General features: G+C 43.7%; 5 protein-coding genes across 5 annotated transcripts; 3 read left to right on the top strand and 2 right to left on the bottom strand.

Annotated features, from left to right (window-relative positions):
• Positions 1–14,735: 14,735 nt before the first annotated feature.
• On the top strand, positions 14,736–24,116 carry cbx4 (chromobox homolog 4 (Pc class homolog, Drosophila)). Its single transcript, XM_046304619.1, has 5 exons — positions 14,736–15,110; positions 15,210–15,253; positions 16,016–16,081; positions 18,755–18,821; positions 20,358–24,116. The coding sequence occupies exons 1-5, from the start codon at positions 15,042–15,044 to the stop codon at positions 21,786–21,788; spliced, it is 1,677 nt and encodes a 558-aa protein (XP_046160575.1). The 5' UTR covers positions 14,736–15,041; the 3' UTR covers positions 21,789–24,116.
• A 7,468-nt stretch (positions 24,117–31,584) lies between these two features.
• cbx8a (chromobox homolog 8a (Pc class homolog, Drosophila)) lies at positions 31,585–34,255 on the top strand. The gene is made up of 5 exons (XM_046304620.1): positions 31,585–31,795; positions 31,933–31,976; positions 32,354–32,419; positions 32,579–32,645; positions 33,195–34,255. The coding sequence occupies exons 1-5, from the start codon at positions 31,727–31,729 to the stop codon at positions 34,068–34,070; spliced, it is 1,122 nt and encodes a 373-aa protein (XP_046160576.1). The 5' UTR covers positions 31,585–31,726; the 3' UTR covers positions 34,071–34,255.
• A 2,763-nt stretch (positions 34,256–37,018) lies between these two features.
• On the top strand, positions 37,019–49,230 carry LOC123999154 (meteorin-like protein). Its single transcript, XM_046304621.1, has 4 exons — positions 37,019–38,853; positions 39,180–39,583; positions 42,256–42,315; positions 48,568–49,230. The coding sequence occupies exons 1-4, from the start codon at positions 38,762–38,764 to the stop codon at positions 48,903–48,905; spliced, it is 894 nt and encodes a 297-aa protein (XP_046160577.1). The 5' UTR covers positions 37,019–38,761; the 3' UTR covers positions 48,906–49,230.
• A 7,836-nt stretch (positions 49,231–57,066) lies between these two features.
• On the bottom strand, positions 57,067–60,713 carry LOC124000713 (aquaporin-8-like). The gene is made up of 5 exons (XM_046307285.1): positions 60,303–60,713; positions 59,431–59,557; positions 58,928–59,142; positions 57,579–57,713; positions 57,067–57,275 (listed from the first exon to the last, which is right to left on the bottom strand). The coding sequence occupies exons 1-5, from the start codon at positions 60,560–60,562 to the stop codon at positions 57,233–57,235; spliced, it is 780 nt and encodes a 259-aa protein (XP_046163241.1). The 5' UTR covers positions 60,563–60,713; the 3' UTR covers positions 57,067–57,232.
• Positions 60,714–60,879: 166 nt separating this feature from the next.
• Positions 60,880–70,251, bottom strand: LOC124000714 (aquaporin-8-like). Its single transcript, XM_046307286.1, has 5 exons — positions 69,932–70,251; positions 69,263–69,389; positions 65,235–65,449; positions 63,651–63,785; positions 60,880–62,952 (listed from the first exon to the last, which is right to left on the bottom strand). The coding sequence occupies exons 1-5, from the start codon at positions 70,222–70,224 to the stop codon at positions 62,910–62,912; spliced, it is 813 nt and encodes a 270-aa protein (XP_046163242.1). The 5' UTR covers positions 70,225–70,251; the 3' UTR covers positions 60,880–62,909.
• Between the last annotated feature and the right edge of the window lie 430 nt (positions 70,252–70,681).

Raw genomic sequence — 70,681 nt, 5'->3', positions numbered from 1 at the left:
ATAAGACCTCTCCACATGTTAAATGATAAGACCTCTCCACATGTTAAATCATAAGACCTCTCCACATGTTAAATGATAAGACCTCTCCACATGTTAAATGATAAGACCTCTCCACATGTTAAATGATAATACGTCTTTACTTTCAGAATTCCTCGTCCTTCTGAGATTCCGTTGCTCTGCTATATGTCTGAAATCTAAAGACTTCCTAATATGGATGCTCTACTGTTATCTGGTTTCTTCCTTATAAGGTTGATTTGTAATTCTGGAGACTCAGACTCAGACCCCAAACACACACTAGGGAGTGTTTAATTACGAACTCATTCTGCATGTGTCCATCCATAATTCAATATCTCCAATAAAGTAAACTGTGATGAAATCCATAATGCCAATGTGACCTCACTCTGAGACAAGGTCATCTCTATGTAGCTCAACAATACCTTTAGAACCCTGTTACTTTTTACCGCCTGCTATTTACATTCCAATGACATAGTAATATAGGTACTTACTTAATAATGACCTAATCATTTCTCTGTTGTTAGGAGCACAAAAAAAGAAAACATTTCTACCAGACAGTTACCCTTAGTTTAGTTCTGTTTGGTAAGTACCAATATTGCTTGTTATTCTTCTCAGTGCAACCTGGTAAATACCTACTGAAAGAGGTAAGTATATTTTAAAAATATTTTTCATTCATTTTTAATGATGTGATTTCTGAGTGCCTCATGCAGTGGCTATGAAGTACCGTATTGAGGGACTAAAGCTGTTTATGTTCATCTTCAAACGCTTATCGTTGCCCTGGAATTCCCTGTATGTTCTGTATGTTCCTAAAAGCAGTCTTCTGTGAAGTAGCTAGCGCTTTAGTGTCAAAGAGGGAGTAAGCGTACAGTAGAGAAGGGAGGGGCTGTTACGCAGCCGTCAGGTTTTCTACTGTCAACTTCTGTCTCTCAGGTTACCCAGGCTGTAAACAGTAGAGGCGTGTGTATGTGGTGCTAAATGCCCCATCTCTACTCAAACATGCCATCCCTATGTCTGCCTCTCAATCTGCTGTAAACAGCAAGAGCTGACCATACAAGGCAAATATGCCTATGTGCTTTTAGGAACACACTGTGTGTGTGTGTGTGTGTGTGTGTGTGTGTGTGTGTGTGTGTGTGTGTGTGTGTGTGTGTGTGTGTGTGTGTGTGTGTGTGTGTGTGTGTGTGTGTGTGTGTGTGTGTGTGTGTGTGTGTGTGTGTGTGTGTGTGTGTGTGTGAGAGAGAGAGAGAGTAGCAGACTGTCAGGCAAGATTGGGGAGGGGAGGATGTGAGTGTTAGATTAACATCATACCTCCCACCCCCAACCTCTCTCACCCATCAAACTGACAAAGACCACAAATACACACAGAGGACAAGGAGAAGAAACACAGTGTCAAGTGTATGTGTGTGTGTGTGTGTGTGTGTGTGTGTGTGTGTGTGTGTGTGTGTGTGTGTGTGTGTGTGTGTGTGTGTGTGTGTGTGTGTGTGTGTGTGTGTGTGTGTGTGTGTGTGCGTGCGTGCGTGCGTGCGTGCGTGCGCGTGCGTGCGTGCCATAGGCTTCAATCCAAAATCTGCCCATGCATGAGTACAGCAACAGCGAACATTGCAGTGTGTGTGAGTGTGTGTGTTTGCAAAGGTGTGAGGCACATCCTGTGGCTTGTGGCCTTGAAGGCAAGCAAAGGGCTGTGCCTTCTCACTTTCACACTTCGACTGATCATGAGAAAGGTGTCCGCACGAGAGAGAAGAGACATAAACAGCAGAACAACATCACTATGTGTAACCTTTTCATGCACCGTTCAACTCAACGTTTCTTTTCTAACGTTTCCAATAGCTTTGTCATGATCCTAGAGGAGTACCATTTCCTCCTCTCTCTAGCTGACCATTTGTATTCAAATCACATTAGAGACAATCCCATTGAATCCCATTGAAAAGGCATCAGATAGGTTTTCTCCTCTGGCCCTTTAAAGAGATGACAATAAGAACATATTGGATTGATATCGACCATTCTACCAATTGAGGTGCTCAAAGAGCTTTACACAGTAAGGGAGGAACTCACCTCATCCACCACCAATGTGTGGCACCCACCTGGGTGATGCAGGCAACCATTTTTTTGTGCCAGAACGCTCACCACACATCAGCTAGCATAGAATGAGCTCCGGGAACCAGAGGGCCTGGCCTAGGGAGCTACCCAGGAGAGAGCTCTCCAATGTAGGCAAAGGGGAGACAATGAGAGGTATTGTCTGACTGGCTGGGAGTGTATGTGGGCAAGAATGGAGAGATATGCAGGAACAATGGCACTGTTGCTGCTATCTGCATCATGCAGTGCCTTCAGAAAGTATTTATACCCCCCGACTTATTCCACTTGTATTGTGTTACAGCCTGAATTCAAAATGGATTATAAATATAGTTTTTTCTCTCACCCACTCCATAGTTACATAGTGAAAACTTATTTTTATAAACGTTTGCAAATATTTACATAAGTATTCACACCCCTGAGTCAATACATGTTAGAATCACATTTGGCAGCAAATATGAAGAGTGGTGAAAATATGAAGAGTGGTGAAAATATGAAGAGTGGTGAAAATATGAAGAGTGGTGAAAATATGAAGAGTGGTGAAAATATGAAGAGTGGTGAAAATATGAAGAGTGGTGAAAATATGAAGAGTGGTGAAAATATGAAGAGTGGTGAAAATATGAAGAGTGGTGAAAATATGAAGAGTGGTGAAAATATGAAGAGTGGTGAAAATATGAAGAGTGGTGAAAATATGAAGAGTGGTGAAAATATGAAGAGTGGTGAAAATATGAAGAGTGGTGAAAATATGAAGAGTGGTGAAAATATGAAGAGTGGTGAAAATATGAAGAGTGGTGAAAATATGAAGAGTGGTGTTCAGTGATGTATTGTGTTGGATTTGCCACAAACAACACTTTTTATTTAGGACAAATAGTTCATTTCTTTACCACATTTTTTTGCAGTTTTACTTTAGTGCCCTGTTGCAAAGAGGATGCATGTTTTAGAAATGTTTTATTGTGTACAGGCTTCCTTCTTTTCACTCTGTCATTTAGGTTAGTATTGTCATTTAGGTTAATATAATAATATATGCCATTTAGCAGACGCTTTTATCCAAAGCGACTTACAGTCATGTGTGCATACATTCTACGTATGGGTGGTCCCGGGAATTGAACCCACTACCCTGGCGTTACAAGCGCCATGCTCTACCAACTGAGCTACAGAATGATAGTATTGTGGAGTTACTACAATGTTATTAATCCATCCTCAGTTTTCTCTTATCACAACCATTAAACTCTGTAACTATTTTAAAGTACCATTATGGTGAAATCCCTGAAAGGTTTCCTTCCTCTCCGGCAACTGAGTTAGGAAGGATGCCTGTATCTGTATTGTTAGATAAGGGCTTGTAAAGTAAGCATTTCACTGTAAGGTCTACACCTGTTGTATTTGGTGCATGTGACAAATACAATTGGATTTGATCTCTCTAGTGACTGGGTGTATTGAAGTGTAATTAATAACTTCACCATGTTCAAATGGATATTCAACGTCTGCTTTTTTTTTCACCTTACAGATAATTGTATCTGTGGGGTACACAGATGAGGGAGTCAATCAAAAATCATGTTAAACACTATTATTGCACACAGAATCCATGCAACTTGTAATGTAACTTGTTAAGCATTTTTACTTATGAACATATTTAGGATTCCCATAACAAAGGGCTTGAATACTTATTTAAAAACATAATTCAACTTTTACATTATGGGGCATTGTGTGTAGGCCAGTGACACAAAATATCAATGTAATCTATTTCAAATTCAGGCTGTAACACAACATCATGTGTAAAAAGTCAAGAGGTTTGAATAATATTTCTAAAGGCGCTGTACCTGAATCATCTAGTAATCTTCCATCCACACCCTCCACCTCCCTAGCCTGGTCTCAGATCTGTTTGTGCTGTGTAGCCAACTCCTATGGTTGTTGGCATTACACTTAGCAAAGGAGTAAACAAGAAAGCACAAACAGATGTGGAACCAAGCTACCACAGAGTGAGAGAAGAACATGAAAATGTGACACAGGCTATCAGCTGTGGTGGTAGAAATAATTAAACAGGATTTAGTGTGATTCCTTGACCCCTACACAAAGCAAAGGTGATGTCAGTATGAGTGTGGTGACTGAATGGCTGGTGACTCATGCAAGGGTGTGTTGCTGCTGGTTGTTGTGTTAACGATAGGAAGAGAGAGGAGACTGAGATCATGGAAAGGCTTCTTGAGAGGATCCATCCATCTCACCTTCTATGTCATCAAGCATGAGTTCATGACCACAGTGGTGGGTTTTCTTTCTCTCTTTTTCTCTTCTCCTCTTATCTCTTCTCTCTTCTCTCTTCTCTTATCCTATTCTCCTCTTCTCTCTTCTCCTCTTCTCTCTTCTCTTCTCCTCTTCTCTCCTCTTCTCCTCTTCTCTCTTCTCTTCTCCTCTTCTCTTTTCTATTCTACCTCTTCTCTCCTCTCCTCTTCTCCTCTTCTCTTCTCCTCTTCTCCTCTTCTCTCTTCTCTCTTCTCTTCTCTTCTCTTCTCTCCTCTCCTCTCCTCTCCTCTCCTCTCCTCTTCTCCTCTTCTCTCTTCTCTTCTCCTCTTCTCTTTTCTTCTCCTCTTGTCTCTAGTCTCCTCTTCTCTCTTCTCTTCTCCTCTTCTCTTTTCTTCTCCTCTTGTCTCTCCTCTCCTCTTCTCAGTTTTCATGTTTTCATCTCTGCCCGTACTATTCTGTTTCCCAGAATTAGTTACTGTTCTGTTCCTCTCCCATATTTCAGTGCTGTCGGAAAATGCAGATAAATTCGTAAGTCATGGTAACAACCTGTCCCTCCTCCCTTCCCTTCCCTGGGCCCGTGGAAATATCCCTTTTGGAACATGATGTCAGACGACTGCAAGCTGACAGGATTCTCACACACACGCAGGCTTATGGGTACACATGCGGACGCATGCTCATACACACACACTCGCAAACATACACACTTACACGTTCCCAATCCAAACAAAACAGGAATCGCACACACTTAAAGTTCACTCTGTTCTGGATAGAATGTATCTGCTTTGTACAGCATTTCTCTCTACAACATTCTGTATGTTCTGGCCAATAATAACCTCTAATACCACCAAATATTTATTTGTACTTTTTACCCCTTTTTCGCTCCAATTTTGTGGTATCCAATTGGTAGTTACAGTCTTGTCCCATCGCTACAACTCCCGTACGTACTCAGGAGAGGTGAATGTCGAGAGCCATGCGTACTCTGAAACACGACCCCACCAAGCCACACTGCTTGTTGACACATTGCTCGCTTAACCCAAAAGCCAGCTGCACCAATGTGTCGGAGGAAACACCGTACAGCTGGCGACCGAAGTCAGCGTGCATGCGCCCGGCCCGCCACAAGGAGTAACTAGAGCACGACGGGACAAGGACATCCCGGCTGGCCAAACCCTCCCCTAACCCGGACAACGCTGGGCCAATTGTGCGCCGCCTCATGGCACCACTTCATGGGTCCCCCGGTCTCGTCCGGCTGCGACAGAGCCTGGGATCGAACCCGGATGCAGTGCCTTAGACTGCTGCGCCACTCAGGAGGCCCCAACCAACCATACTTACAGTGATAGGACGTTGGTGCTCAGTAAAAGTATAAGAAAAAGAAAAACATAAACCAGCCCATTAGATTAAAAACAGCAGTTTAAATATATATTTATTCATATTGTTTCTGTGTTTCCACTTCAATTCCGTCTCCCATCTTTTATCCAGCTAGGCTATTGATTTACCATTAAGTTGAATGGGGGAGAAAATCCATACCGCTCCCTTTAAATAACCATCACACAGACATGAGACATATAGTATGTCATATAGAAACAATATTGGAGACCTTGGGCGAGTCCCAAATTACACCATATTCCCTATATAGTGCACTACATTTGACCAGGGCCCTGGTCCAAAATAGTGCACTATAAAGGGAATAGGGTGCCATTTGGGGTGCTGCCCATTTGAGAGGCTTGAAATAACCAATGCAATCCTCCTATCCTGGTAAATACCCTCTCTCCTGCTCTCAAATATATTTCTAATGAAAACACCCATAGCATCGTTATCAATTAAACACTTTGCTGAATAAGACCTTTTACAGCTTAAAATGTATCAGCTTTTCATTGCTTACTGTGTAGTGCTTTCCTATATTTGTGTAGTGGAGGCTGGTGAGGGGAGGATGGCTCATAATAATGGCTGGAATGGAGTCAATAGAATGGTAACCACCACATGGAAACCAGGTGTTTGATGTGTTTGATACCATTCCATTGACTCCATTCCAGCCATTATTATGAGCCTTCCTCCCCTCACCAGCCTCCATTGTATCTGTGGTATGTTGTCTCTTTGTCTTGGGAAGCACATTATGAAGCAGGGTCTCTATTGTTGGTAAGCTGGTATATGGATGCCACTGGGAGGGTCTGCTTGGTGAAAGAGGGGACAGATTGACTGAGAGTTACACTTCACTGTGGGACATGACAGTGATTTCTTTCTCTTTTTTCAATGCTTGTTACAAGGTATGTCAGGCGGATGAGTGGTTGAGACACACACATACACACGCATGCATGTGTACACATAGGCACGAAAGCATGCACACACACACACATACACATACAAGTGCACACCAACATACACAAACACAGAGAGAAAGAGAGAGATATGAGAGAGAGAGAGAGAGAGAGAGAGAGAGAGAGAGAGAGAGAGAGAGAGAGAGAGAGAGAGAGAGAGAGAGAGAGAGAGAGAGAGAGAGAGAGAGAGAGAGAGAGAGAGAGAGAGAGAGAGAGAGAGAGAGAGAGAGAGAGAGAGAGAGAGAGAGAGAGAGAGAGAGAGAGAGAGAGAGAGAGAGAGAGAGAGAGAGAGAGAGAGAGAGAGAGGAATGCCGTAGGACATCAGCCTCAGGTGTAGGTAAACATGAAAGTGGGAAGTACAGTTGTGTATTGTGTTATTTGTGTGTGTGTGTGTGTGTGTGTGTGTGTGTGTGTGTGTGTGTGTGTGTGTGTGTGTGTGTGTGTGTGTGTGTGTGTGTGTGTGTGTGTGTGTGTGTGTGTGTGTGTGTGTGTGTGTGTGTGTGTGACTGCGTGCGTGTGTGTGTGTGTGTGTGTGTGTTTGTGACTGCGTGTGCGTGTGTGCGTGTGCGTGCGTGCGTGCGTGCGTGCTGCGTGGATATTTACAGTATACATACTGTATGTTTATGATTTTTGACACACGAGTCCCTCAAAGAAAGAAAAAGAGAGAAAATACTGAGAGAGGGAGAGAGAGGGAAAAAGAGAGAAAACAAATCCATTCATCCATGCCTTTGTTTCTTATGTGCCAATCCCAAAACGCAGTGGACTGCAAATGTCTAAGTGATTGAAACAAAACGTCAGTCCTCCTACCCCAGCCCTACTGTCTCTATAGATTTAATACAAATCTCTAATCCACATTGTGCTCTTTGCCCAAATAAGAAAGCCAGTCTTATCTCTGGACCATTCTTCTGAACTCCTCTTTGCTTTCCCAGAAGCCAATCAAAATCAAGTCTGAAATAAAAAAAAGAATCAGCATGGCAGGAGCCAGAGTGACTGAATTTCCATATAGATAGACCGGCACATTAAACTGTCTGTCTGCCTCCTCTCTTCTCCCCTCCACCCTTCCTCTTATTAGACCTGCTCTTTCCATCTACATCATGGACTTCTAACATCCAGCCGCTCTCGCTGTCCATTCTATCTGACCAGACAGTTGATTGGTTTTGATCTATAGAGTAAACCAGGTTGTGATATATACCTGCTGGTTTGTTGTGTTGACTTGGAGACGCGGTGTGGGCTGCGCTTGACATTGCTATTGTTGTATGTTAGAGGTCTCTTAGAATATGAGAGACAGAGAGAGAGAGAGAGAGCTTCTCGTCACAGTCTTTCCAGGCTATTGTAAATTAAAATGCAATTAAAACAAGCAAATAAGCCGTCCCAAGAGACGGAAGGGGAAGACAACAAGGATTATAAGCACTCAGCCAAAGACGACGGCCTGGCTATGCCACTCATCATTAACATAACAGGAGCCAGGAAGAGGAAGTGAATCTGAAGAAAGAGCTCCGGTTATGGGATGTCAGCCTGAGACACTAATGAATGGACCCACTCCACGTTCCAAGAACAAAGAGACAGTGGGCTGTAGTTCATAAAGATGAAACCACATCTTAACGGTCAAACATGGAAACAGACATTGTCTCACAGCTGTGGTAAGAAACTGTGTTTGCTACATAGGTATAATTGAGGGCAGTAGTCTGTATCTATTCCTTCCGTATTTGTGTGTTATGCCTGCCCTGTAGAATCCAAAGACTGTACATAGACTGCATCCCAGGCCAGCATAGCACCGTGGCTCGATACACTATTGACAGGTCTGCTGTAGCGGATTCCACCACACACACCCTGCTAGATCTCCCATCCCCAGGGAGCATGGTGCTCTCTATCAGCCCCCCTCCCCGCTCCCCTCACTCCCATCCACACACCCTGCTAGATCTCCCATCCCCAGGGAGCATGGTGCTCTCTATCAGCCCCCCTCCCCGCTCCCCCTCACTCCCATCCACACACCCTGCTAGATCTCCCATCCCCAGGGAGCATGGTGCTCTCTATCAGCCCCCCTCCCCGCTCCCCTCACTCCCATCCACACACCCTGCTAGATCTCCCATCCCCAGGGAGCATGGTGCTCTCTATCAGCCCCCCCCCTCCCCCCCTCCCATCCCCTCATCTCCCATCCACACACCCTGCTCCCCCTAGATCTCCCATCCCCAGGGAGCATGGTGCTCTCTATCAGCCCCCCTCCCCGCTCCCCCTCACTCCCATCCACACACCCTGCTAGATCTCCCATCCCCAGGGAGCATGGTGCTCTCTATCAGCCCCCCTCCCTGCTCCCCTCACTCCCACCCACACACCCCTTGCTCAGGCTCCTGGGTATGGGAGTAGAGGGGGTCACAGGAGGGGTGGTTAGGGGGGGTGACTGAGCAAGCCCCACACGACGACAGGCAGGAAGGGAGGAAAGTGAGGCAGCCCACCCTCACAGAGAGCTCCTCTCCATGGACCAGCCTCACACGACAACAATGGGACTGACAAAGACACTGGAGGAGGAATTTCCACTTCCCTCCCACATTAATACACTCAGCCCATACAGCCTGATGCAGAGGCTGTAGGCTGCATTAAAGGTCGAATGGAGCCATTTTTATCACAATATCAAATCATTTCTGGGTAATAATTAAGTTCCTTCCCGTGATTGTTTTCGATTAAAATGGTCAAAAAGAAAGAAAAATAGCTTCTTAACAAAGAGCAATTTCTCAAGCAAGAATTTGGCTTGGACTACCCGGGAGTGGTCTAGGTGGGGAGGGGGAAACTGAAAATGAACTGTTATTGGGAGAGAAGTTTGGAACTCTCTTTCTCTATTTGTCTATTAATAATTTACCGGCATCATGTGTAACTCCATCCCACCAAAACAAGCAGAAATTTCAGGTGGTCTTTTCAAACAGCTCTTACACTAGAAGGGCATTGTCATCATTTTCACATTTTCACAGTATCATTCCAACCTCATAGTGTGGAAATATATACAAAACTCAGGAAATCACGTTTTTGACTACACTGGGCCTTTAAAATCTGCAGCGTGCCAAGATTAATTGGATACTAATGGCTTTCATTTGTTACCATTATCATAATTGAACATGTGTCAGAAAAAGACCAAGATGAAGGGAGATAGCTGCATTAAAACCTCAATGCTAGGAGTCTGGATTTAAAATGACCAGCTGTATTGTCACATCATTTTCAATGAATTCATATGTTTACTTGGCATATTGTACCATGACAGAATTGATCTAAATGAATGCAGTGATTACAATGCATTGATTATGCTTTTTTTCCAAGCGTGCAACAAAATCACTTCCTTCCCCATAATAGAGTTGCTAATTCGACAAGGCTTGGAATAAGCCAAACCGCATTGTCGAAAATCCAAGTGTTTCAAGGTTGCCAGATATACAGTGTACAGATTGAAGAATCTCAAACTGCATTCTCATGGAGGGAAAACGTCCCCTCCTAATTCTGTGCGTCTCCCCCTCTCCCTGCCACATCAGCCTGTTTGATAGGGGGGGCTTAATGACCGCCCACTGAGCGTTGTGAGAATGGCTGTAGGGCCCTCTTAACATTTTTGTAATACCCCCCAACCCCTTCTACCCCTCTACCCCTCCACTCTGTCCCCTCATCCAATCCTCTTTTCTTCCATCTTTCTGTGAGAGATGAATCAGATGCTTGGCTGAGCAATGCAGGCATCTGTTGTGGTCCTGCTGCTGTTACTGCTGCTGGTGCTGCTGCCTCTCTCTCTCTCATATCTCTCTTTTTCTCTCCTCTTTCCCTCCTCCCATCCCTCCCTTTCTAATCCTCTTCTCCTTCTCTTTTTGACATTTCCTCTCCCTCTCTTTGCCCTCTTCACTCTCTCCTCTTTCTCTTGTATTCTCTCCCTCTTCTGCCCCACTTTGCCCTGCCACCCAGATCTCTCCATTTCACCAGTTGGCACAGTCTGGGCACTACAAGTGCCAAGCCCTCTCTAAGCAGACACCATTTTGTGGGTTGGATGATTATACAGGCAGGCTGTGAGAGAGAGACTGTGAGCGGAGAGAGAGAGAGACTGAGAGAGAGCGGAGAGAGAGAGAGAGAGAGAGAGAGAGAGAGAGAGAGAGAGAGAGAGAGAGAGAGAGAGAGAGAGAGAGAGAGAGAGAGAGAGAGAGAGAGAGAGAGAGAGAGAGAGAGAGAGAGAGAGAGAGAGAGGCTCTGGGATGAGTCTGTGAAAAGGTCATAGTCTGGGATCTCACCCAGCATCACTCTCCTCACCGCCTCATGACTCCCCACGGTGAGGGGAGCAGAGATCACGGTTTAGCCTGACCCTGGGCCCTGCTGAACACACACAGATATACACACACGCACACAGGCACACACACAGGCACACACATACACAAAACATGCACACACCTCTTTCTCAATCTCTTTTACTCTCTCACTTCCTGGAGATCTGCAGACCTCTCTTGCCATATGAGGTATAGTGAAGATCTACACACAGCGCGCAAATGTACACAAGTAATAACGAAATACAACATATGAGACTACAGCATTTGTGTATTCTATAAAGTATGTTCCTGCCCAAAGGCTTAGCCCAGTCTGATAAACAGTGGTAAACCATCAGTTATTTCATGTATTAAATGGCACAGTGCTTCCACCATCCATTCTATGATAAATGAGCTACCCATGTGATGACGGAACAGAACGCTTCTACATTCTAACCCAGGCCCATGTATGTACATGCATATCTAACATTCGTTTGCTGTAACACCGTCATGGACATTCCAACAGGAGTTGCAATCCACCGCATTTTGACCTTCATATCTGATAGCTTAACAGTAGCAGAAATGTTTTACATTTTTAGAACATGTGCCATGCCATTTCTCATTTGAAAACATTTATTCTGTCTTTTTGGCTCGGCTGTCGTGTCAATTTTACAGTCGCTTTACACTACAAAAACGATGTATTTTGTTTCCCAGACATGAGAAGTTAGTGTAAATAATATAACTTAGTAATTGTGGGTAAACATCGTCCACGGTTCATACAAGATGGTATACTTTATCCGGTCACAAATAGACACAACTTATATAGACTTCGACTATAAACGTATGTCATGGAGAAACGTTGAGATACACTGCGAGCAGCATTGCTACATTGTGCCTACCGTTTTACGCATAGGCCTATTCCCGCTTTATAAAGTGCAATTATCTGTTAATAAACTTCAATCAATTCAAGTAATTTTTATGTTCAATTGCTGCTTTCATAACTATATAATTATTTGACAATGTTTGGATTCAATACGGCTAAATTAATGCTCTCTATAAAATAAACAATGTGCTGCTATAGAAACACTGTCGGAATGGAGGAGCTACTCTCTTCAATACACATCCAACAATATGAATTAGAAACGGTTGTATTTAAGCATCCTAATCCTTTATTAGTCGGAATGAACAATCGAAGTTGATTGCCTTTACCTAAAACTATTGGCACAGCTATTGACTAGAGATGCATCAGAGTCTGGAGTCAAACCAGTGAGTTTTTGCACCTGTGTGTTCAGAGGCGGATATAATGATCATAAGAGACGAGAACAACATTGGCTATAGGCCAACACGGCGGGGAAACGTATCATGTAATCAAGGTGTGAGACCATGTATTAAAAGAGTCTACTTGCAAATGTGCAACCACACCCAAATGATGACCAGTTCTCGCAGGGTTGGCAGGTTGGTTTATTTAGTCTACAGCTGAATTCTCACAGCCTACAGTAGTTTGTGAGTCTGGAATAGGGTTTATTAAATGGGGCGATATTTGTTTTACTTGAAAACTAAATGCTGAAACAAAAACTACAACATAAAACCATATCACGTAGTTCAAACAGACAAATACCTTCTGACACAACAATGTGTTATGTGCAATGCGTTTCTAAGCCTACTTTAGTAGAGGCTCGTTCGTCTCTGTTCAGTGGTGATTATACAAGGTTAGTATGTAGACATGTATGTGGTTGTGCTGAGTTGGATGTTTGTATCGACGTGAGAGACAACATAAAAATGCACTTGCGACATTCCATCAAACTCTTATCAGGAAAAAGTCGGCAGCAGAATGACAGAATGGCTGCGTCAGGAGCAGCCAATGAACAATGAATGATCCCTTCAATGTGTCATAATATCATCCCTACTAATATCACTTCATGGAAGGGGACTGAATGCATGTAGCCTACTACTATATACAATTTAACAGCCATTGAAAATAACACCTCTAAATTATAGATATCGTCTTCACTCCACGGCTTCATGTTGCCTCCAGCCATGCATTTCGTTTCTAAAACGCTTAACTAATAAGACAGGAAATTCACAAACGATAGAAAAACGTGAGCGCTACCTATGACATTTAATTACGGGCTGTATTGGCTCTACAGTCCCAGTTAAATTGTATTTCGCTCCGAATGCTGTTGCTAAGGGAGCAGGGCGTATTCGCTCTCTGACCGCAGTTGAAGGGCAAATGAAAACCGTGAATATGATCCAAATCCGTCGTTTTCACGAGCGCTTTTACGGCAGGCGGGATCAGGACGTCGCCCAGTATGTATTTCGAGTGTGAAACATGGCTTTTAATTATTACACGGTGTGATATTACACTCGTTTCTATCCATTACCTTATAAGGAAGGGCAGCGCTGTATCGTGCCTGGTTGCAATAGGCTGGCGGTTGCCGCTCTATGCAAGATCGTGCATTAACCCTTTTGGTGCTGAATTATAGTTGAGAGGGAAACGCTTTATGTATCAGCTAGAATACTTGGCATTTTGGTGTTGACTTTTCGACTTACCCCTTGTCTAATAGTTTCGAGGTAGACCTGATCAAAATGTGTCACCATTGCGGCATATACACCAAATGCGCAATGGTGTTATCGGTCGTCTAATCAATCATTAATTTCCTACAAAGAGTAGCTTAAATATTAATGGCACAACTATTAAATGAAGTAGTACCCGACACAGCAGGGTAGCATATGAAGTTGCTTTACTATAGCTCGTATCTTTCTGCACATGCATTTTAATAGCCTATTGAAATATTATTGAGTTATATTTTAGAGAGCACATTTAGCCATATATGGATAATATAAAGTTACACAAAATATCGATTACAGCAGTCGTCTGATGTCTATCAATGTTCAAATGGCATTTGTGAACGACAGGAGCATACGAAAGTGGTTTCGGTGTAGAGTAGCCTAGTGCATGACCTAGATATTTGGTAACCTCATAACCGATAGGCTCTCCACATTTTACAATAATTCAAGCAGGCTACTGCATTGAGTATGATCATGAAAGTCAAAAGGTAAAGTCAATAGGCAGCTTATGGTCGTCGTTGAAGAACATGACGCATAGCCTACCTACTGGGGTCGCATTAAACCAATGCCCACTGAATGCCCCTCTTCATTGAATTGTGCCCATTTCTTTAGGAAACCTTCAAATATGACACAATTTCCCTTTGAATAATGTAAAGTTATTATTAACATGTTCAGCATCCACAACAACACGTTTATATTAATCTGAAGGTTGACACGTGATGTCCCACTGACCAATTTCGGCTCTTCGGCTTCATTATGAAAACTCTTTCATGACGTATTTTGATTAGCAATTCTTGAAACCATTGCATAATGTATGTATTACATTTACAGACACGATCATCGTATCGACAGGCTCTTATGTGCCTAACATTCGGAGAAGACTTTGCACCTGCGCCTTATATTATATTATGTTCAATTCCATTCTATTCCCAGAAAGTTGATGATACAAATAGCCAAGTATCATTTTTGGGGAAAATAGACTATAAAGCATCAATAGCATGTTGTTATACACCTCTGAAAAGTCCTAAACATAAAATACAAACTACATTTTTGTATTTTATTTTTCTAAATGGCATTGGACGATTCCAATTCAACATACATATTGTGCAGATCGAATGAACCTGGTATAGGATACATATTTAGTCAACAAAGGTATGGTTTGCTCGTGGATGTAATTGATACAGTAATGGATTATCATTTCCATAGCTGCCTGTCTCTTGCAGCCCAACTCTGCTCCACACACACGGAGCGGGTACAAACCTCTGCCTTTCACCTCCCCCTCTTCGCTCTGACGTCATGTGCCTGGCTATTGCATGAAGTGTTCTTGCAGCCCCACTAGTGTGGACTGTGGATATCTTTCTGCTTACTGCCTTCGAGCCAGGACCCAGCGAGAGTGTGTGTGTGTGTGTGAGAGAGAGGGGGCAAGAGAGCGACAGAGAGAGCGAGAAGGAGCGAGAGAGAGGAGTGGTGGAGGGATTACAGTTTGGTTTCTTAGAACTGGAAAATTACCAAAGGAGAGAACGCACCGAGTGAACGAAGGCATCAACGTATTTCAACGTTCGTTCGCTTCAAACGGATTCAAGCCAGAATGGAGCTACCTGCCGCGGGAGAGCACGTCTTTGCGGTGGAGGGTATCGAAAAGAAGCGCATTCGGAAGGTAAAACTTATCTCCAATGCACATTTCAATATCGTTGAGCTCAATTAGAATGTTATCGGTTTTCTCACCAAATCTCTCTCTTTCTCCCTTCTCCTACAGGGCAAAATAGAATACCTGGTAAAGTGGAGAGGGTGGTCTCCCAAGTAAGTGTGAAACATTGTATTGCTCATATGATTTGAAATGCTCGGACACACGATAGTACCCATATGTGGATTTTGCAGACAGCAACCGATTTTGTTTTTCAACAACAACAAAAAATCATCGCTCGAAAGGCAGCTACGGGGACGCGCGCGCGAGCTAAATAGAGATAGAGGGGAGCGAGAAAGCCAGCGAGAAAGAGAGGGAGAGCGATACGGATGCCTTCACTAATTTATGCGAGGGAAGGGGGTAGGCACAGCCATGTAATCCCGTTTTAATTATTTCTGCACTGCCAGCGAATTTACGAGACAGTGGTGTTAAAATGGCCGACTGTAACTCGGTGCACAGTGCAAAGAGTATTGGTTTTATACCGTTCGCGTTTGGATAGAGCAGGGACCCTACCCTGTCTTTTGAATTGTGTACTGCTCTCTCTCTCGCGCAGCCTACTTGAGACATACCCAGGGTTATTTGCTATGGCAGGCATGATCCGCATTGGTTTTGGAATTGGCTTTCCTTGCCAGACATAGTGAATCATCCAAGAGATGAACCCATTAGTAGGCTATAACACATTTTTGGAACATGTTGGTGTATAGGCTACTTTACGCATGAAGACTATTGTAACGACGTTGTGGGCTAGAGTCAAGGACAGTATGTAATTCATAACCTATAATATATTGAGACAACCTTAGCCTCTATATTGTAAAAGGGAATAGTCTATGTTGTTTTTCTCAACATGAATGACATATTGTTTTCTGTTCTTTCTACAGATACAACACATGGGAACCCGAGGAAAACATCCTTGACCCGCGCCTTCTCGTGGCGTTCCAAAACAGGTGAGAGACCTTGGATATGGCCTAGCAGCCTCGAGTTGAGTCATGACCTTATATGGTCACGAGAGGAGGGGGGCGGTGGGTAGCAGCGCATGTTATTCATACACCACACCGCCTCCCATGGGGGATGTGTTTGAATGTTGGGAGAACTCCAAAGACACGTTTATGGATTGATTAGATATGCGCACGTGTGCATAGTTTTAGGATTAAATTCTGCATTTTAATAGCCTAGACTATTCCATGGGTTGTTGTCAAGGTCTGGGTCTCAATGAGTCCATGCTCCACGGCATGGCAGTTAATGTAGGCTCGCTCGTCCTATACAAATAACTGCTACAAAATAAAATAAACTTGAGAAAAATAAATGGAGGAAGATGTTGTAATTAGACATTCGGTGTGAGGTTGTCCATCAATAAACTGTGTAAATATATATATGAAGTCAATATCCTTCATTAGCAATCTTCCTATTGGCCTAATTTACCCTTTTACGGCCCTATTGTGTAGCCTATTACAATCGAAGACTTGGGCTGCTGTCAAAAGTGAGCAAGTTTTGGAGGAAATAACGGCGCTGGGATGCTATTGTGAATGAACAACGAATTTGCGCATATAGGCCTAATACTATTTTGATAGCCTGGTCCCTGTGAGTCAATTCATGAATATGTCATTGTGAAAGTCCTTATAATGACAAAACCACTCTTGTGTAGTCCGAAACATGGGCGGATTTCAACAATTAGCTTTAAGACTCAGGCGACGAATGATTAGGCCTATCGTTTGGCTACATTCAAACGCAATGGGATATTTTAAACCACATTTTATTTAATAACTATTGATCGGAATACTCTTTGTATTAGCTAAAACCTTTGGAGTATCTATGAGAGTAGATTATAAGCAAGGCTGCATAAAAGTATCATGTCTGTGCGAAAGCCAATAGGGCTTAAACAATTTTGCGCCGCAAATTCACAAATAGCCTACATCACATGCAATGTCATGCATACACGATTGCGTTGATGACCACATATCTCGCAATCATTTCACTCCAACAACGTATCACAACAGCATTGCGTGGTGCAGGCGGCTGGTCTCTCTCTCACCCACGGGATAACCTAGGCTACCCGCCCCAAAGGCCACCACCACCACTCCGTGCTTCACGTCGGTGTGGGGACAGGGAGATGCATAGAAGGCTGAAATCCTAAAGTACGGGGGATGGGTATCACATTTATGGAAACCGTAATTGACATCCACTGCTCTCCGGCATTTCCAGTTAGCGACCTCATATTCTCCAGTCCCCCGGCGGCCTTGTCTGTGTCGGCTGGACGGTCGGTCTCAGAGCGCTGCCTCTGCGCTGTGTGGGGAGGGAAGGAGCAGGCCTGTGTGTTCGGCTCGCTCTGCTCTGGTCCCGGGGGGATGGGGGAGGGGAATCGACATGGGAGGTTGTAATTGCCAAATCTTCTATAAAGGGAGGTTGCCCCGCTGGACGTCTCCGGTGTAAAATCACACCACCTTATTGCTTTATGATGCCGAAAGTTCACAGGGACTGGCCGTGTCATCACGGGTTTGCTCAGTGTTTTGCTTAAACATTCATACCGTAGCATAGAATACATACTACATTAATGCTGTGTGTTAGCCACATTCGCTAATGCACAGCGGTGCGGGTGCTTCGAGTCCAGCTGCCATTGGGCTAGTGGGTCATATTTACGAGAATGTTATGACTTAAGGCCTCAACCAGGGAGCAATTATTTCATATGGACATGACTGTGCATATGATCACAACAGAATAATAACGTCCAGCACAGCTCTCTCTCTTCTTTTTGTGGGAAGAGTTTTGTAAACCCAAACAAATATAATGTTATTCTTGGTAGGCTATAGTTCTCTGGAATCTAGTTATAAATTCATTTATTCAGTGAGTGCAATTTACTCGGGAATACAACCCAATATATTCAAATGTGCATAGTTAATAATAGACCATTGTGTTCACCTAATCCTTATGCAGGGTAGATACTGTTGTGCTGCAGTTATTTCATTTTCAGTAAACCTTACTTCAACCTTGTATTTATTCAATTTCATACACACCTTGTCACCTAATCTTTATGCAGTGTAGATGCCGTTGTGCTGCAGTTATTTCATTTTCAGTAAACCTTACTTCAACCTTGTATTTATTCAATTTCATACACACCATGTGACCCTAATTAGGATTTGACTGTGACAGAAGCATAGGGAGGTGTAAGGACTGGCTGTGGGAGAGGATGTGGAAGAGAGGGGGAGATTCTCCCCCTGCTGTAGAACTAATTGAATTCCTTCATTATAATGAGAATATGGAATGATGGGCATATTACTATGGAGAGAGTTATGCAAATACAGACAGACCAGAATGCTTTGCAGCATGTCACACACGGGTCTTCATTAGCCTTCAAAATCAGAATTCCACTTTTGACCTTGAAGAGATTATTTAACAAATAAATTGGTCGAGAGATGCTACGAAATTATTAATAAGACCAATAGAGGGATATATTTGCGAACTTAGTTTTGTTTGTGCACATCTGTAAATATGTACTGTTCATTAATATGTTGTAAAGCTACCAGTATGTCAATACATCAACCATCTTTTGATGACACAAGATGATGTTTCCTGCCAACCTCCACCCTCATGTTAAATATATGTTTTTTCATCATCTTTTACAGAGAGAGACAGGAACAGTTGATGGGATATCGTAAACGTGGACCAAAACCAAAACATCTCTTAGTCCAGGTAACGATCATCATCCCTGCCTTATTGTCCATATTGTTGTTATGTTTAATAGTTCCATTTGTTTAAAAATAACAGGATTTTCAGTCAGCCATTCTGTTGCCATGCCACTGAACAGCAGAGAGAGAGAGAGAGAGAGAGAGAGAGAGAGAGAGAGAGAGAGAGAGAGAGAGAGAGAGAGAGAGAGAGAGAGAGAGAGAGAGAGAGAGAGAGAGAGAGAGAGAGAGAGAGAGAGAGAGAGAGAGAGAGAGAGAGAGAGAGAGAGAGAGAGAGAGAGAGAGAGAGAGAGAGAGAGAGAGAGAGGTATGGGGCCCTCCAGCTGGTCTGACCTACACACTCATCATGAAACCCAGTTTGTTGCCTCAGGCTCTGGAAGTATTGCTTGAGCGCATTCATTTTATTTTATGCTAATAGCCACATGTGCAAATGGCTGTTTCCCTTTTAAGATTTTACAAGTGTTATTTTCTCCTCCCCAAATGAATAACCATGTTGCCTATGGGAAATTTGGTATGCCATTCCATTTTCACACGAGCAATTTGTTAGCTCTAAAATGTGCCTTTTCTAGAATTATTCAAAGCAGAAGTGAAAGAATAACAGAACATATGTCACAGTTCCCTGAGGTTGATTATTTTGTAAGAACACACTTGGAGCCAGATTTAATTACAAACGGCTAGTGATTTAGTGCCACTACGAGTAGTCAAGCCCTGAAAAACCCACTTCATTTGAAAAACAACAAAATGGCAGCCCTGCCACTTAGTTTGCTACAAAGCTGACGGATAAGGCTGGAGAAATGTAACCACTCTCAAGTTCATAGATATGGATGCAAGGATAGACAATCCTCAAAAATGTCTCTACAAAGTGGGCCTTTAAGAGACACCACATTGCTACAACCACACGTGGTTTAACATCAAGGATCAAGCGTGACATGTCTAGTGGCACTTCAGTGACCCTGAGGTCACAGACTAGCGTCTTCCTCCCCTTTCTGAAATAGCATTCTCATGGCCTGGGGGGTGGGTCATGCATGGGAAGTGGAGAGGGAAAGGGGGGGAGGGATCTGAGAAGATGGAGGAAGGAATCCCAGGAGGAGAACACTGACTGGATGCTCTCCTCACACAAAGTTATAGATCGGTTGTCTGTGTCTTTTATGCCAGGTTAGCCAAGAACTAGAATGTAATGTTCCGATAACATCTGAATCCCAATGTACAAATGTAGCCATTAGCCAAGGCCTGTGTGTTGCATTTAGGCTTACAGTATGTGGATAATTTATGCAATGATATTGTATTCTTGTGCTCCGACAATGTCTTGAATTACCCTTGAGGGGATTTATAATGTCCTTTTGAATTGGATTGGATTGCTGGCTACGGCTAAAGACTAGTTATGAGAAGCAACATAGCATAAATGTAGACTTAGGATAGATTTCTGTTGGTTATCTTTTGCCTCTTCTATCTCCCTCATCAGTTAAACCCGAACAATAAAAGATGAAAGGAGTGCCTTCATTTTTCAGAATAATAACATTCCATTGTCTTCCGACTTTTTCAGCTTCCCTCGTTTGCACGGAGATCCAGCATCCCTGCTGGATTTGAGGAGACGTCTCCGGAGGCCGAGAACCACCTCAGGACAGACCCGATCCAGATGCACCGCTCCCAGCCCCAACAGTACCAGCTGAACAGCAAGAAGCACCACCAGTACCAGCCCAGCAAACAGGAAGTCTCAGCGGACCAGCTAGGCAACGGGAAGAAGAAGTTATTCTATCAGCTCAACAGCAAGAAACACCACCACTACCAGCCTGACCCTAATATGTACAACACCCAGTCCACCAGGCCAAAAGACATGGTCAAAAATCAGGAACCCAGTCCGCCCACCAATCCCAACCCTGGGTGGAACCTGCCACCGGCACTGCAGCAGAAATGGGTTCGCGACAAAAACACGGGCTGCCTGAGCAAAGTCAAAGACGTGACGGTGGTGGAGATGAAGAAAGCAGCAGGGCGTGTCAACGAGGCTGAGAGCGAATGCGCCTTGAAGCCCAGCCCAAAGGAGGCAGCGCTTCCCAGTGCTGTCAGCAGCAAGATGAAGATCATCAAGAACAAGAACAAGAATGGACGCATTGTCATCGTCATGAGCAAGTACATGGACGGCAACAAGGCTGGGGCGGCCAAGGGTAAACACTCTTCAGACTTGACTGGAGAAGAGAAACCTCAACACGCTGAGCAGTCAGACATGTCCAAGGTACAGGGAACCACCAATGTCCCTAAAGAGATCTGTAATGCCAGTTCCACGCCGGCCGCTGAGCATCCCAAGAAACACTCTCCAGAAGACGGACATTTCTCCAAACCATCGCCCAGCACGGCTGAGGAATACAACACAGAGGTTGCGAGGGGCCAGGCGGACTTACCGGATGATCACCCCCTACAGCTAACCACCAACCCAACCCCTTCCCCCTGGGCGATGGATACTAGCCTCCCCACCCCTAGCCCTATGGACCAGATCCGGACACTCCCCACCACAAATAACGACCGCAAACGCAAGCTCTCCCACCCCGAGGAGGACAGGGGCGCGTGTAAAACGTTTCTGAGCTCCAGGAGCATCAGTGTCCCCAGTGCTGTGCCCACTCCGCCCCAGGACAAACCCATGGACCTCCACCTCATTGTCCCCCGCCGGAGCAGCAGTAGCGGGTATGGGTATGAGATTACGGACACCAGCACCAGTCAGGAAGAACCTATGGATCTTAGCTGTTCTAGAACCAGAAAGCGACCTGAACCTGAGCCAGTGCCAGTGCCAGAGCCAGAACCGGAGCATAAGGATACAACTGCAGTGGCACAGGAGTCAGAGACAACGACAACAACAACAACAACAGAGGAGGCTAAAGGAGAGTCTGTCTTAATGTTCTCTCCTTTTATGGGCAACATTGTCATCACTGACATCACCACGAACTGTCTCACGGTCACTTTTAAGGAATACGTTTCTGTTTAACAGTCCCTGGACCAATCGAAACAGAGGACTACTGATTTGACGGCCTTATCAATATGTGTATATGTAAAAAGAAACGTGAAGATTTGTACATATGGAGATTTATAATTTATAATTCAAAATCAATACATTTCTTACGATGTTTTATACTTCAACTCTTCGGTAATGTGGTTGCCAAGAAAGTGCCCTCGTGGATTTCAGTGACTGCATTCAGGTGGATGTTAATTACTAGTGAAATGTCCATTATGAAATATCAAGTCATATAGAATAGCTTTTGCTGTTGTGGCTTGATGGTATATACCAAACATATACAATCTTAGAAGAAAGGGTTTGAAAAGTTTTTTTTTGTCTGTCCCCATATGAGAACCCTTTCTGGTTCCAAGTAGAACCCTTTTGTGTTCCTTGTAGAACCCTCTGTGGAAAGGGTTCTGCATCGAACCCAAAAGGGTTCTACCTGGAACCAAAAGGGTTCTACCTCGAAAAGAGTCCTACAAAGGGTTCTCCTATGTAGACAGCCGAATGACCCTTTTAGGTTCTAGATAGCACCTTTTTTTCCTAAGAGTTTAGCCTGAGATGTAAGCCGTTTTATACATACAGTATGTTCTACTTAATAATGGCGGTTATTTTGGTCCATAAGTAGATGATGTTGAGTAACTATGGTGATCAAAGATCCGTTTAAAAGCACTTCATTGCATTCACCTATGTGTGTATATTCATTTGTACTATGTACTGTATATGTATTCTCCATCTGATTTATACCTATTTCCATTGCTTTACAATCCCCTCCAGCCAGGTGTGCTCAGTCTGAGGCTACTGTGTCATATTTCACGTTGGTGACTTTTGTTATTGTTTGTGAGTGCAGGAGAAATGAATGGAAGAAGAAATGCAAATATGAATGTTGGGTGTGCCGGGCACCCACAGCAACATCATACAGACCCAGTTTCACCGAGGGGTGTACTCTGACATGAGATTGAAGCGAACTTCCGACAAATCCTCCAATGCTCTCGTTTGAAAACTAGAGTTACACACATATATGTCAACTAACTGAACACCGGTTTCAGCAAACCCTGTCAATCTTAGCCATGAGCTGCTACATTGCATGTTTTCCTTTTGAGGAAACAAAGTGTATAATATAACTTGCACTATTGAATTGCACGGTGGCGGGAAGGCAAACCATTTAAGAAATTAGCTCTCAGAGGTGAGTAATGATGACCAGAGTTTTCATTTATCAACTGAGTCATTTTTCCTATAAGATAAATTCTGATTAATTGACTTGTGACCCTAATTAGGTTGATGCATTGCATTGGTGAAGACCCCACAGATGGTCTACTAAGCCCATACAGCAGGTCTATGTAGGACTATTTGTGGCAGGTCTATGCAGAACTATTTGTGTCAGGTCTATGTAGGACTATTTTTGCATTTAAGTTGACCTTATGACAGGGTGACATTTTTCTCCAGAGGAGGCTGGTAGGAAAGGCTTATCGTAATGGCTGGAGTGGAATAAATGGATTGGAGTCAAACATATCAAACATATGGAAATCACATGTTTGACTCCGTTCCATGAATTCCATCCCATCCATTATAATGACTGTCCTCCTATAGCTCCTCCCACCAGCCTCCTCTGCATTTCACACATACAGTAGGGGCATTCATCTTAACTTGCGATTGATGCTTGCTTTACAAAGGCCTGATAGATTGACATGTATAACTTCTTTGTCTTTAGCTTATCGAAGCTACCTGGGTTACAAGTCATAGATGTGTATTTTCAGTGTTTCCTAACACCCATCTCTGTGCAAAATATAAAAGCTAATTGTGAGTCGCTTATGTTTAGAGGCTGATATTTTGATCCAATGAGCACAAGCTCTTTTGATATTGCTGCTAAAGTGTATGTTAGAGTTGTTTCTTCTGTCGTTGAAACCTTGTTGGATGTAACCTACATTACAGTCTAAATTGCCTTCGATGCACACTGAATGCAAAGCAAGAAAGAAAATGACAGATTATGGATTTACATATGATTGTTATGATGATAATGATTAAATAGATATGATTTATTATCATTATTATTTTGCTGTCCAAAACTAAGCTCACTTAGATGCCCTCTGCATTAGAGGTGGAACATCTTATACCTGTCTGTACAACATTTAGCACAACTCTGTCACTTTTTGAATCCTTTTGGTTACCATTGATTTGTTGGAGCCAGGTTACATTTCCCTGCACTTGTTGGTTCAAAGGCAAAATAACTGTTTTAAGGTGTGTTCCGATGGGGAGGGGCTGGAATTAGTACTGTTGGCACAGCTATGGTATGTTTTACAATAAAGCAAGAGAACGGAACTTTTTCTGACATTGTCTGACTTTGGCCTGCTATGGGGACATGCTGTGCATGACAATCAGTTCTTAAGGCAAATGAATTGAAGTATTATTTCAGTCAGTATGGGAAAAAAATATTTTATTTTTAGACTGGCACATTGTAACAGGCATTATAATTGCCTTCAACTACCCCCCAAAATATTACATATATATATTTTTTAAATAATGATTCACCTTATTCTACTTATATGCCATGTGATGTTCTTTATTTGGACACTAAAGTTCATATTTAGGCCTTGGCTACCGACCACGTTTTTTGTTTTCAACTTGACAAAAATGGCTAACTTTCCTTTAAAAAACATTAATGTTGGTAATAATGTGACCTCTGAATGGAACCACATATGAAGTTGCATAAGCACATATACAATCCAGAACAAAGGGCCTTCTGTCTTAAATAACTGTTAAATAACTGTCAAATAACTACTGGGCACTTGTGTTATTACTACTTTACTGATGGCTTATTTTTCTGTTGGAGCGAGACAGCTTGACCCTTGGCAGGAATGTAATCAGAACTACCACATAGAGGGGGGGGGTCTTATGCAATATCACATTGTGATTGATACCTCTTATATCACAATGTGAAAGGCTTTGTAGAATGGGAAGGAAGACCTCTATTAGACTTTCACTTCTATCAACCAAGTCTCACGTCTTTTACATGAACTTTGAATAAGATACACAGCTGCACATGTGGAGGCTGTTTGATGTAGGCTACAACTGACCTATTCTCACACTCACTCCATTTTTGTAAGAACACAACTGAGGCTTTTACAAACTCACGTGCCGTTTCAGCAATGTGTCTTGGTCTGACTACATACAAGATTTGTCCTTCAGGTAAGTTCTGTCATGGGGTGGTAGGCCTCGTCTTCGGTTGTTCTTTTCCCTACACGCATAACCTTGGCCTATCCAGTAGGTTCGTCTAATGCATGCAGTCGATCTATTCATAATTCGGCCTATATAATGGCCGTGAGATGCGTCAGGTTGCCTTGTCTTTTGGTGGGAGACGTGCTGTGAGAGTTATACATTTGTCAACTGTATCTAGGGTTTCCATAATGACCATTTGAGATGTTTGCTTAACTCTATTTAGATGTGCATGGTAGCCTACAGTAACTCCCAAAGCCCAATTGATTGACAACCCAAATTATGGATTCGAATGCAGTTGCAAAAAAGCGCACATACCTGGAATTTTGGCTCACAATGTGTCAATGTATTGCTTCCTGGAACTTGCGAGTTTACAGGCGGGCACGCATCTCAATGATTCGGGCCCAGACAGGTTTACAGGCGGGCGCGCATCTCAATGATTCGGGCCCAGACAGGTTTACAGGCGGGCGCGCTTCTCAATGATTCGGGCCCAGACAGGTTTACAGGTGGGCGCGCTTCTCAATGATTCGGGCCCAGACAGGTTTACAGGCGGGCGCGCTTCTCAATGATTCGGGCCCAGACAGGTTTACAGGCGGGCGCGCTTCTCAATGATTCGGGCCCAGACCAGTCAAGTGTAACAAGGAAAGTAGAACTATCTATATAGGGAGGGAGTATGCATATACATAAACGTTACATGAACATCAGAACATGTTGAATGGCTTGTTTAGACTTCATCATATGGGCCATGACCTTGTCTATCGACCTAATCTAAAGCCAGTGTAACCATTACATTGTGAAAGACCTTGGACTGGACTGGAAAACATGCCGAGGTCTTTCATTGGGAGTTACTTATCAAATAATGTTTTTCGGCACTGGGAGTGTGCCATTCAATTTTGGAACAGATAGATATGTCAAGATTGATGGGCCAATTTAACACATTTTGAGTAAAGTTTTAATCGGCTGGTAGCCTAGCGGTTAAGAGTGTTGGGCCAGTAATTGAAAGGTTTTTGGTTCTAATCCTAGAGCCAACTGGGTGAAAAAATCTGTCGATGTGCCCTTGAGCAAGGCAGTAAATGTTGCTCCTCTATTAAATATAAATTGGCGATGCCGCACATGGGGAGTGTCCGGTGATGTTCTTATTTGAAAGCATTTTTCGGGAAATAGCTGGTTCTATTAATCTTAAAAGCAGGGACAAATAAAATAATATCAGCAATTCTCTTTTGGAATGCGTTCGCTTCTAAATTGAATTCCCTTTATTTGATCCATGCACAAAAGTCAAATTACACAATCAACTTTTTTGTAGCTTATCAAATGTTGTTTGATATTTTTGCAGATAGCTCTCATACACAAAACCAAGCGGAGGTTTTCACAAGTCTCGCACATTTCTAGAAGCACAGCGCGGTACCTCTGAATTGCTCTCTGGGCTATATCATGTCAATAAATGTTGAAATTATCCATAGAATGGAAACCCGTTTCGCCATAGATTTGAGTCTGATCAGGTAGACTATATCGGTGTCATATATAGGTTCACTGACATCCCTTTGCATTTGTTGCAAGTTTGAAATCTCACTTTGGGCTTAATCACGTTGGGCTTAATCACGTTGGGCTTAATCACGTTGGGCTTAATCACAACTTTAAGTTTCAAGTTTGCACTGTCCATGTTCATGGCCACATATTTTAGACATTTTATTTTGTAGGTTAAAGTGTATAACTGTATTATAATCCTGTTAATATATAGCCTATATAATTTTACAATCGTCAATGGTTCTTAATCGGATATCAATAGGCTAAGAGCAATAGAGAATGGGTCTATTTGACCTAGAATGGCGGTTCTTTGTTTGGTGAACCATATAGAAAAGTTTCAATTAATTGGTTTGCGTGATTTCATCATGCATTTCAGGAATGAGGACTTTATCGATGTGTGAATGAAGGTGAATGAAGGCTACATTTCGTTTGTTGAGGCATCTACTTTCCAACTGTCCCCCAAGTAGCCTATGTGTTTGTTTTCCGTTTTCAGCGTTAAATGTTTAGATGTTTACAGCTGAAGTAACTTAACAAATGTTTATCATTAAACAATTCGGCACATAGCCAGCTTGTATCAGTCTCCATTTGATTTGCTCTGGAATCCGTTGTAGACGCAAGGGTTAGAGGATAGCCATATTGCATCTACGTTAATAAGTCTTCATTTTTTATGATAATATCTTGGCCCTATAGTCAAAGGTTCCATTATTCATACACAGCGTGTGTGACTTGCTTAAAATGAGACAGCCATTTTCTCTCGTCTATACCCGCTTCAAGCAGCGGATCGAATGTTCGCAGGGGCTTTGCGGTGTATGAAATGGTCGCTCGGCATAACGCACTGAGAGTTGGAGTTGTAGCCTAATAAACTACAGATTTGAGTTGTGCAATGGGCGTTCCATGTCAGTTTCAATACATAATCACTTTCTGAATTTGCTTACTGACCGAAGAAGCACGCCATTTTAGTGTATTACACAGTGTAACATAGGCAAATGCCACGTTGACGTAGGCACATTTCGAGAAATTGTATTTGATCTTAACGAAAGACAGAATCACTAGTAAGGGGAACGTACGACCTTAGTTTTGGACATATGCACTTGGATAGTAAACAACAGAAATGCTTCATCGAAATTCATCAACAAGTCTATTTTCAATCAAGGTGTTAGGTGTGGATAGCAAATTGCCAAAGGTGCACAAAATACATATCGGAAAATAGGTTTAAATATATCTGGAGTTGGGACATACTCTTGTAAAAATTGGCCCATAAATTGTTCTTCTGCTGTCTAAAGGATAACCTAATGTAGTTCCAGGCAGAACACTTTTTGGTTCCAGGTAGACCCCGTTCACCCAACAAATGAACCCTCAATGAATACTTTAAGAACCCCTTTGGTGAAAATGTTCTGTAACTTAAAGGGGTTCTATATTTGGGAGAGCCGAATATCCCTTTATGATTCAAGGTAGCCCATTTTTGCCCCATACACACAGTAATATAAGGCGAGGCCACTTGGCGGTCAATTTGAAGAATATATAATTAGGCTACAAGACGGGCCATTGAACTGGAACAAGAAAACACGCACAGGACTATCTTTACAAGTGAAGGACATTAAAGAAATTGCCAACCTCAAGATCACATAAGAGATCGCATGACTCTGAGATGACTTAGCTTTCTGTAGTCAAACAGAAACCTCGTTGTACACGTTGGAGCATATAAATAGAACAAGTGCGATGTTTCACATTCCCCCTTTATCACCACACCACAACCTTCCAGTGCAGCCAGCCATTGCTGTATCATCTTACATTTACAGACGTAGCCTACTGCAAGGCGTATTTGCTATGAAGCCTAGGGCAAACAACAACTAATAACACCAATCAATTCGAATGACTGTTTTGTGTATTTGTTATGAGATGTTTTAAACACTTCTGATGGGGGCCAGTAGCATACGTCTATATGCCAGTCTAATTATAAAGGATTCACAAATAAGTCAATTAAATGTCATTTGTGAAGATTACATTTATTTTGTGTTAAATCGTGACCAAACACTAATATAATCCGCCAAGATTTATTTGCAGCATCGAGAGAGAGAGAGAGAGAGAGAGAGAGAGAGAGAGAGAGAGAGAGAGAGAGAGAGAGAGAGAAAGGCACAGTAAATTCAGTTTGCTTCGAGGCTGTGGTTCTTCTTCTCGAGCTGAAAACATACATGTATTTTATGTGTGTCTGTGGTTTTCCTCTTACTCAGGCTACGCGTTTTGCACAACAGATAATGTCCTCCATGAAAGTAGGACAGCGATCAGCACTTGCGAGTAGTGAGCTGAGTAACCGCGGTTGCCCAGAAACGAGCGAGCCAATAATATTTTACCAACTCGCACTGTGTATCCATGTATGGCTGTCGCCATTGCTGCACTGCAGTAAAGCTGAGACCAATCACCGAGACCACAAAATATGGAGTCCTGCAGTTAGGTGTTACCTAGGCTTAACGCGTTCCCTTCATAAAATGTAGTCGTTTTAATACCCACATTGCGCTGAAATGTCGGTATCATGGTTTGAGCGTATCAAAATGGTGTTGGCATATGATTTCCAATGCATCCCATGCATCTTTTGTCCGCTGTCCTTTGTCTCCTCGTCCGTAATAAGGCTACAGTGGCCATATCTACGTGTTATGTTGAACATGTGTTGTTGGGTAACAGTGTAGGGCGAAATAATCTGGCATCTGAAGGTCAAATACGGAACAAATCCGATGTACATTCTGCTCTCCCCTTCGCATAGGCTCTAGAGCCATTCCACCAAACGAACGAACGTTTTCTTTCCAAACCCGAAGCATATTGTCGGTTTGATGAACCACTAAGGCGTTATAAACACTATATTATCACACATTGTGCACACTAGCCATGCTTTGTATGCTATTCAGTAATAGACTGTAATTGTGTAACAGCAGGCTTTCCCTGTTTCTTTTGATATTGTGGAAACGCCTGAGTAATTTAGTCATATATCAAATCACATTGTTGACAGAAACGCTCCATAATTTCGTTATCATACAAAGTTGTAAAATAGCTATAATGTAATGTTTATTAGTATGATATGTAAGTCTCTCTCGCGTTCTCTCTCTCCTTCTCTCTCTCTCTCTCTCTCTCTCTCTCTCTCTCTCTCTCTCTCTCTCTCTCTCTCTCTCTCTCTCTCCCTCTCTCTCTATCTATCTAAATCAAATTCATACATATCTCGTTGTCTCATTATATTTTCACAACTCGTATGATTCCTTTTGGTAACTATGCCCCTTTTCTATAGATTAGTATCTTACTTGTACAACGTAGTTGTGTACAAAAAAATGCAGGCTACAGTTGATTACTTGATTTTTCCCAATTTCCTTTTCTGAAAAAGTTTAACCTTTGATTTGGACTTGTATAACACTGTACTCTAATGACTTAGGCCTACTCTTAAATACATTCAGAAGATAACAAACATGGGTTTTCGCAGTTTGATCTTTATGTTATTCATAGCTCTGCCTTCAGTACCCTTTATTTTTCACTAAAGAACGGTTGTAGTTTGCATGGATCAAGGGACAGAACTCAAGGGGTTTATATTTTTATTAATTTGTTTAATAAGTTACCTAACGAGGACTGAACGCCACATTTTTTTCAAAACTATAGGTTTCAAATACTATAGGTTTCAAATACTATAGGTTTTAAATACTATAGGTTTCAAATACTATAGGTTTCAAATACTATAGGTTTCAAATACTATAGGTTTCAAATGAATGTATGTTTCTGTAGGATCTGTTTCAGATCTCAGAGTTATCTCTTTATTATAGGAGGCGTAAATCAGATTATTCTGTGTTCATGTATAAAAATTCCGTATAAAAACAAAATCGTTATGAAAAACACAAAGCCTAAAAACTTTCGTAAGTAAGCCTAATTATAAAGAAATGTATAAGTTCATGAGGCAATTAAAGCAACCATAGCGTCTTGATAATAATAATAATAATAAACAACAACATTCGTTATAGTAAATACAAAAACTGGTATACATTTTTAACAAACCAACATAATTTATTTGAAGTAATTTGGTTATTTAGCAATGTATTAATATTGTTATGATTATTATTAGTAAGTATACACATCATTATTGTTATTACCTTGTGCTAGATTATGTTATATGTCATTATCATGTTATTCTTTTTTCCAGAGACCTGTTTATTCGTGTTATGGCTATGTTATCATATGTTCACATTTCTATGGCTAAGTTGTGTTTGAAATATTTGATCGTTTTCAGTTGTGTTTACCTATTCATCTTCAGACAGTAAAACTTCAAATTCAACTCTTCTTAATTGGACTTTTAATTGTTTTCATAAATTCATAAATCTTCAACCGAATTAGTTTTTTTTAAACTATCGGAAGACCAGAGAGACCAGAGATTCAGCACCCCACAATAAAGTAAATTACCTATGAAAAACAAACAATATCTTCATGAAAATGATATACTTGAAAGGTCCATTTTAATTGACCTTTGTAGAGTTTAGCCTCACGTAGTTGGACATTAATGAACAATAGCGCAAGATTATAAAATAACATACATTCCCATCTCCAGGCTACACATAGCTATCCTATGCATTTGTATTTAGGTTGGTGCATGGGATTCCTGGCAACTAGCTTATCAGTTAGATTCGGTGGAAATACAATCGAGCCTCAAGGTCATGTTCATATTGATTCTCACTTTGATATTTTCATATCAAATAAATTAATGCTCTTTTTTATATTTCTAAATGCCGATGACTGGCTATTTAAAGATCTGTTCAAGGAAATAGTCACAATGCAAGGTAAGAGGTTGGGTAGACTATACAATGAATTTAAATTAACAAATTATTTTCAAATGGATAATACTTTGGTGTGCCATAGTCAGACGGTTATTTATTCGCTTATGCCAAAGACATTCCTGCGCACAAACCAGACAACCACCAAATCAGCGTCATTTCCTTAGACTCAATAGGAATTAACTCCTCCCCTTCACCTAGCAACCCAGAGCACGTAGCAACAGCTGAGCCAATGCGCTCTACCAGATACGGTCCCACCGACTGCGGTGCTTGGCAACCCATATAAAACGTGATGACGTCTTCCTCACTGAGCGTATTATGGGATGTGTGGAATTAAACAGCGAGGGCTGTAGATAGAAAAAATATATATAGCTTATAAACGAGGTTGAAGTAAACATGGAGTTATCGGCTGTTGGAGAGCGTGTCTTCGCTGCCGAGTCCATCATCAAACAACGCATAAGAAGAGTACGCAGTTTATTTTCGTTACACCTCCGCGTTTCTAACAATAATGTATGCTAATCGTGTGTTTGTGCACCATCGCAATGACATTCTATCGACAATAAGTAGGCCTAATTCTCTACCTATTTGTTGTTATATTGCAGGGTCGAATGGAATACCTTGTGAAATGGAAGGGCTGGTCTAAAAAGTGAGTAGGCTACACTCTGGTTTGGAAGCTGACAGCAGAGCTTCCAGCCTGTCGTGTTATCTCTCGAATGCTTGTTTTTATGTGCACCAACGTGTGCTCATGACATGTTAAGGCCATGTAACCGAGGCTTGTTGATTGCGTACAGGGCATGGTTTTGGTAACATTCGCGTACTTTGCTTAGGCTATTTTAACGCACAAGCACAGGACAAGAGTGTTGCTAACATTAGCAGATTGCTACCTCCACATACGTCGCTGTCCGCAAAGGCAATGCCATAATGAAAGCAACGAGATTCTTAGCCGACATGGTTTCATTTGGTGAACGCTTTCGCCACAAATGTGATACTCTTCTTACGCTACCGTATCGTTCTTTTGGATAGATATAGCACCTGGGAACCAGAGGAAAACATTCTAGATGCGCGCCTCTTCGCTGCGTTCGAAGAAAGGTAAGGTTTTGACAGCACAGCAGGCCTCTTCTGGCAGAGTGCGAATATGTCATCTTGGGTTATCCCCAACAGACGACACGCATTTAACAACTCAAATATGACTCAATTATTTCGAGCGAGTTGCGTTTCATACGAAAATTATATGTATTTATTTCACAGGGAGCGTGAAAGGGAGTTATTTGGGCCTAAGAAGAGGGGACCGAAGCCGGAGACATTTCTGCTGAAGGTGGGGAAATTTAACAGTGACTGTCATGAGTTAGTTAGTCCATGTTTCAGTCATATTTCTTTTCTTACTCATCACCTATGTTTTCCGACAATTGATTCATGAGTCTTGTGGTCTGATAGAATGTCAGACTAGAAAATGTCTGATATTCAGCTAATAAATTGATGAAAGTGCAACATTGTCTGTTATCTTGCTCTTTCATTTTTTACCTCTGCTTTAATTTCCAGTGTGATGTTATTGTTCAAACTCCAAGTTGAATAAAGTAACACACGTTTCCAAGTTAAAGTGGGAAATAAATGTATCGCAAAAGAGAGAATGCATGGGGCTTACTTTTTGTTCAAACATTGTCATTACCAACCAAATTGGCATCATTGTAATAAGGATTTTGGTGTAGAGAAATGGCATGTGGATGAACAATGTCAAATAGACTATAGGCCTATTTCATTGTTGGAAAATATCTGCAATGATACAGCTTATTAATAACAGGATTTAGCCTTCCAAGTACATGTTTATGAACCCCCATACTTATCTAACTTGACCACCTTTATACAGGCAAAGGCGAAAGCCACAGCAAAGACTTATGAATGCAGAAGAGAAATGCCAAGGGGGATTCGTGTTTCATACCCTGTTCCGATGCCTATGATTACACCGAGAGCTCGAGAGGGACTACGGGCTGTCGTGCCCACAATCTTTCCCCCTAGCACGGTCAACCGAGGAGAGAGCGTGAGGGTCAGACTGCCAGAGACAGAGAGAAGGCCGCGACCGGCGCCTCCACACCCATTCATGGCTGAGGAATTTGTCAACATCCCTAAAAAAAGGGGACCTAAACCCAAGTTGCGTTTACGATTCAACATGGAGCCAGACAGCTGTCCAACAGAGGAGCCCACAAAGAGGAGTCAGTTAGAGGAGCAGCAGGTCCCATACGGTCTGTCTAAAATGTCCAGACATTGTCATCATGAAGGCGAAACATCTAAGAGAAGTGTCATCCAGTTGACACGCAGGTTTCAAGAGGGAACGAGCATTGTGCCAAAATCAAACAAAGCTCAAAGACGGGTGGGGACTGTGTCCCATCCTGGCACCCATAGCCATGACGTTAGACTCCTCCATAAGGCTAGACTCTATCAACAGGGCCGCAGGACTTTAGAATGTCCTGGGGGCATGTCTGTCCCACAACCCAAACTGAAGCATGTGTCCAAAAACCATTTCTACAGAGCCAGTGACTCTTCTTCATCCATGCAACAGTCTAGGCCCGTTGTTGTCGCCAAATCACCTGCATCGAGGAGTTCTGGAGAGCAGTCAGCAGTGTCTTGGAGGCCTTGTCTGGATAATGTTGAGAAGGTGGTGGTAACCGATGTGACAACAAACTTTTTGACAGTCACCATCAAAGAGAGCAGCACAGACAAAGGTTTCTTCAAAGATAATAGATGAAATGAAGTCAGTATCTGCTTCACATAACATGACTAACAATGCAACAGCTATTTGTAAGAAGTTAGTAATAGCTTAATCATGATCATTTGAGATACATTTTCTATAGGCCTAACTATATCCAGAGTTGTATGTTTAATATGTATTATGCCAAAGTATTTAATGTAATAATGACCAAATTAAACATGTCTATATAGATTATTTGAATATAATTTTTGGGATAACTATTTCATATTTTAATTTAAACTTTTAAATACATTAATTAAGAGTCTTACAATTCCTCACCTTCTAATGGGGCTTTCAATTCAGCCTGGTTTAAATGTGGTAGGCTATAGAGGTATGTAATAGCTGTTATTTAATATAGCAATAAGGACTTTCCCTAATGTTTCATACCATTTTCTGTACACATTTAAAAATATATATTTAAAAAATATTTTCACATTTTGTATAAACATAATTGCAAGGATAGACATGCATGTAGACCTACCTAGTGTAAAATAGGCCTAATATTTAAAAATATTTGGAAAATACCTTCCATTATCCATAGCATATTCTATGCAATAAATCGAGAATATTCGTGTGAAAATGTAAGGTTCAATGGACGACCTTGACCTATAGTTAACAATTACCCTAATACACAACTCTGTGCTCCGGTGCAGCAGCCAGTGCAGTTGGAGCTCGGCGGTTGAAATGTTCCCTGGACTCCCTGATGTGTGTCAAATCAGTTCAGCACAGCTGGGACTGGGACTGGCGATATTTTAGTTATGACTTCCACTGAACTGCTTTAGAAATATGCACGAGCAAAACACACCAGTTTCCGATGCTGAGTTAATTTGTTTTGGGATTTGAGGTAATCATTTGTAAAAATGTATTTTGTTGGTTTATTCAAATAGCCATTTTGGAATTGTTTTGCGCAATATTCAAAATAACCCGTCAGTGGATTTTCATGACACGACTAATTGTTTGCTTGAAGAAACCTTCGAACAAGATAATTAAATGGGACAATGATTAACTGAGGTTTGGGGTTTCTTCAGGCAAACAATTAGTTGTGTCAAGAAAATTCGGTGTTTAAGGACCGGACTGGTCAGAGTTGAACTTTTTTACGGTGTCTAAACGGTAGGTTTACTTCACTTAGGGTAGATAACAATTAATTACCGTTTAGCTCTGAAGCATTGGTCATGGTGCGAGCTAATGAGTTTTGATGATCTATTGCTCGTTAGACCAATTTTGTCCATTCTAATTATTTGTTCACAATCTAGATGGATATTCGCATGGGGTCTTGTTTAGCAGACAAGAACGTGCATGTATGTAGTCAATATTTGATCACTTGACTTATTATTCTTAGGTCTATTGACAGACTGCCGAAAGAAATGGCACACATGGGGCCACAGACTGCTTCATCTTTTGGATCTTGAATTGGACCACAACCTTTTAATTAAATTAGTCGAACGCTTATTAAAAACAATTCAAAATATCATGTCCAACTGCATCTTAGAAGTATTCCTACTTTTGATAATGCCAATATCTAATGGCTTCTGCGTTGTAGATTTGCTTAGTTATCTATAGCCTAATATAATACAAGTTTTTACATTCATGTCTACCTAACAATTGACGTTTCTATCTTTTGGAAAGTACGAAATATGACTCATCATCACACACCCTGATGACCCACGCCTCCTTTTATAAACTGAGCAAATGACTCGCCTAGTTAAATAAAGGTTCAATATTAATACAGTAGGCCACACACACCATTTATCTACTGCAATCAATTTCTGTCGCACGCCCGGGACTATAGGCCAACCCATGTGTATGTGCAACGTTATGTCTCCTAATTGTTTTAGGCCTAAGCATATGTCTTTTGCGACAAGCAATGTATAGACGGTGCCAGACGCACGGCAGTTGAGTAAGCTATATTACAATGCAGGGACCAGAGGGCACGGGAGTCTCATTGCAGGTGGTTGCCATCGGGGACCGTTTTAGCCAGCCATGGGTTGGTCCTGGGCAGGAGGGCCATGATCGTTTAAAAGGTGCAGATGAAACGCGGATGCTGCTGGATGTGTGTGATGATGGAACGTCTGTGTGGCATATTTGACTATTTTCATATGATGTGGTCGTGCCTCGATATGGGATGGGGTGCTTGCCCTTGCAGGTACGGCAGTAACCCTCAAGACCCGGGTGGAGTGTCACATACTCAACTCTAAGTTGCCATAAGCCTTTTATTTTATTATTTATGATTTTAATATATATTATTCAATAGGAGTTATAATACCACATTAAGGAAAAATATTACTTTGGCCAATTAGCTAATGCGTCTTATGGACAGATGATGTAACAAAATGTAAATGACATGCCTGCAGGGAGACAGAAATATTACAGTGCTGGAGCTGAGCTAGAGGCTGACTGTGACCTTACATCATCTCTGGCATTTCTAACACTCTGGCCCATTATTTGAGGACCCCAAACGAGCCCATTTTATTGCTTGAGGCCCCCATTATTAGCCAGATAATGATACTTTTGCGAAGAAAAAAACAAGTTATGCAGGCAAAAAATGGACCAGCCCTTCTGGCATTTGCCCGAAATGCCAGATGGCTAGCCTGCCCCTATGGGACACTGAACCACTAGCCTAGAATTCAGTCAGTCTGGGGGCTGAATGCCACTCGGACTAGAGGGTTATTCTCTCTCTTTTTGTAGAATAACAAAGTATCCATTCATGTTGCTCTCCCCAGGGAACTGGGCTCTGGCCTCCGAACACGTGACTCAAACAGACCAACCTGAGAGCGCGTGTGAAAATGAACCTGGCTGTGACAACAGCGCGAGCCACTCAACTGCCATTGACATTTACAAGGCCTTCCCTTACAGCTGAATTCTGATAGACGATTGAAAATAATAGCTATTCCTGGGTATAGTTCGAAATACTTTTTATAGACTACATTAAAATAATGTAGGTTAAGAAATACATACATTATTAATGTTTAAAATGAATGAAAGGTGCCCTATTTGAGCTCTTTGCAATTTAAAAAATCTAGCCTATAGACTGTGTTATTTCTACACAGTAGGCCTATGTCTGTTAAATTTCCACCTGGTTGAGGAAAGTACATATCCCTTTCGTAAGCCTATACCCTAGCAGAGGACTTTCCCCGCAACTGAGAAAACATCTGCCTAAATTCTCCATATGAGTGCAATTTACCAAACTACATTCCCATCAAAACGTATAAGCCTTTGATCTCGCACCACCGGAGGGGGGCCAACCAAGTCCTGTGAACAACCAACAGTATTATACACATGTGGTTGCTGAAAAACCCCGCAAGATGTCGCCATGGTCTTGACTTGCACCTTTTGTTGCTTGGGCCCAGAAGGATTGCTATTTTGTTCACAGGTTGTCACCCTCATTAACGTTAAACCGAGACGCGCATGACCTGCATTTTCCAGATGTGCAGTACATGTACACGGCCACTAGATAGAGCCCAAGTATCAAAAATACGTTATACCTTTTTCAGTTCTTGGCCTGGGCCTGTTCCTAGTTGGATGGATTTCGTCATCATTACCGTTACTCGCCCTCCCCATCTCCTTCACCACCACTCACCACCCAAACTATACTATCTGTGGCCGTTAGGCCTACCATTCGTTTTTATAGAACCAAGCCTATCATTACAAAATGCGATTTAAATTATCTGCATATATATACAAACAAAATCGTATTATTTTGTTCATTTATTTTATGAGTTATTTACTTTTATAGGCCAATGTTTAGGGGTTGAATGTGCAAATATAAAGTGTTCGGAAAATACGTATCAATACTAGCCTACATAAATAAAAGGCTTCGAAATAACAAGTAATTGGCATTTGTCGGCAGTTATTTCCCAAAGTTTCACAAAAGCTCCAATTATCCAGGTGTGGAAAAGCTGTGAGTCGCGCAGTGCACTTGAAGGTAACAGATGGCTGGAGCCTGTACTGCGGATCGTCTTTTCACTGAACTAACCTAAAGCAAAAGCTAAAACAGATTGAACGCGTATTAAGTCGTGTGGGAACGTAGGCCTAAATAATGCGATTTAAAAAAATGTAATTACGTTTTGGTCAACCTTTTCCGATTATTGGACCCACAGGCTATTCCGATTGATAACCGATACCTACAATTTGCCACAAATAGCCTACATGTTGTTTTTTCCATTTTACACAACTTCTATCAATAAATGATGTCACGACAAATAAAAAATACCGCCTTTGAAACGGTTTCGATTTACAAATCTTTGGGCTTGGTAATTACGCCATTGATTGATTGAATTTATTTGACAAGTTGTAAAATACATACATAAGCGCGCTCCAGCCAGTGACGCCTCCACATACAATTTAAGAAAATCATCAAGGATAACACAATTAAGCTTATTAGCTTATTTCCATTGTGGTCCAACGGTAATGATGACGAAATCCATTCCCGGTTGTATCAACCACAATCGTCCACACACATACACACATACACATAGCGAGGACATCCATTTTCTACCAACGCTGTCAGGGGGCGAGGGTGCACGTGGCTAATCATACAACGCAGCCGCAGCGTCAGTCACAGGCGTCCACAGATGTTGCTAAGAGAGCATCTCAGTGAGCTAGCAGAATGATTGGAGCGGAACATTGGTGATGTTTTCTCGCCAAGTTGATTTTGGATTCTATTTTTATTCCTATATTTGGTTGTTGCAATGTCACCAACTCTAAGGCTGATTTTCATGTATGTACTGTTCCTCTGCTGGTTGTCTCCCTGCGCGGCAGACCTATGCAACTGGAGTGGAAGGTGAGGGATTCTGCTTTTTTTTAGTAGCCAGAATTCCAAACTGGTAATTGACTTTGAGATTGCGTTTGCCGTTCTAAAAACTTTGTTGTCTAAATATTTATGGTTATTATCTGTTTATACCAATATCCTCATCGTTTTCAGGTAATTGTGTATTCTTATTGTTGCATATTATTGCAACAACAACAATAATATGCAATAGCACTACTTGCAGTTATCCTATAAATGGGTTTTGCCAAAACAATAAATGTTTTAACACTTGGATTCTCTGCGTTGTTTTCTGAGTGAGTCTGACCATTTGAACCATTCTCCTTGTTCATGGATTGCAGTGGTTTGGCGCGTGAGGCTGCGGCTAACTCGCGGACTGTGCAGCAGGTGCGGCTGCGTTGCACAGAGGGTTCGGTGGAGTGGGTCTACCCGGGCCAGGCGCTTCGGGTCGTCCTGGAACCCAACCTGTCCTCTGCGCGCCACACAACGGTCTGCATCAAACCGTTCCGCAGCTTCAACGGTGCCAGCGTCTACATCGAGCGGGCCGGGGAACTTGACCTGTTGATGACGGATGGAGGGCGTCCGGAGCAAGTGTTCTGTTTCCCGGCGGACGGACCTCAGAAGCCAGCCATCTTCCTCCTGGCGAACCCGCAGAGGGATATCAGCCAACGCGCAGTAGGCTTCAGATATGAGTTGCTGGGCGATCGGACCACTGCGCCCAACCTCGGCCAAAGTCTGTTGCAGGGTGAGTATTTGACAGTTGTGAAAAAAATACCCAATTGTCATAGTTGAGTAAAAGTAAAGATTCCTTAATATACAATGACTTAAGTAAAAGAGGAAGTCACCCAGTAAAATACTACTTGAGTAAAAGTCTAAAAGTATTTGGCTTTAAATGTACTTACATTTCAAAAGTAAATGTAATTGCAAAACTATACTTCAGCATGTAAAGTAAAAGTATAAATCATTTAAAAAAAATGCTTATGTTAAGCAAACCAGACCGCACAAGCTTATTTATCGATAGCCAGGAGCACACTAACACGCAGACATAATCTACAAACGAAGCATTTGTGTTTAGTTAGTTTGCCAGATCAGAGGCAGTAGGGATGAACAGGGATGTTCTCTTGATAAGTGCGTCAATTGGACCATTTTACTGTCCTGCTAACCATTCAAAATGTAACGTATACTTTTGGGTGTCAGGGAAAATGTATGGAGTAAAAAGTACATTTTATTTAGGAATGTAGTGAAGTAAAAGTACAAGTTGTCAAAAATATAAAGTGAAGTACAGATACCACAAAAAACGACCCAAGTAGTAGGCTACGTTAAATTATTCGAATTTAAGAACTTTTGACCACTGAAATTTGGAGACGATACGAATTCTCTATTTGTATGACATGGTCATAAGATGTTAATTTGACACTTTTGTTGGAGTTGCAATCCCAATTGTAAATAGACATAATCATTTATTGATATAACAAAAATAATGTATGTTTTGTCAGTTGTATTGGTGTCAAAAAAGAACATTGCAGTGAAGAATGAAAGTGATCAACAAGTATCCTTAATGCAAATCATCACCTTCAGTTGTTTTGAAGTGTTTTTACTTTAGACTCATCTTCTTGACCATCATTTAACCATTTCCAAGAAAGTGCATGAATAATAAAACACTGATACATTCTAACTTAATCATAGAAGACAATAAACTCCTAGCATCACAGCACATGGCACAAGAGGTGGGCCCATTCACTGTGTGGGTGGAGGGGTGTGCTGGGGAGACTGAGGGACAGTTTGGGGCCCAAAGAAATCAGTCAATTATCCAATTAAAAACCAAATCTAATCTTGCCTGGTCTAGGAAGCAGCTGCTGACCGGTCTGTTGTTTTGTCTGGTGGTCTCATTTCCACCGGAGGGACAAAGCTAGGGAGCAGGGGCCAGGGTGGCGGAGGGCCAATGGCCCCCGGGTATCTCAATGGAGACAGCAAATACTTGTTGGATTCTACAGATGCCTCATCTCTGTGTGGGCCTGTCTCAATGGGGTGACGTCATTCTCCTGTCCTGGTGATGTCTGTCTGTCTGAGTCCTTCTCTCCCAATATTGACAGAGTGGAGGAGTTCAGTGGAGGATACCAGTGATTGGGGTCACCAGTCAGGTCATTCAATTAGACCGCTAAACAATAGAAGTCAAACATGGAGGTTGAGACTCATCAAGGCTTTTGATCTGTGTGGGCAGTGCTAGTATGGTGGAGGAGATGTGAATGGAGTAGAGACGCATGCCAGACATTCCTCCATCTGACCCCTTGCCTTGTTGTCTGGATGAACTGAGGAGGGATGGATGAACGGAGGGATGGAGCTGCTGGTATGTGTGTGTCAATGGAGTGGCAAGCTGTCTGTAATCCCCATCCATCAATCAGTTATCTCAAGCCCAGCCGTCACAGTAGGGTGATGGGTGTGGGCTGAAGTGTTGAAAGTGGACGATCACAGTAGGGTGTTAGTTGTGGTCTGAAGTGTTGAAAGTGGACCCTCACAGTAGGGTGTTAGTTGTGGTCTGAAGTGTTGGAAGTGGACCCTCACAGGTGGGTGTTAGTTGTGGTCTGAAGTGTTGAAAGTGGACCCTCACAGGTGGGTGTAAGTTGTGGTCTGAAGTGTTGAAAGTGGACCCTCACAGTAGGGTGTTAGTTGTGGTCTGAAGTGTTGAAAGTGGACCATCACAGTAGGGTGTTAGTTGTGGTCTGAAGTGTTGAAAGTGGACCATCACAGTAGGGTGTTAGTTGTGGTCTGAAGTGTTGAAAGTGGACCCTCACAGTAGGGTATTAGTTGTGGTCTGAAGTGTTGGAAGTGGACCCTCACAGGTGGGTGTTAGTTGTGGTCTGAAGTGTTGAAAGTGGACCCTCACAGTAGGGTGTTAGTTGTGGTCTGAAGTGTTGAAAGTGGACCCTCACAGTAGGGTGATAGTTGTGGTCTGAAGTGTTGGAAGTGGACCCTCACAGTAGGGTGATAGTTGTGGTGTGAAGTGTTGGAAGTGGACCCTCACAGTAGGGTGATAGTTGTGGTCTGAAGTGTTGGAAGTGGACCCTCACAGGTGGGTGTTAGTTGTGGTCTGAAGTGTTGGAAGTGGACCCTCACAGTAGGGTGTTAGTTGTGGTCTGAAGTGTTGGAAGTGGACCCTCACAGTAGGGTGATAGTGTCCAGTAAGATGATCACTATAAGAAGTGTAGATGATGATGGTTAATATGAGAGAAAGAGAGAAATGGGTGGTGATGCAGAGTATGGAGTGGGCAGAGTGAGAGAGAGAGAGAGTGATAAGAGAGAGAGAGTTGTGAGAAGACAAGTGAAGTGAAAGGATGTGCATTTTTGCTCCACAGGGTGATGTGTGTCCCTTTCCTCTGCATAGACCAACACTATAAACTTCTCTCTCTCCTCCCACAGCTAGCTGCCGTCCCTGCAATGACACAGAGCTCCTCCTGGCCATCTGCAGCAGTGACTTTGGTATGTATCAATAAAACATAAATAATTCATTATTGTTCTTATTTACAAATCTAGATCCTATATCAAACATTTATAAAAACGGTAAACAACTATAGCTTTTGACTCGTTGTGTCCTATCTCCTTAGTTCTCCATAGATTCATGTAGCCCAATCTGTCCCCTCATCAGCTGGGTATCACCACTCATTTATTCTACAAAGGCCTGGGGTGGAGTGAGTGAGTGAGTGAGTGAGTGAGTGAGTGAGTGAGTGAGTGGGTGTTGGAAAGGAGATTTTGTGTCTGTGTGGATGTGTTGGGGGGGGTGGTAGTGGGCCTAATCTGTTCCCAGCGAACAGCTTCTGTAGCTGGGCAGAGGGGCCTGACAGATGTGAGGGCTGAGGCTGCACAATGGGAGACCCATTGGCCAAAGGCTGCAACAGAGCAGAAGCAATAGTACCATTGAGTCTACTTCATTTATAGGCTGACTCCCGTGCCCTGATCTCACAAGTCGCCATCATCGACTTTTTGATGAGAGAAAATAGCTGGCTAATGAAAGTGTAAATGGCCACAGAGAGTGAAAGGAGGGAATGGAGGGATTTCTGTGGAGTGAGTGGGGGATGTGGAGACTGAGAGGAGGGAGAGTGAGTGGGGGATGTGGAGACTGAGAGGAGGGGAGAGTGGGGGATGTGGAGTGAGAGGGGGGATGTGGGGGGAGACTGAGAGGAGGGAGAGTGAGTGGGGGATGTGGAGACTGAGAGGAGGGAGAGTGAGTGGGGGATGTGGAGACTGAGAGGAGGGAGAGTGAGTGGGGGATGTGGAGACTGAGAGGAGGGAGAGTGAGTGGGGGATGTGGAGACTGAGAGGAGGGAGAGTGAGTGGGGGATGTGGAGACTGAGAGGAGGGAGAGTGAGTGGGGGATGTGGAGACTGAGAGGAGGGAGAGTGAGTGGGGGATGTGGAGACTGAGAGGAGGGAGAGTGAGTGGGGGGGATGTGGAGACTGAGAGGAGGGAGAGTGAGTGGGGGATGTGGAGACTGAGAGGAGGGAGAGTGAGTGGGGGATGTGGAGACTGAGAGGAGGGAGAGGAGTGGGGGATGTGGAGACTGAGAGGAGGGAGAGTGAGGGGGATGTGGAGACTGAGAGGAGGGAGAGTGAGTGGGGGATGTGGAGACTGGAGACTGAGAGGGAGAGTGAGTGGGGGATGTGGAGACTGAGAGGAGGGAGAGTGAGTGGGGGATGAGACTGGAGACTGGGGAGGGAGAGTGAGTGGGGGATGTGGAGACTGAGAGGAGGGAGAGTGAGTGGGGGATGTGGAGACTGAGAGGAGGGAGAGTGAGTGGGGGATGTGGAGACTGAGAGGAGGGAGAGTGAGTGGGGGATGTGGAGACTGAGAGGAGGGAGAGTGAGTGGGGGATGTGGAGACTGAGAGGAGGGAGAGTGAGTGGGGGATGTGGAGACTGACTGAGAGTGAGTGGGGGAGAGAGGGAGTGGGGATGTGGAGTGAGAGGAGGGAGAGTGAGTGGGGGATGTGGAGACTGAGGAGGAGGGAGAGTGAGTGGGGGATGTGGAGACTGAGAGGAGTGGGGGAGAGTGAGAGGAGGGAGAGTGGGGGATGTGGAGACTGAGAGAGGAGGGAGTGGGGGATGTGGAGTGAGAGGAGGGAGAGTGAGTGGGGGATGTGGAGACTGAGAGGAGGGAGAGTGAGTGGGGGATGTGGAGACTGAGAGGAGGGAGAGTGAGTGGGGGATGTGGAGACTGAGAGGGAGGGAGAGTGAGTGAGAGGGGGGATGTGGGGGATGTGGAGACTGAGAGGAGGGAGAGTGAGTGGGGGATGTGGAGACTGAGAGGAGGGAGAGTGAGTGGGGGATGTGGAGACTGAGAGGAGGGAGAGTGAGTGGGGGATGTGGAGACTGAGAGGAGGGGAGTGAGTGGGGGATGTGGAGACTGAGAGAGAGTGGGGGATGTGGAGTGAGTGAGGGGGATGTGGAGACTGAGAGGAGGGAGAGTGAGTGGGGGATGTGGAGACTGAGAGGAGGGAGAGTGAGTGGGGGATGTGGAGACTGAGAGGAGGAGGAGTGGGGGATGTGGAGTGAGAGAGGGGGGGATGTGGAGACTGAGAGGGGGGGGATGTGGAGACTGAGAGGAGGGAGAGTGAGTGGGGGATGTGGAGACTGAGAGGAGGGAGAGTGAGTGGGGGATGTGGAGACTGAGAGGGAGGGAGTGGGGGATGTGGAGTGGGGGATGTGGAGACTGAGAGGAGGGAGAGTGAGTGGGGGATGTGGAGACTGAGAGGAGGGAGAGTGAGTGGGGGATGTGGAGACTGAGAGGAGGAGAGGAGTGGGGGAGTGAGTGGGGGATGTGGAGACTGAGAGGAGGGAGAGTGAGTGGGGGATGTGGAGACTGAGAGGAGGGAGAGTGAGTGGGGGATGTGGAGACTGAGAGGAGGGAGAGTGAGTGGGGGATGTGGAGACTGAGAGGAGGGAGAGTGAGTGGGGGATGTGGAGACTGAGAGGAGGGAGAGGAGTGGGGGATGTGGAGACTGAGAGGAGGGGGGGATGTGGAGACTGAGGAGGAGGGAGAGTGAGTGAGAGGAGGGGGGATGTGGAGACTGAGAGAGGAGGGAGAGTGAGTGGGGGATGTGGAGACTGAGAGGAGGGAGAGTGAGTGGGGGATGTGGAGACTGAGAGAGGAGGGAGAGTGAGTGGGGGATGTGGAGACTGAGAGGAGGGAGAGTGAGTGGGGGATGTGGAGACTGAGAGGAGGGGGAGGGGGATGTGGAGTGAGAGGAGGGAGAGGAGGGGGATGTGGAGACTGAGAGGAGGGAGAGTGAGTGGGGGATGTGGAGACTGAGAGGAGGGAGAGTGAGTGGGGGATGTGGAGACTGAGGAGGGAGGGAGTGGGGGATGTGGAGTGAGTGGGGGATGTGGAGACTGAGAGGAGAGGAGAGTGAGTGGGGGATGTGGAGACTGAGAGGAGGGAGAGTGAGTGGGGGATGTGGAGACTGAGAGGAGGGAGAGTGAGTGAGTGGGGGATGTGGAGACTGAGAGGAGGGAGAGTGAGTGGGGGATGTGGAGACTGAGAGGAGGGAGAGTGAGTGGGGGATGTGGAGACTGAGACTGAGAGAGGATGTGGAGAGAGTGAGTGGGGGAGTGGGGGGATGTGGAGACTGAGAGGAGGGAGAGTGAGTGGGGGATGTGGAGACTGAGAGGAGGGAGAGTGAGTGGGGGATGTGGAGACTGAGAGGAGGGAGAGTGAGTGGGGGATGTGGAGACTGAGAGGAGGGAGAGTGAGTGGGGGATGTGGAGACTGAGAGGAGGGAGAGTGAGTGGGGGATGTGGAGACTGAGAGGAGGAGAGGAGTGGGGGAGTGAGTGAGAGGGGGATGTGGGGGAGACTGAGAGGAGGGAGAGGAGTGGGGGATGTGGAGACTGAGAGGAGGGAGAGTGAGTGGGGGATGTGGAGACTGAGAGGAGGGAGAGTGAGTGGGGGATGTGGAGACTGAGAGGAGGGAGTGGGGGAGTGGAGTGGGGGATGTGGAGACTGAGAGGAGGGAGAGTGAGTGGGGGATGTGGAGACTGAGAGGAGGGAGAGTGAGTGGGGGATGTGGAGACTGAGAGGAGGGAGAGTGAGTGGGGGATGTGGAGACTGAGAGGAGGGAGAGTGAGTGGGGGATGTGGAGACTGAGAGGAGGGAGAGTGAGTGGGGGATGTGGGGGAGACTGAGAGGAGGGAGAGTGAGTGGGGGATGTGGAGACTGAGAGGAGGGAGAGGAGTGGGGGAGAGACTGAGAGGAGGGAGAGTGGGGGATGTGGAGACTGAGAGGAGGGAGAGTGAGTGGGGGATGTGGAGACTGAGAGGAGGGAGAGTGAGTGGGGGATGTGGAGACTGAGAGGAGGGGAGTGAGTGGGGGATGTGGAGACTGAGAGGAGGGAGAGTGAGTGGGGGATGTGGAGACTGAGAGGGAGAGGAGTGGGGGATGTGGAGACTGAGAGGAGGGGATGAGTGGGGGATGTGGAGACTGAGAGGAGGGAGGGAGTGGGGGAGAGGAGGGAGTGGGGGGGGATGTGGAGACTGGAGAGAGGAGGGAGAGTGAGAGGGGGGGGGACTGAGAGGAGGGAGAGTGAGTGGGGGATGGAGACTGAGAGGAGGGAGGGAGTGGGGGATGTGGAGACTGAGAGGAGGGGATGTGGGGGATGAGACTGAGAGGAGGGAGAGTGAGTGGGGGATGTGGAGACTGAGAGGAGGGAGAGTGAGTGGGGGATGTGGAGACTGAGAGGAGGGAGAGTGAGTGGGGGATGTGGAGACTGAGAGGAGGGAGAGTGAGTGGGGGATGTGGAGACTGAGAGGAGGTGAGTGGGGGAGAGTGAGTGGGGGATGTGGAGACTGAGAGGAGGGAGAGTGAGTGGGGGATGTGGAGACTGAGAGGAGGGAGAGTGAGTGGGGGATGTGGAGACTGAGAGGAGGGAGAGGAGTGGGGGATGTGGAGACTGAGAGGAGGGAGAGTGAGTGGGGGATGTGGAGACTGAGAGGAGGGAGAGTGAGTGGGGGATGTGGAGACTGAGAGGAGGGAGAGTGAGTGGGGGATGTGGAGACTGAGAGGAGTGGGGGAGAGACTGAGAGGAGGGAGAGTGAGTGGGGGATGTGGAGACTGAGAGGAGGGAGAGTGAGTGGGGGATGTGGAGACTGAGAGGAGGGAGAGTGGGGGATGTGGAGACTGAGAGGAGGGGAGGGGGATGGGGGATGTGGAGACTGAGAGGAGGGAGAGTGAGTGGGGGATGTGGAGACTGAGAGGAGGGAGAGTGAGTGGGGGATGTGGAGACTGAGAGGAGGGAGATGTGAGACTGGGGGATGGGGGATGTGGAGACTGGAGTGGGGGACTGAGAGAGAGGGAGAGTGAGTGGGGGATGTGGAGACTGAGGAGGGAGAGGAGTGGGGGATGTGAGACTGAGAGGAGGGGGGATGGGGGATGGAGACTGAGAGGAGGGAGAGTGAGTGGGGGATGTGGAGACTGAGAGGAGGGGAGAGTGGGGGAGTGGAGACTGAGAGGAGGGGGGATGATGGAGACTGAGAGGAGGGAGAGTGAGTGGGGGGGGATGTGGAGACTGAGAGCTGAGGGAGAGGAGGGAGAGACTGAGACTGAGAGGAGGGGGGGATGTGGAGACTGAGAGGAGGGAGAGTGAGTGGGGGATGTGGAGACTGAGAGGAGGGAGAGTGAGTGGAGACTTGGGATGTGGAGACTGCTGAGGAGGAGAGGAGGGAGAGTGAGTGGGGGATGTGGAGACTGAGAGGAGGGAGAGGAGTGGGGGATGTGGAGACTGAGAGGAGGGAGAGTGAGTGGGGGATGTGGAGACTGAGAGGAGGGAGAGTGAGTGGGGGATGTGGAGACTGAGAGGAGGGAGAGGAGTGGGGATGTGGAGACTGAGAGGAGGGGGGATGTGGAGACTGAGAGGAGGGAGAGTGAGTGGGGGATGTGGAGACTGAGAGGAGGGAGAGTGAGTGGGGGATGTGGAGACTGAGAGGAAGGAGAGTGAGTGGGGGATGTGGAGACTGAGAGGAGGGAGAGGAGTGGGGGATGTGGAGACTGAGTGGGGGATGTGGAGACTGAGAGGAGGGAGATGTGAGACTGGGGGATGTGGAGACTGAGAGGAGGGAGGGAGTGGGGGATGTGGAGACTGAGAGGAGGGAGAGTGAGTGGGGGATGTGGAGACTGAGAGGAGGGAGAGTGAGTGGGGGATGTGGAGACTGAGAGGAGGGAGAGGAGTGGGGGAGAGACTGAGAGGAGGGAGAGTGAGGGGGATGTGGAGACTGAGAGGGGAGGGAGTGGGGGATGTGAGTGGGGGATGTGGAGACTGAGAGGAGGGAGAGTGAGTGGGGGATGTGGAGACTGACTGAGCTTGGGGGATGTGGAGACTTGGAGGGAGAGTGACTCCTTGTCTCTGGGGGATGTGGAGACTGAGGAGGGAGAGTGAGTGGGGGATGTGGAGACTGAGAGTGACTTTTCTGGAGGGAAGATTTGAATCCTTTTTCCACTCATACTCACACAGCAAGATCCTGTTAACTTTTTAATTTCCCTCTTGGCCGCTTTAAAAAAACACATTATTGAAATGCACATAACAATTTAGATCAGCTGAATCATACTGTATTGGTGGCTGTTTAATTGATACATTTCTCATCTTTCTGTTCATATTAATTGGTTTTCATTACAATAAAACTTAACCATAAATGATTGGGATGACTGAAAACAGTCTCTAATGTTAGTCCCCTCCTCTGCCCCTCCAGTGGTTCGCGGCTCCATCAGGAACGTATCCCACAATGCTGAGCGGCAGACATCGTTGGTGGAGGTCTCAGAGGGGAGGGTGTACCGGCAGCGTAGCGGGGTGTTCGAGCGCCACACTGGCACCAGAGGGGTTCCCGGTTCCAGTTCCTCATGGCACGGTCACATCCACACACTGTTACAGTGTCACGTAAAGCCTGGGGGCGGAGAGTTCCTATTCACAGGGACAGAACACTTTGGGGAGGCCTGGCTGGGTTGTGCCCCCCGCTATAAAGACTTCATGTCCCTCTACCAATCAGCTTGGGCGGCTCGTCAGAACCCCTGTGAGTTCCCGCTGGACTGAGGGTGTGTCCCAGTTCCTAGTGGCGATCCATGAGCCCTGTGACCTATATGTAGGGTTTATTTTCTTAAATGGAACACATTGAGTCTCTTCTTTCTACCCCAGTTGGCATGGTAGAGATTATGTCGCTGTGGCAGCAAGCGAGCGGGATGAGTTCCTCACGACCACAGCGGTTTGAGAGATGTTGTCCCTTCTACTCCTCATGAATCTATACCGCTCACAACACCAGCAGGGACAAATCTGTTGGAGCACTTGTAGAGCACAAGGAGTACAAGGCCCAGGGCAGGGGCCCACAGGGGACCCATCCAACCAGCACTAGAGGGGCCACCCCAGCCAACTGCTGCTTCACTCCTTGTCTCTCCCCACACCAACCTGCCGGCCCCAGCGGGGAAAGGCTTAGAGAGCCTGGCCCTTTGTCTGTCTCTCTTCTCAACGCCCACAGCTCCCAGAGACTAGAAATGGTTTGACTGCTGCTTCACTCTTTGTCTCTCCCCACACCAACTGCTGCTTCACTCTTTGTCTCTCCCCACACCAACTGCTGCTTCACTCTTTGTCTCTCCCAACACCAACTGCTGCTTCACTCCTTGTCTCTCCCAACTGTTGCTTCACTCTTTGTCTCTCCCCACACCAACTGCTGCTTCACTCCTTGTCTCTCCCCACACCAACTGCTGCTTCACTCCTTGTCTCTCCCCACACCAACTGCTGCTTCACTCCTTGTCTGCTAAATGACTTAAATGTAATGTAATGTCTCTCCCCACACCAACTGCTGCTTCACTCCTTGTCTCTCCCCACACCAACTGCTGCTTCACTCCTTGTCTCTCCCCACACCAACTGCTGCTTCACTCCTTGTCTCTCCCCACACCAACTGCTGCTTCACTCCTTGTCTCTCCCCACACCAACTGCTGCTTCACTCTTTGTCTCTCCCCACACCAACTGCTGCTTCACTCTTTGTCTCTCCCAACACCAACTGCTGCTTCACTCTTTGTCTCTCCCCACACCAACTGCTGCTTCACTCTTTGTCTCTCCCCACACCAACTGCTGCTTCACTCTTTGTCTCTCCCAACACCAACTGCTGCTTCACTCTTTGTCTCTCCCAACACCAACTGCTGCTTCACTCCTTGTCTCTCCCAACTGTTGCCTCACTCTTTGTCTCTCCCCACACCAACTGCTGCTTCACTCCTTGTCTCTCCCCACACCAACTGCTGCTTCACTCCTTGTCTCTCCCCACACCAACTGCTGCTTCACTCCTTGTCTCTCCCCACACCAACTGCTGCTTCACTCTTTGTCTCTCCCAACACCAACTGCTGCTTCACTCTTTGTCTCTCCCCACACCAACTGCTGCTTCACTCTTTGTCTCTCCCCACACCAACTGCTGCTTCACTCTTTGTCTCTCCCCACACCAACTGCTGCTTCACTCTTTGTCTCTCCCAACACCAACTGCTGCTTCACTCTTTGTCTCTCCCAACACCAACTGCTGCTTCACTCCTTGTCTCTCCCAACTGTTGCTTCACTCTTTGTCTCTCCCCACACCAACTGCTGCTTCACTCCTTGTCTCTCCCCACACCAACTGCTGCTTCACTCCTTGTCTCTCCCCACACCAACTGCTGCTTCACTCCTTGTCTCTCCCCACACCAACTGCTGCTTCACTCCTTGTCTCTCCCCACACCAACTGCTGCTCTCTTCAGGGTCTCGGTGTGAGAGGTGTCCTTTGAACTACTGTGGCAGGAAATCATATGAATGTAATGTCTGATTGTTAGGTTTTATGTGGTCTTGTTTATTCCTTTGTACAATAGGTTTTGAAATATTTTATTGTAATGTAAATGAAGTGTTTTTCACAAGGATTTGCTTATTTACATATTGATTGTATCATTTTGGTTTTATTACAGGGTATGGGGATGATGCTACAGTGTAGGTGCAAACCTTCAGTTTGATTACCATTTATTGCCAAATATATAAGCAATGCTTGTGGGGATTTCTTGTGTACTTTTTTGATTGACTTGCAATGCACTTTCAAGCAATTACTTAAACTTTTGAACAAGATATTTATTTTATTCTTCATAACATTCTTTATTATGGTTCTTGAGCATTATGGGAAAATATTTGTTGAAAATAGCTCCTCCTGTAGGAAATAATGATCATGAATGTTTGCATTACAATTTTCTGCAACACATTTAAATGACAAAAACATCTATTGCACTATGGTATCTATTGTCTATTAAAATAATACTGTTAAATGTGGTAAAGATGTATTTTCATTTCACTCATTGAGCTTTTGACATTAAGTGTTAGACAACCCTTAGCATTAGAGGGAGAGTTTGAAAGATGAGGGGATGTCAACCCCAAACCCCCTCACCTCTGCCCCCCAATCACCATTCCTCCCCTCAGTGTTAGCCTGGGCGTGGCAGCCCCTCCTGCTCTATTGTGGGTAGTCAGTGGACTGAGTGACGCAGGCAGAGTGGGGTTTTACAGAGCTGCTGGGATCGTGAATGAAGAAGACCATTTTTCTTCAGCTTCATGATTGATTATATGTCTCAGACCCTCTGTCCTTCATCAGCCACATTCAACAGACCTGGGCTTTAGATGGAAGCAGTGGGATTTAAACTCACGTCGCAGACACTCTGTCCTTCATCAGCCACATTCAACAGACCTGGGCTTTAGATGGAAGCAGTGGGATTTAAACTCACGTCTCAGACCCTCTGTCCTTCATCAGACACATTCAACAGACCTGGGCTTTAGATGGAAGCAGTGGGATTTAAACTCACGTCTCAGACACTCTGTCCTTCATCAGACACATTCAACAGACCTGGGCTTTAGATGGAAGCAGTGGGATTTAAACTCACGTCTCAGACCCTCTGTCCTTCATCAGACACATTCAACAGACCTGGGCTTTAGATGGAAGCAGTGGGATTTAAACTCACGTCTCAGAAGAGGCTGGAGCCAAAACTCAAGGCACTATAAAATATTGTATCACATTAGTATTGCCAGTCTTGCTAGCTCAGCAAACTGTGGACCAGACGGACAGAGAGAAAGCTGAGGTGATGAATGTGGGAGTCTTTATTAGACTGCAGAGGTAGATAGTTTGGGCTCTTTCTCTTAGCAATCTCAGCAGTGTTGACGGTGGAATTTTTTAGATAATAAGAGTTAATAAATACTTAATATATAGTTAATGGCTAATGTTCAAGGAGATTATTAATATGGCCTCAAATAACCCTCGTGATAGAAAACGGTCCATTTAAAATCTCACTGCTCACAGGTGGAGTGGTTGCTCTAACCAATAATGAGATTTTTCAAAAATCGGAATTTTAAAAGTATTACAACCTGCGTCTGAATGCAAATGATTAATGTAGATTTGTATTTAGCCTATCCAGTCCATCTAGCTGTGGTCTATAGAGTGTTTCACAACAGAGACATGAACAGTAAAGTCCAGAGACATGAGCCCCTCCTAAAGACCAGCATGTAAAAGCACACGGCTGTTGTGTCTTTTGATATATCTGTTATGGAATAGTCTTAAATGGGATGTTATACCCCCATCCATATGCAACACAGTGCATAATCTGTTTTATAGGGGAATGGGAGTTTAGAGCCAACTGTCCAACACGTTTCTACTTTGGCCCTTTTCCACTGCATCCTATACCGACCTAATTATAAGCAGTGCTAATGTTAATGGAATAACTCAGAGTAAAATGATATACAAATGGATAAGATGGGGGACAGAAAATGAGTAGGCTGAATCAGTCTATTCTTTTGGGGCTGTTGCTCCCCGATCACAGCCTGGGAAACAGAGTGAGCAGAGGTGGGAGGGGGACTTTTCGGCCCCCAAAAATCTAAGGCCCCACCCCCAAAAAGATGGAACAATTCATTGACTTTTAAAGCGACTCCTTTTAATGCCTATTCCACACGTCTACTTGGCTGAGCAGGATTCACAAATTGCTGTGTTGAAGGTTTTATTGGGACTAAATAGCTGCCAATGAAAGTGTAAATGACCGTGGGCTGAATGGGGCCCCCTCAATGGGCCCACGGTGACAAGGCCCCGACAGACATAATGATCATTGTCACAGACGCTGTTAGCCTCACTGGGCCTCATGAATCCAAGCGGGCAATTTCAAGCCATTAGACCGGTCACTTTATCCACCAAGATCAACTCTATCTTTTAACTCTCTAACTTTTAACTTTCTTTCTTTCTTTCTTTCTTTCTTTCTTTCTTTCTTTCTTTCTTTCTTTCTTTCTTTCTTTCTTTCTTTCTTTCTTTCTTTCTTTCTTTCTTTCTTTCTTTCTTTCTTTTCATCTATCTCAGTTCTCTTTCTCTTTCTATCTCTGTTCTCTTTATATTTCTATCTCTCTCCTCTTTCTATCTCTTTTCTCTTTCTATCTCTGTTCTCTTTCTCTTCTCTTTCTATCTTCTCTTTCTAACTCTACCCTCTTTCTATCTCTGTTCTCTTTCTATCTCCTCTTTCTGTCTTCTCTTTCTATCTCTCTCCTCTTTCTATCTCTGTTCTCTTTCTATCTCTGTTCTCTTTCTATCTCTGTTCTCTTTCTATCTCCTCTTTCTGTCTTCTCTTTCTATCTCTCTCCTCTTTCTATCTCTTTTCTCTTTCTATCGCTGTTTGCTTTCTCTTCTCTTTCTATCTCCTCTCTCTCTCTCTTCTATCTATCTTTCTTCTCTTCTCTTCTCTTTCTATCTCTCCTCTTTCTTTCTACCCATCTTCTCTTTCTATCTCTCTTCTATGTCTTTCTGTCTCTTCTCTTATCCTTTCGGTTCGTCCGGTTATTGTCAAACTTAGTTTCTTGGTGAGGTTTTGATCATAACTCCTGATGCTAATATCCACTAGGCTTCATCTCTTCACTATTTTTTGTTTCTCTCACTTTCCTCTTTCTTCTCCTCCCACTTGATGAGGTTAAGGTTAAACCTATAAGATCAAACTGCTCAAATCCACTATGTTTGCTGTTCGCCAACTCAGGCAGGACATTTTTCTTAGAAAAGCACCCTTGAAAAACCCTAAATTGCATAGCATTTTAACCAACATTTTAAATACTACTAAATACAAAACTGAGGTGTGAAAAAATGATGAACCCCTTTCAACTCTAACTCATATCTCCTAAAGTCTCCAAAAAAGTATATTTTCAAACTCAGATCTCCCTCACCAAGTCACCATTGTCCTCCTGAGGGGCGTACCATACCAAATTTCAGAGCTGAATATTATTTACTCCCTGGGGCTTTTGAGGTCACACAATTCCCATCTTTGGGAATTCTCCAGACGGAATCTGAGGGAACGACGTCCCGGGGGTTTCCAGGAGCGCCTGGAAGCGGGAGGCCGGGAGCCCCTCGGATGGTGTGCCGGCAGGAGTCCCCTCCATATGGGGGGGTAATTGGTTTATCCCGCCGCCTGGCCAGCTTTCCCATGTGGGCCACTGCTGTGGGGAGGCCCGGGGTACAATGTGGAAACAGCATGAGACCCTCCAGGCCAGCCTTTGACGGGGTCTCCTTTACAGGCTATAGGACCAGGAGCATGGGAGCACAACGCTCATGCCAGAGATGGACCCTGTGGTTTTGAAAAGGTCCTTCATTATTTTGCTGTCTGTTGTTTGCGTTTGAACTGAGTGTTTTGGTAATTGACTTATGGGGAAAGTTAATTTGTTTTAGTTTTTTTATATCCCCACTGATTTATAAGGTAATGAGATGGAGAGTTGGGCCAAAGATTTACAAATTGGTGAAGCCCTCCATACACAAAACACCTGGTTGGAAATGGGCTTTTCCACATTCTTTTCTACAAAATGTTCTGCATTTGGGCATTCTTTTGTTGGTCTTCTAAAAGGGAATGCTGAAATTGAGTATCAGTATCTGACAGAGTGTTGAACACATTTATACTATTCCTGGGTGTTTGCAATAGTCAGTCCTCGACACAAACTGTTCCGTGATGATAATAACTTGACTGATATACACTGAGTGTACAAAACATTAAGAACACCTTTCTAATATTGAGTTGCACCCCCCCCCTTGCCCTCAGAACAGCCTCAGTTTGTCAGGGCATGGACTCTATAAGGTGTTGAAAGCGTTCCACAGGGATGCTGGCTCATGTTGACTCCAATGCTTTCCACAGTTGAGTCAAGTTGGCTGGATGTCCTTTGGGTGGTGGACCGTTCTTGATTCACAGGGGAAACTGTTGAGCATGAAAAACTCAGCAGCGTTTCAGTTATTGACACAAACGGGTTCGCCTGGCACCTACTACCATACCCCGTTCAAAGGCACTTAAATCCTTTGTCTCAATTGTCTCAGGGCTTTAAAATCCTTCTTTAACCCATCTTATCCCCTTCCTCTACATTGATTGAAGTGGATTTAACAAGTGACATCAATAAGGGATCATACCTTTCACCTGGATTCACCTGGTCAGTCTATGTCATGGAAATAGCAGGTGTCTTTTAAATATTTTGTACACTAAGTGTATGTTAAAAATACATGGTTGACAATAGCTTGTCACTTTGTTTATAAAAAGCTTTTAATCTCAAATAGTCACAGGAAAATAATGTCCCCAAAATTTACTGGGAAAACAAAAAAGGTGAAAATATAACAATAATGGTGATAATATATTCAACAACAATGGTGATAATATAACAGTAATGGTGATAATATAACAGTAATGTTGATAATATAACAACAACAATGGTGATAATATAACAATTATGGTGATAATATATTCAACAACAATGGTGATAATATAGCAATAATGATGATAATAATAACAACAATGGTGATAATATAACAATAATGGTGATAATATACAGTACCAGTAAAACGTTTAGACACACCTACTCATTTAAGAATTTCTCTTTATTTGTACTATTTTCTACATCGTATAATAATAGTGAAGACATCAAATTTCAAGAACTGTGAGTTTCTTCAAGTGCAGGATGAAAAAACCATCAAGCGCTAAGATGAAACTGGCTCTCATGAGGACCGCTACAGGAAAGGAAGACCCAGAGTTACCTCTGCTGCAGAGGATAAATTCATTAGAGTTACCAGCCTCAGATTGCAGCCCAAATAAATGCTTCACAGAGTTCAAGTAACAGACACATCTCAACATCAACTGTTCAGAGGAGACTGTGTGAATCAGGCCTTCATGGTCAAGTAAAGAAACCACTACTAAAGGACACCAATAAGATGAAGAAACTTTCTTGGGCCAAGAAACATGAGTAATGGACATAAGACCGGTTGAAATCTGTCCTTTGGTCTGATGAGTCCAAATGTGAGATTTTTGGTTCCAACTGCTATGTCTTTGTGAGACACAGAGTAGGTGAATGAATGATCTCTGCATGTGTGGCTCCCACCGTAAATCATGGAGGAGGTGTGATGGTGTGGGGGTGCTTTGCTGGTGACACTGTCAATGATTTATTTAGATTTCAAGGCACACTTAACCAGCATGGCTACCACAGCATTCTGCAGTTATTCGCCATCCCATCTGGTTTGTGCTTAGTGGGACTATCATTTGTTTTTCAACAGGACCAAGAAGGAGAGTGATGGAGTGCCTCATCAGATGACCTGGCATCCACAGTCCCCTGACCTCAACCCAATCGAGATGGTTTGGGAAGAGTTGGACCGCAGAGTGAAGGAAAAACAGCCAACAAGTGCTCAGCATATGTGGGAAAAGCATTCCAGGTGAAGCTGGTTGGGAGAATACCAAGAGTGTGGAAAGGGTGGCTATTTTGAAGAATCTAAAATCTAAAATATATTTTGATATGTTTAACACTTTTTTTGGCTACGACATGATTCCATATGTTATTTCATAGTTTAGATGTCTTCACTATGATTCCATGTGTTATTTCATAGTTTAGATGTCTTCACTATGATTCCATGTGTTATTTCATAGTTTAGATGTCTTCACTATGATTCCATGTGTTATTTCATAGTTTAGATGTCTTCACTATGATTCCATGTGTTATTTCATAGTTTAGATGTCTTCACTATGATTCCATGTGTTATTTCATAGTTTAGATGTCTTCACTATGATTCCATGTGTTATTTCATAGTTTAGATGTCTTCACTATGATTCCATGTGTTATTTCATAGTTTAGATGTCTTCACTATGATTCCATGTGTTATTTCATAGTTTAGATGTCTTCACTATGATTCCATGTGTTATTTCATAGTTTAGATGTCTTCACTATGATTCCATGTGTTATTTCATAGTTTAGATGTCTTCACTATGATTCCATGTGTTATTTCATAGTTTAGATGTCTTATTAAACCCTTGAATGAGTAGGTGTGTCCAAACTGTTGACTGGTACTGTATGTAACAACAATGGTAATCTCAGACCTGTCAACTCGATATGTGGTATTACTTCATGAGAATACGTGTCTTCCGGTCTCCAAGCAGTAGTCTGAAAAAACAGATCGCATAAGAGGTTCTGAAGATGATGCTTTATTGTGACATGATAGATGTTCATTCAGTATGCTCGCTTTCACATCAGTAATAATAAGACTACACATTGAGGAACAAGAGAAAACACATACAGTCAAATGGTGTGCGAGTACTTCAGTTTCTCAGTGCATCGTCCTGTACAATCTCAAACACATTCTTACAGTATAGCTGCTGAACCAGACTATTCTGTCTGGGACGTAGCCTCATAGAATGATATATTAGAAGTCATTTAGTAGGATCTCTGTGTGTAGTCTATCCTCACCTAACCAGTGCAGCAGCCACCAGTCCACCAGTGATGGGTCCTACCCAGTAAACCCAGTGGTAGGTCCAGTAGTTGGCCACTATAGCAGGACCCAGGGCTCTGGCCGGGTTCAGACAGGTTCCAGACACATCTCCACTGAAGAAATAATAACCACAAAGAGTTTCAGAACTATGATAGTATTAAACATGATTATCTCCAGGTATGCAGCAGAATCCTGTCCATCAAAACAACCACGTGCTGTATCTCTACCCATGATGCTATGAAACTAAACATTGAGATAACAAGTATTTCATGTTTTGCCATGACCATGGCGTCGTGTGGGAACAGTAAATACGTTACTTAGAAATGCCCAGAAGGTCATAATTGCAATGTAATGAGCGTGTTATCTGAACTACCTATCTAAGATGTTTATCCAATCTTTATGTCACAATAATGCACATTTTAGCAATGGCTGTTCCATATCTTCAGTTGTGGATGTAATCGTTGATGACAACTCTACGTGAACGTTTATTTATCTTCCATTATTTCTTTGTTCATTAGTAGTTCACATTCCATAAATTAGTATATCATTTGTTTAAACAGTGTATAATAATGCATGCTATATCCATGTAAATAATTTATAACAAACTCTATTTAATAGGGAACAAATTATATAATAGTGGTTTATAAATAGTTAATAAACAAACCTTCAAACAAACTTTTTCCAAAACGTATCTATCCAGGCTAATTATTAAGAGAACAAAATTACTTGTACCAGACCCAGGAAAACCTCTAGGCCTTAATAACCCTACAGCAAGAACTGACCAGGTAGCCAGGAAAACCTCTAGGCCCTAGTAACCCTATAACAAGAACTGACCAGGTAGCCAGGAAAACCTCTAGCCCCTAATAACCCTATAGCAGGAACTGACCAGGTAGCCAGGAAAACCTCTAGCCCCTAATAACCCTATAGCAGGAACTGACCAGGTAGCCAGGAAAACCTCTAGACCCTAATAACCCTATAGCAGGAACTGACCAGGTAGCCAGGAAAACCTCTAGGCCCTAATAACCCTATAGCAGGAACTGACCAGGTAGCCAGGAAAACCTCTAGACCCTAATAACCCTATAGCAGGAACTGACCAGGTAGCCAGGAAAACCTCTAGGCCCTAATAACCCTATAGCAGGAACTGACCAGGTAGCCAGGAAAACCTCTAGGCCCTAATAACCCTACAGCAAGAACTGACCAGGTAGCCAGGAAAACCTCTAGGCCCTAATAACCCTACAGCAAGAACTGACCAGGTAGCCAGGAAAGACTTTGGGCCTAGTTACAGTACAAGTGATACATTCCACTCTTGGCCCTCTCAGTATCTCACCCAGCCAGGATGTTGATGATGACAGTACAGCCCACCATGAAGGGAACCATGGGGCTGCTACTCTTGGCGTTGACAGCCCCCAGCAGCACCACCATGGTGACCAGGCAGGTCATGGCTATCTCCCCAAACAGAGCCCCCCACAGCTGATCTTGTGATTGCAGCAGGGCAAACGCTGCCCCCTGGGCCTTGGAGTAGTTCTCTGTTGTGGTCATCAGCTGAGGAACAATGGATTCAGGTTCATTTACTGGCAGTGATGTCATTATACTACTACAAAACCCAATGCATTGTCTGACGAACTAAACTGGGGTCATGACAGTTGTCTGCATATCTAATCACTGTAGTTGTGAATATTCATTTTATAGTTTTGATTTGATTCAATCCAACTGATATTTCTTTTCTGCATTTCAAATCATTTCAAGGTGCAAGACAACATTCTACCTCCACAGATACTGTTAGTCATAGAGGTGCATTGAATGAGCACTGATATCAGGTTTAACCCTCACCTTCGACATGGACGCACCTAGCACACCCCCTATGAGCTGACTGATGAGGTAGGGCCCCACCATATTCAGCTTCATGCCTCCACACAGGTAGATAGCAATGGTAAACGGTGGGTTAAAATGGGAGCCGCTGTGGAGGTCAGAGAGAAATAGCAGAATGGTCAGATAGCCCAGGAGTGTTGGGATTTACACAGTATATTTCACAGTTTAACATTACTCACCTTCACACTTTCACCTTTGTATCAGTTCAAGGAGATTGGCTTTAGATATTGATTACACATTGTTCATATGTTCACTCAATTATTAGGTATAACAATATGAATGGGGTCACAGTTGCTTTATAAACTTGGGATATGTATGTGTCAGGTGCATCTGTGAAATCATAACACATTACACCATAATGGCCACTGTTTCTAAGTTGAATGGCACTCACTGGAATGAGAATGGTTTTACAACCTTAGGTCTGTTACCTTTATCTGTGAAAGACTGTTTTTGAACTCTGCACATGACGAAGAAACTCATAATCACCACGAAAAGGGACTTATGGGACTTATGGGTTTCCACTCTGTGTTCAGTATTTTGACCCCAAAATTGTAGCAATATAGAACGTTGTAGCAATATAGAACATTGCAAATCTAATGGAATAATGGGCATGCATTACACTCACATACATTCACTCACATTAAAGCACACAACATACTGTTCATGCAAAATATAAATGCTCTATTGAGAAGAAATGACTAACGTTAATCTCAAAAGGAGACCAAAGTACAACACTGTAATGATGTAATATGAGACATTTTTACAGACACTTATCCAAAACAGCACAGTACAGTGAGACAGTTTATCAACACACTGTATATAAACACACAGACCTGATCTCTGCCATGCATGCCACCATGACTGCCACAGCCAGACCATGGACCAGAGCTGGCTGCAGCCTCCCTGCTGCCTCCACGTTCTCTATGACCGACACACAGCCCATGAACACAAAGAACATGGTCCCCACCAGCTCAGCCAGACACGGCTGGACCAGGCGCTCAAACTTGTTGGGAGGCTGGACCGGTGCTTTCTTAGAGTCTGATGCCATCAGGGATGTCCCCATGTCACCCAGTTCCATTGTCCCTTCTGTCATAGTGGAAAGGAGTTTGGAGAGAGAGTGAGAATAGAAGAGAGAGAGAATGGAGGAGTTTGGAGGGAAAATAGATGAGAGAGAGGTGTCTTTGTATATAGAGATGCAGTGAAGCACTGGCGATAATGTCCGCAGGTGTGTGTCCAAATATCTACCTGCGTTGCTAATCACTTGAACTTTGGTAAGTTCAAAGAACGAAAGGGCGAGATAGAGAGTGGAGAGAGAGAAAGAGAGAGAGAGAGAGAGTGGAGAGAGAGAAAGAGAGCGAGAGAGAGAGTGGAGAGAGAGAAAGAGAGCGAGAGAGAGAGTGGAGAGAGAGAAAGAGAGCGAGAGAGAGAGCATAACATTGAAGTGCTCCATTGACCAACGATGGACTCTTTGACACTGATATCCATGTTATGATTAATCCAAGTCAGTTTACTCTAGTGAACACAGTACAACAGACAACCAGTTTACTCTAGTGAACACAGTACAACAGACAACCAGTTTACTCTAGTGAACACAGTACAACAGACAACCAGTTTACTCTAGTGAACACAGTACAACAGACAACCAGTTTACTCTAGTGAACACAGTACAACAGACAACCAGTTTACTCTAGTGAACACAGTACAACAGACAACCAGTTTACTCTAGTGAACACAGTACAACAGACAACCAGTTTACTCTAGTGAACACAGTACAACAGACAACCAGTTTACTCTAGTGAACACAGTACAACAGACAACCAGTTTACTCTAGTGAACACAGTACAACAGACAACCAGTTTACTCTAGTGAACACAGTACAACAGACAACCAGTTTACTCTAGTGAACACAGTACAACAGACAACCAGTTTACTCTAGTGAACACAGTACAACAGACAACCAGTTTACTCTAGTGAACACAGTACAACAGACAACCAGTTTACTCTAGTGAACACAGTACAACAGACAACCAGTTTACTCTAGTGAACACAGTACAACAGACAACCAGTTTACTCTAGTGAACACAGTACAACAGACAACCAGTTTACTCTAGTGAACACAGTACAACAGACAACCAGTTTACTCTAGTGAACACAGTACAACAGACAACCAGTTTACTCTAGTGAACACAGTACAACAGACAACCAGTTTACAGTTTAAAAGTATAGTAATTGTCCAGCAGACAGATATTTTGTTGGCACTGATTTGAAAACAACATTTTCAGGGTAGAGCATATGTCAATATGACTATGATATGTTTTTACTATTTAAATCAACTAAATGTTTTGTTAGTTTGTTAATACAGCAGCCTACTACTAGACATAATATTCTAGATTTCCAGGCCAAACAAAAAAGTTGAATCTTGGTTAACCTGCTTGTATTAACCATGCATAGATCATTGATGTTAGCCAGTCCCAGCTAGATAAGATAAAGCATTAAAACTAGACAGTTTGACAAAGTCTCTGCACCTGTGCAAAGTCTGCTCCTGTTATTCTCTGACGGGAGGAAAAGACAATCCAGTCAAACATGAAACTGGCTTTTTACACTTTAGTGTAATATCTTATTATTTGTCCTAAATGGTAGACACATCCATCAGCAAATAACAGGTCATAAATACATTGACATTGTAAATGTGTAGAATGTGGCAAAATCAGACTGTTACTGTGCATACAGGCATCATGTACAGTATGTACTTATTCTTGAGGGGGCACTAATGGAATTCATGAATTCATTTAATAATTCATTTGTATTAATTGCGTATGAAAGAAACAGTATCTTCTATATTTCCAACGTACAAATCAATAAATGGACATGACGACAACTCCTCTGCTGTACACATTTATACTTCATTTCTTCAATCTTCACTGCAACATTTTTTGAACGTTCACATACTACTGTCTCAAATGAGTGTCTGCCATAGAAATATAATTACTAGAAGAGAGGTCCCCGTTCAAGTCAATGAGTCCATAATGGGAGGACCGGTTGTCTGAGGGGCTATGTCCTTTCTAGTAATTATATTTCTATGGCTGAGACTTTCAGTCAAGATAGCAATTACAGTGTCAAATTAAATGCTATCTAATGTGGCTAGTTTTTGGATGTCTGTGTGCAGATAATCAGTGGAAAGGCATGACGCATATGGAAGGTTGTATGACAGGACAGTGAGAGTCAGACCAATGCAAGGCTGTAGTTCACCACATAACCAAAAGGTGGCGGTATAAAACACAGACTATGGGCCAGAAGTCACTTCTACTATGTCAAAAGGGATCAATCATAGAAAGAAATATACAATGCAATATTTAATGTACAAAAATGTGTTTATACAAATGGCATTGAATAAAATAGATTGCATGTATGGACAATATATAATCTATATATACACCATATCATATCAAGAGAACTCTGGTTTTCTCATCCCCAAGCAGTAATCTGAAAGTAGAAAAAACACACCATCAAAATAGTACAGAATTGTTGAATGTAACATCACTCGACAAGTTGTTGCTTCCACACATTGTTCCTTTAGTTATTTTTAACATAAATGTAAATAATTCCCCAAAATATGTCTTAGACAACACAAGACTTTAAGAAGGAAAATCCAGATAAAAAGCTGTTAAATCCACACATTGTTAAAACTAGGTTAATGACTCTCACAAACTTAACAATTGTATAAAAGCACCCATTGTAGGAGTAACTTTCCCTCACATAGCTAGCCATTGATTTTAGAGGGACAGTTCATGTTTATCAAGTTGAGGGCAAACAGCCCTGTCTAACAGCCATGTTACAATACAGTGCTTTATCGCACAAGACAACATATCCCGATATGGAGGTGGTAGATTCTCTTGCTGATTTGCAAGAATTTATGGGCAAGGCTTCTAATCCCACACTTGCAGCTAGTGGAGGCAACTTCCATTCAATAGTAAGTATATTCCATTCTAATCTATGGAGCCCCAGTTGGGTCATTATTTTAGTATTAATGGTCATTTCAAGGACAAAGATTAAGATTGCATTCCCAACCAAAGTGTTTCAATAGTAGCTTGGGCTCCAGTCTGTTTCTGATTAAAACCAAACAGGACAATGATGTAAACAGCCAGGTATCCAGGCCCCAGAAGATCAGAGCTGAACAGTACCGTATGAAGCTGGCGGTTAGCAGGGCTCCAGACATGGGTCCCACCCAGTAGATCCAGTGATAGCTCCAGTAGTCGGCCACCACGGCCGGGCCAAAGGCACGAGCTGGGTTCATACATGCCCCAGACACTGCTCCCCTGTAGAGCATGTGATATAAAAGCGATGCATGAATGAATGATAGAGCATGTGGTGTATTACGGTACACAGTAAGGAGTGTATTGTGGTGTACATTGTGTTTTATTGGTAGTGTACAGGTATTTATCTCAGTAGTAGTTAACTATACTGTACAAAGGTAGGCCATTATATCAAACATCAAGACAAAGGAGATGATTGTGGACAACAGAAAAAAGAGGACCCGAGCACGCCCCCATTCTCATCGACGGGGCTGCAGTGGAGCAGGTTGAGAGCTTCAAGTTCCTTGGTGTCCACTTCACCAACAACAACAACAACAATCTAACATGGTCCAAGCACACCAAGACAGTCGTGAAGAGGTCACAACAAAACCTATTCCCCCTTAGGAGACTGAAAACATATGTCATGGGTCCTCAGATCCTCAAAAGGTTCTACAGCTGCACCATCGAGAGCATCCTGACTTGTTGCATCACTGCCTGGTATGGCAACTGCTCGGCCTCTGACACTACAAAGGGTAGTGCGAACATCCCAGTACATCACTGGGACCTAAAAATGGAAGGCCCTAAAAATGGTCAAAGACTCCAGCCACCCTAGTCATCTAGTCATAGACTGTTCTCTCTGCTACCGCACGGCTTGTGCGCTCTTTGTTCTTGTTCCAAGAGGCTTCTAAACAGCTTTTACCCTCAAGCCATAAAACTCCTGAACATCTAGTTAAATGGCTACCCAGACTATTTGCAGTGCCCCCCTCTTTACACCACTGCTATTCTCTGTTGTCATCTATGCATAGTCACTTTAATAACAGCGGAGTCAATCACCACCTTCCAGAGATACCTGAAACCCCACCTCTTTAAGGAATACCTAGGATAGGATAAAGTAATCCTTCTCACCCCCCTTAAAAGATTTAGATGCACTATTGTAAAGTGGCTGTTCCACTGGATGTCATAAGGTGAATGCATCAATTTGTAAGTCGCTCTGGATAAGAGCGTCTGCTAAATGACTTAAATGTAAATGTAAATGTAATAACTCTACCTACATGTACATACTACCTCAAATAACCGGGGCCCCCGCACACTGACTCTGTATCGGTACCCCCCTGCATATAGTCTCGCTATTGTTATTTTACTGCTGCTCTTTAATTGCTTGTTACTTTTATCTCTTATTCTTATACTTTTTTAAAACTTCATTGTTGGTTAGGGGCTCGTAAGTAAGCATTTCACTGTAAGGTGTAAGGTTCACTGGTGTTTTCGGCGGATGTGACTAATAACATTTGATTTGTTTGTATCTGAAAAGTTGTTCTGCAGAATGTACAGTACAGTCTTTCTCCAGGCTAATTTCTCAAACCTTTCCAGCCCTCCTCCCATCCTATCCCTTACCCACACACCTTACATCAAACCACTCCACGACCACCCCGCCCACCACTCTTACACCACACCTTCTACCCCATGGGTCCTCACCCAGCCAGGATGTCTGCGGTCACGGTCAGCCCGATGCAGAGAGGGGCCAACAGGCTGCGCGTGCGTCCATTCACAGCCCCCATACACACCACCATCGTCAGGAACAGAGTCATGATCACCTCTGCCACCGTGGCTGGTACTATCTGGGTGTCGGCCTGCACTGTGTCGAATGCTGCCCCTGAAACTTTGGCATAGTTCATGGATGGGGAAATCACCTGGAGAAGGAGATATTACTGACATGAATATAGGATATGTAGGGAGAAAAGTATAGGTCCAGATACAGAAGAACATTATTTAACATTTGCTTATCGACTGCTACTTTCCACTGGTCATATTCTACATCTGTTCAGAGTTTGTCTTTTCAAGTGTGATAAAAAATAATATACAGTACGAGCCAAAAGTTTGGACACACCTACTCATTCAAGGGTTTGTCTTTATTTTTTAAACTATTTTCTACGTTGTAAAATAATAGTGAAGACAATCAAACTATGAAATAACACATGGAATCGTGTACTAACCAAAAAAGTGTTAAACAAATCAAAATACATTTGATATTTTATCTTCTTCAAAGTAGCCACCGTTTGCCTTGATGACAGCTATGCACACTCTTGGCATTCTCTCAAACAGCTTCACCTGGAATGCTTTTCCAACAGTCTTGAAGGAGTTCCCACATATGCTGAGCACTTGCTGGCTGCTTTTCCTTCACTCAGCGGTCCAACTCAGCCCAATCTCAATTGGGTTGAGGTCGTGTGATTGTGGAGGCCAGGTTATCTGATGCAGCACTCCATCACTCTCCTTCTTGGTCAAATAGCCCTTAGACAGCCTGGAGGTGTGTTGAGTCATTGTCCTGTTGAAAAACAAATGATAGTCCCACTAAGCGCAAACTACCAGAAAAGTGGCCACACACCATCACACCTCCTCCTCCATGCTTCACAGTGGGTACCACACATGCAGAGGTCATCCGTTCACCTACTCTGCGTCTCACAAGGACACAGCGGTTGGAACCAAAAATCTCAAATTTGGACTCATCAGACCAAAGGACAGATTTCCACCAGTCTAATGTCCATTGCTCGTGTTTCTTGGTCCAAGCAAGTCTCTTCTTATAAGTGTCCTTTAGTAGTGGTTTCTTTGCAGCAATTTGACCATGAAGGCCTGATTCACCCAGTCTCCTCTGAAAAGTTGATGTTGAGATGTGTTACTTGAACTCTGTGAAGCATTTATTTGGGCTGAAATCTGAGGCTGGTAACTCTAATGAACTTATCTTCTGCAGCAGAGGTAACACTGGGTCTTCCTTTCCTGTAGCGGTCCTCATGAGAGCCAGTTTTATCTAAGCCCTCAATGGTTTTTGCGACAGCAATTGAAGAAACTGTTAAAGTTCTTGAAATGTTTTGGATTGACTGACCTTCATGTCTTAATGTGTTCACCTATGTTCCCACTGTCATTTCTCTTTGCTTATTTGAGCTGTTCTTGCCATAATATCAACTTGGTACTTACCAAATAGGCATATCTTCTGTATACCAACCCTATCATATCATGTCACAACAACTGATTGGCTCAAACGCATTAAGAAGGAAAGGAATTCCACAAATCAACTTTAAACAAGGCACACCAGTTAACTGAAATGCATTCCAGGTGACTACCTCATGAAGCTGGTTGAGAGAATCCCTAGTTTTCAAAGCTGTCATCAAGGCAAAGGGTGGCTACTTTGAAAAATATAAAATGTTAAATATATTTTGATTTGAACATATACACTACCGTTCAAAAGTTCAAATTGATCGGAAATACAGTGTAGACATTGTTCATGTTGTCAATGACTACTGTAGATTTTTTATGGAATATCTACAGTACATATGTGTGCAGAGGCCCATTATCAGCAACCATCACTCCTGTGTTCCAATGGCACGTTGTATTAGCTAATCCAAGTTTATAATTTTGAAAGGCTAATTGATCATTAGAAAAACCTTTTGCAATTATGTTAGCACAGCTGAAAACTGTTGTTCTGATTAAAAAGCAACAAAACTGGCCTTCTTTAGACTAGTTGAGTATCTGGAGCATAAGCATTTGTGGGTTCGATTACAGATCCAAAATGGCCAAAAACAAAGCGCTTTCTTCTGAAACTCGTCAGTCTATTCTTGTTCTGAGAAATGAAGGATATTCCAGGTGAGAAATTGCCAAGAAACTGAAGATCTCGTACAACACTGTGTACTACTCCCTTCACAGAACAGCACAAACGGGCTCTAACCTGAATAGGAAGAGGAGTGTGAGGCCCCAGTGCACAACTGAGCAAGAGGACAAGTACATTAGAGTGTCTAGTTTGAGAAACAGATTCCTCACAAGTCCTCAATTGGCAGCTTCATTAAATAGTACCTGCAAAACACCAGTCTCAACGTCAACAGTGTAACGGTTTTCTGTATGTGAAGGAGAGTCAGACCAAAATGCGGCGTGGCTTTTGCGATCCAAGTTTAATGAAACAAAGTAAACCCGAATCAAATACAAAACAATAAACGTGCCACGAAAACCGAAACAGCCTAATACTGGTGCAAAGTAACAAGGACAATCACCCACAAAACCCAACACCAAACAGGCTACCTAAATATGGTTCCCAATCAGAGACAATGAAGAACTCCTGCCTCTGATTGAGAACCATATCAGGCCAAACATAGAACTAGACAAACTAGTAACATAGAATGCCCACTCAGCTCACACCCTCACCAACCAAAACATAGAAACATAAAAAGCAAACCATGGTCAGGGTGTGACAAACAATGAAGAGTCAACTCCAGGATGTTGGCCTTCTAGGCAGAGTTGCAAAGAAAAAGCCTTATCTCAGACTGGCCAATAAAAATAAAATATTAAGATGGGCAAAAGAACACACTGGACAGAGGAACTCTGCCTGGAAGGCCAGCATCCCGGAGTCACCTCTTCACTGTTGACGTTGAGACTAGTGTTTTGCAGGTACTATTTAATGAAGCTGCCAGTTGAGGACTTGTGAGGCGTCTGAAAATATTTTTGGGAACCATAGTAAAACATCCTCGGTACCTCCCTGAAACCTAAAAATTAACATTCTCAGAACAAATGAAATGAAATCTAATTGTATTTGTCACATGCACCGAATAAAACATACAATTTTACCGGTCAGGAAACATATGGCTTCGTTCCCAGAACCAATGGGAAACCAAAAACCTATGTTCCCACAACTTCCAAGGAACCAAATGTGCTTGCAGGGTAATGGCCAATGAGCTCTTGACTTTACAAGGTGGTGAAACACAGACTCAACTAATCTTGTTCAGCTCTAAGGACACTGTACTGTACATGTAAATGACTGCCAAAAGAGTAGAGTGGGTGACTGCCTGGTCACTCAACCCTCATGGACGTCAATTGCTTTATCGTTTTACTGTCCTGATAGCAGCCAAGAGAAAGGCAGGGTAGGTGCAGAAAGAGATTATTGTCATGATCCATATCTGAAGTGTTGACAGGATGAGGATGATCATACTGTTAGGATAAGTGCAGATTGTACAAGTGTTGTGTATTATGGGACGATCAAACCTCTGAAAGTGTGAAAGATCTAGCTGATATTTCCCTGACGTTTACATAGTCTTTAGTGACAGCAGGCCCACCCATTTGGTGCCAATATGTACTAGAAAGTACATATTGTTACCAAATTATTAAGTTAAATAAATGTACATGTCTTCAATGTCAATAAATAAGAACAATTATAATTAAAATCCTATTAAATACCAAGTTAGTACTAGTAGAAGTGCAACCCACCTTTTAGTAGGCTACAGAGTGCCCACCTTTTAGTAGGCTACAGAGTGCCCACCTTTTAGTAGGCTACAGAGTGCCCACCTTTTAGCAGGCTACAGAGTGCCCACCTTTTAGTAGGCTACAGAGTGCCCACCTTTTAGCAGGCTACAGAGTACCCACCTTTTAGTAGGCTACAGAGTGCCCACCTTTTAGCAGGCTACAGATTACCCACCTTTTAGTAGGCTACAGAGTACCCACCTTTTAGTAGGCTACAGAGTACCCACCTTGGCTAGACCTGCCCCTATCATCCCTCCACACATCTGAGCCAGCATGTAGGGGACCAGCAGTATGATGTTGAGACCCCCGATCAGAAACACAGACACAGACACTGCTGGATTGAAGTGCCCCCCACTGCAGAGAGAGACATGGAACAATTGAATTACCCTAATACATTTTAATTAAGTTATTTTATTTTAAACAGTTCACAATAGTTTTTAGAAAACAAAACAAACTATTTTAAATATAGAGGCAAGTAGCAACAATAAAACCATATTAAGAAAAAATGCTAATGTAGATTGCCTCATCAAAATGATACAAGTGTGATTTTAAAATCCTGTTGTGCATTTTAATGATCTATTGTAGGCTACTTTGAAAGCACAGTCATAAAACTTCAAGTCAATGCTGATCAACAGATCCATTACCAGTCTTCATTTTTGCAATGCTTTTACACAGTCTGTTATGCATCAACATGCTGCATGTTGAAAGCCTAGGAACAGACTCTTCTGTTGCTCTGCTAACATTTGAAAACCTGAGCATCAACTTCCCAGCCTAGTCCCAAAACCTATACCATGTCATGGCCAGAAAAGTTGGCTATACAGCACAAACAGATCTAGGACCAGGTTATCACCTTCCAGCCTCTTACCACCCACCCCCAGAGGGGCCACTAGCCTTACCTGATCTCCCCCAGCACGGCGATAACGATGCCCAGGGCCAGGCCGTGTGCCAGGGCCGGCTGCAGCCTTCCGGTGCCCTCTGTGTTCTCGATCACAGACAGACACCCCACAAAGATAAACAGAGATGAACCCAGCAGCTCTGCCAGACAGGGCTGGATATAACGTTGGAACGCATCCCTGAACGGCTCAGTACTGCTGTTTCCATCTGTGGCTGGATCTGGACCTTTCCCTTCTGGCTGGATCACATTGATGTCCAGGTCCCAGAGCTCGGTCTTAGACTCATAGAGGGCCATGGTGTTGGGTTAGACTGTGTAAGACTGGAAACAGCCCATGGGTCGTTAGTGCTCTTAAGTCTAGAGGTTACGCAAGAGTGCTGATAAGGAATAAGAAGGGAGGAGGAGGGGTGAGGTGGATGAGGAGGAGGGAGGTGGAGGAATGGGAGGAGGTGGAGGACCGAAGACAAGGAGGGAAGTGGAGGTGAGGGGCGGAGGTGGGGTGAAGATAGCGGAGGGGGAAGTTGATAAGTTATTTTCTTGGAATGGTCCAGATAGCTAGGCAGAAAAATGCTGCCAGATCATCAAACAATGAGACAAAATGCAAGAAATGTTCAGATATTGTTCGCTTAAGTGATTACCGTTAAATGCAATACTTTTGATTTAACTTCAAACATACTTGTCAGGACTTTGTATGGATAAACAAATGCAATTAATCAATCAAAATGATTTCCCCATGACTGTTATTATGAATAGT

The sequence above is a fragment of the Oncorhynchus gorbuscha genome, linkage group LG16, assembly GCF_021184085.1.
Source record: "Oncorhynchus gorbuscha isolate QuinsamMale2020 ecotype Even-year linkage group LG16, OgorEven_v1.0, whole genome shotgun sequence".
NCBI classification, from domain to species: Eukaryota; Metazoa; Chordata; class Actinopteri; order Salmoniformes; family Salmonidae; genus Oncorhynchus; species Oncorhynchus gorbuscha.
The sequence above is the reverse complement of the archived record's forward strand: the minus strand, read 5'-3'. Positions and strand labels throughout refer to the sequence as shown.

Excerpts from the sequence above, each read along its gene's own strand:
- LOC124000713 (XM_046307285.1), bottom strand. The coding sequence starts at position 60,562 with ATGACAGAAGGGACAATGGAACTGGGTGACATGGGGACATCCCTGATG. Across the intron at positions 59,143-59,430 it reads TAGGTGCGTCCATGTCGAAG|CTGATGACCACAACAGAGAA; the intron begins GTGAGGGTTAAA and ends ATTGTTCCTCAG. Across the intron at positions 57,714-58,927 it reads ATCATCAACATCCTGGCTGG|TGGAGATGTGTCTGGAACCT; the intron begins GTGAGATACTGA and ends TTATTTCTTCAG.
- cbx4 (XM_046304619.1), top strand. The coding sequence starts at position 15,042 with ATGGAGCTACCTGCCGCGGGAGAGCACGTCTTTGCGGTGGAGGGTATC. Across the intron at positions 15,254-16,015 it reads TGGAGAGGGTGGTCTCCCAA|ATACAACACATGGGAACCCG; the intron begins GTAAGTGTGAAA and ends TTCTTTCTACAG. Across the intron at positions 16,082-18,754 it reads CTCGTGGCGTTCCAAAACAG|AGAGAGACAGGAACAGTTGA; the intron begins GTGAGAGACCTT and ends CATCTTTTACAG.
- LOC123999154 (XM_046304621.1), top strand. The coding sequence starts at position 38,762 with ATGTCACCAACTCTAAGGCTGATTTTCATGTATGTACTGTTCCTCTGC. Across the intron at positions 39,584-42,255 it reads CGGCCAAAGTCTGTTGCAGG|CTAGCTGCCGTCCCTGCAAT; the intron begins GTGAGTATTTGA and ends CTCCTCCCACAG. Across the intron at positions 42,316-48,567 it reads CATCTGCAGCAGTGACTTTG|TGGTTCGCGGCTCCATCAGG; the intron begins GTATGTATCAAT and ends CTGCCCCTCCAG.
- LOC124000714 (XM_046307286.1), bottom strand. The coding sequence starts at position 70,224 with ATGGCCCTCTATGAGTCTAAGACCGAGCTCTGGGACCTGGACATCAAT. Across the intron at positions 69,390-69,931 it reads GCCGTGCTGGGGGAGATCAG|TGGGGGGCACTTCAATCCAG; the intron begins GTAAGGCTAGTG and ends CTCTCTCTGCAG. Across the intron at positions 62,953-63,650 it reads CTAACCGCCAGCTTCATACG|ATTACTGCTTGGGGATGAGA; the intron begins GTACTGTTCAGC and ends TTCTACTTTCAG.
- cbx8a (XM_046304620.1), top strand. The coding sequence starts at position 31,727 with ATGGAGTTATCGGCTGTTGGAGAGCGTGTCTTCGCTGCCGAGTCCATC. Across the intron at positions 31,977-32,353 it reads TGGAAGGGCTGGTCTAAAAA|ATATAGCACCTGGGAACCAG; the intron begins GTGAGTAGGCTA and ends TCTTTTGGATAG. Across the intron at positions 32,420-32,578 it reads TTCGCTGCGTTCGAAGAAAG|GGAGCGTGAAAGGGAGTTAT; the intron begins GTAAGGTTTTGA and ends TTTATTTCACAG.